The sequence below is a fragment of the Cololabis saira genome, chromosome 8, assembly GCF_033807715.1.
Source record: "Cololabis saira isolate AMF1-May2022 chromosome 8, fColSai1.1, whole genome shotgun sequence".
Classification (NCBI taxonomy): Eukaryota; Metazoa; Chordata; class Actinopteri; order Beloniformes; family Belonidae; genus Cololabis; species Cololabis saira.
In genome coordinates this window covers 27141486-27213138 of record NC_084594.1, presented here as the reverse complement: position 1 = coordinate 27213138, position 71653 = coordinate 27141486, and the positions used below count along the sequence as shown (strand labels likewise).

At 41.2% G+C, this 71653-nt stretch overlaps 3 protein-coding genes across 4 annotated transcripts; 1 reads left to right on the top strand and 2 right to left on the bottom strand.

The window, feature by feature from the left end:
• Positions 1–18542: 18542 nt before the first annotated feature.
• Positions 18543–47751, top strand: LOC133448721 (retinoic acid receptor gamma-A-like). 2 transcript variants are annotated; one of them, XM_061727526.1, is made up of 8 exons: positions 18543–18929; positions 40182–40330; positions 41729–41870; positions 41955–42118; positions 42262–42438; positions 42613–42817; positions 43834–43992; positions 46032–47751. In XM_061727526.1, exons 1-8 carry the CDS (start codon positions 18761–18763, stop codon positions 46355–46357), a joined length of 1491 nt encoding a protein of 496 aa, XP_061583510.1. In that variant the 5' UTR covers positions 18543–18760; the 3' UTR covers positions 46358–47751. The 2 variants fall into 2 exon arrangements, with proteins under 2 accessions (XP_061583510.1, XP_061583511.1); XM_061727527.1 differs by lacking the exon at positions 18543–18929 and adding an exon at positions 27435–27982.
• Positions 47752–48973: 1222 nt separating this feature from the next.
• Positions 48974–63395, bottom strand: calcoco1b (calcium binding and coiled-coil domain 1b). Its single transcript, XM_061728588.1, has 14 exons — positions 63305–63395; positions 62602–62750; positions 62394–62496; positions 61080–61282; positions 60743–60955; positions 59840–59988; positions 59693–59762; positions 59333–59587; positions 58458–58571; positions 58076–58171; positions 57000–57087; positions 56813–56925; positions 49732–49841; positions 48974–49505 (listed from the first exon to the last, which is right to left on the bottom strand). Exons 2-14 carry the CDS (start codon positions 62731–62733, stop codon positions 49478–49480), a joined length of 1674 nt encoding a protein of 557 aa, XP_061584572.1. The 5' UTR covers positions 62734–62750; positions 63305–63395; the 3' UTR covers positions 48974–49477.
• A 3134-nt stretch (positions 63396–66529) lies between these two features.
• On the bottom strand, positions 66530–70488 carry smug1 (single-strand-selective monofunctional uracil-DNA glycosylase 1). The gene is made up of 2 exons (XM_061728587.1): positions 69988–70488; positions 66530–67830 (listed from the first exon to the last, which is right to left on the bottom strand). The coding sequence occupies exons 1-2, from the start codon at positions 70345–70347 to the stop codon at positions 67294–67296; spliced, it is 897 nt and encodes a 298-aa protein (XP_061584571.1). The 5' UTR covers positions 70348–70488; the 3' UTR covers positions 66530–67293.
• Between the last annotated feature and the right edge of the window lie 1165 nt (positions 70489–71653).

Here is a 71653-nt window from a genome sequence, read left to right as displayed (position 1 = left end):
TGTCCAAAATCGCCCAGCCCTAATATGTGCTCATATTTCTCATCTAAAAGAGATATACTTGCGATGCATCCTAAATCAATGAAGGTGTATTGCTTTGTGATCAGTAACAGCGATAACCCCATACCAGAATGAGAAAACTTTGGTCTGATGTTGCATTTTGTTTCAGATTGGTTAGTACAGGAGCAGTGAGCAGTGTCAGCATACATGGACGACTACATAGGGCATAATAAATAAATATCATATTCCACGTAGAAGACTTGAAAAGGACAAAATCTAAAAAGACAAAACAGACTGACGAAATAAAAGCCAGTGATAATAAAAATGTGTCTTTACATGGAGTCATAAATCTGAGCTTCTTCTTGATCTCTCCCTGAGTTCAGACCTGAACCTGGGCCGCTGGCGGCAGCTCCGACTTCCGTGACCCAGCTGAGGAGGAACTCCAGCTCCCTCCGTTTTCACAGTTACCATGGACGACGAGAGAGATTTATTTCCACTGCAGGCGGAGGTGAGTTTATTCAACAATAAACTTCCAGATCAGTGTACAGTACAATAAAGATATGTGTCCAGTATCAGAGGAGGAAGAAACTGTTTGGATGCAACGGGAAGTTGTCTAAAATTTTTAGTTTGAAATCAGCTGCTTAAAAAAAGTTTAGACAAAGTCTTAGCCCTCTTAGTCCTCTGTCGATTTGTGCTGAGAAGGAGTTTAGGGAACAGCTGCTTATGATAAAACAGGGACAACCACACAAAGAAAGCAACACAATCCTGCAGAAACTGCTACACAGCACAAAGAAATCCAAGTTTAGCTCTGTGACTTCTTCTCTTCGCCTCTAGGGGGCGTTGACACTGTCTGACAGGCCTGATGAGATCTGCTGACAAGCGTCCTCTGTGAAAAGGTGCCAGGTAATCCCGGGGGGAGCAGCCTCATCCTCGCTGTTTCCAAGCAGTTTCATGCATTTTCAGAGCTGTGCAATCATTGCAATTTGTCTCACTACAAATGCTGATTTTGAAAAAAGCCTGAGAGCTGAATCAAAGATCTGAAATGAATTAAAGTAAAATGCACTCGGGTGTGGAGAGGGCCGTACTTTCTTCTCATTTCTTTATCTGTTTTCCCTGACCAGCTCTTTCACTACAGCTACTGATGAGAAAATATTGCGGATGATAACAGAGACGCATCCAATTTTTATCATTTTATTATTTTTATCTTTAAAAAATATGAACTTGGCATAAATTATACACTTAGCAGCTAATCCTTAACATTAGTAAACTGAGTCATAGTATAACACAAATTGAGCCAATGGAACTGACTTTTTGGCAGATGTATTTTGTTTTTGTTTTTTCTCGACACAAAGCCAAACATGGGCACGCATAAGAGAAATTTTGTCACTCCTATGAACAGCAGCATCATGTGAGGCAAAAGATAGTGGATGAGGAGAAAGAAATAGGAGCCCTCGGACTCTGGCCGTTGGTGGTGGAGATAAGAGATGGCTGAGATAGTTGAGACGCCCTCAAACAACTCAGACGGTGGGGAGTTGGGGAGGAAGGGGGTCGCATGTGGTCTGAGAAGAGAGTGTAAAAGATATTTAAAGAAAATGGGGTAATGGCTGATTGGCTCCACAAAATCAGGGCAAAAATATTATAGGATGAGAGCGGCGAGGTGTAAATTGAGGATGGAATCACACCGACAGCGTGAGAAAGCAGAGAATAAACCTGCAGGAGATGTCCAAACTCAGTAAGACACAAATGCAGTGAGAACAAATCCTCTTTAATGAACAAGCGTATAAACATTGTTGCTTTTAATGCCTGTGAGAAATTTCACATCGTGAATGGTAATATAAACGTCCGACTGTTGTTCTGTAATTTCCCTTTAGCACAAACACTGGAAAAGTGACAATCGGCTAACAAGTTTATTTCTGCGTACAGGCAACAGACCCCACCCACTCTTACTAATGGACAGAGGTGGGTAGAGTAGCCAAAAATTGTACTCAAGTAAAAGTACTGTTACTTCAGAATAATATGACTCAAGTAGAAGTAAAAAGTAGTCATCCAAATAATTACTTGAGTAAAAGTAAAAAAGTACTTGGTGAAAAAACTACTCAAGTACTGAGTAACTGTTGAGTAACGCTGATTTATTTTTTTTAACACAACCATTCAAACAGACAAAAGTACAAAATAATCATCTTCAGGCAAATTAAATCAATAAAATAATAACATAAATTAAAATTAATAAAACATAAAAAATAGCTTAAATTAAAATAATCATAAAGTAAATTCAAGTACTTTAATAAATAATAAAATAATAACAGAATAAAAAATAAATTAAGCACAAGTAGCACAAAATTTCAAGCCTTATACTTTTCTTTTTTAACCAGGCAGAACTAGAACAAGCCCATGAACTCATAGAAACTCTGTGTGTGTTTGAGTCTGTGTATATGTGACAAAACATGCAAAAACAAACATTTTTCCCAAAGAATCACCCAGTGATGTCATGAGATTGACGCGTACGTGGATAAAAGGGATAAAAGAAAAGTAACAGCTCAACGTAGCCTAATGTAGCGGAGGAAGAGTAACAGTTTCTTCTTCACAAATCTACTCAAGTTAAAGTAAAAAGTATAGTGATTCAAAACTACTCCTAAAAGTACAAAATTTACCAAAACGTACTCAAGTAAATGTAACGGAGTAAATGTAACTCGTTACTACCCACCTCTGCTAATGGATATGTTAACTCTTCTTTATTTTATCTTGTTATAACAAGTTATATATGGCGCTGATTACAGAGAGTGAATTAAGAAAAGCCTGAGGCAAACGGAGCGGGAGATGAGGCAGGAACTGCCATGACGCCTCCCTCTGCGTTCCTCTGCTCCTCCACTTCCCCGTCTTAATTTCCCGCTCATCCAATCGTCTCATTTTCATGCTGCTGCGCCCTCCAATCACCATCTGTCCTGTAGGCAGTAACACTTATACGTTTCAGCTGTAATTAGACAATCACTTCCACATGTGGATCCAACTCCTGCAAACCCCTCAGCCTCTACCTCAACCTCCCGTCCGCCCACTGTCTCCCTCTGTTTTTCTTATTTCTCCGTCTCACACTCCACTACCCTCCGTGTGCCCCTTTTCTTTCTTTCTTTCTTTCTTTTTTTTCCCCTCTCCCCCTCTCCTCCTCAATTCCCTGTTCTTTCTGATTGAATTACCATAAGTGCAAGTCGTGACCAAAATATGCCAGCTTGTTCTTATTAAAACGGTCCTCGTTACACGAGAGGCTCTCTCCGAATGGCTGCGAGCGGTCTGCGTCGTACGGGTTCAGGGAAGGGATGGGGTGTAGTTTATGTTGAAAAGGCAGACGCAACCAGACGACTTTAAAGAGAGCAGAGCGGATCTCCGGGATGGCCGGGGATGGAGAGTAGTGCGGTGGAGTCAGAACCAAGGGGGGATGTAATGGTAGTTGACGGAGTTGGGTTCACAACAGGTTCATGGTGACATCATGGTTGAATTTTGGGGGAAACATTTATAGAGGAAAAACTATTAGTTGTTCATTGGATGCACATGTACACCCCCAACCACCTTTTCTCCTCCTTGTTCGCCTCCTGTCTCAGCTAGGCCACAACCACAAACTGTTGCAAACAACCTCAAATATGCAGATTTGCTTTGTAAAATGAGAAAGAGCTACTGTCTGCGGGACGGTTCATTTCTGCATCTCCCCCCCCCCGAGTCTTCTGTGTTTAAGAGAGGCAACACGTTGATTTTCAACGTTTTTTTTTGTCAAACTTTACGACTTCAAATTCCCAAATGCTGCCCAGTGTCACTGCTTTTCCCTTTCTCATGCCTTCTTTTTATTTTCCCCCACTTCTTGCTTTCTCTCCTCCTTTGCTCCCTCTTTTCGCCTGCAAGTCTAGCCAGCCCTTGCCACTGGTACAGTATGTTCTTTGTGTGTAGGCATGTTTAGCGGTTGGGGAGACAGAAAATACATAAAGGAGCTTTGGGACCTGAAATGTGTTTATGGTGTATGTGTGGGTGTGATTATATTTGTGTCAGCTCTTTTTCTTGCCGGAGGAAAATTAATAACTGGGTGTTGTGGTGTATTAAAGGCTCTTTTGTCTGTGGTGCATGTGTTTTCTGTGCAACTTTCGGGGCTGGTATTAATTGCCTGGTGGGCTGCATGACTGCAGCTCTGGCTCTGCAGTGCTGCATGCTTGCTTGTATGTTTGTGTGCCCGGATGGGCAAGCTTCTGATGCATGCCTGTCGTCCCCTGCATGCTTCTTCCTGCGCCAAAAGAGCCTCACATGACATCAATCTGAGAGTAGTGGGATAGTGATCTCATTACCAACAGCCTGTTGCTGATTAAAACCTGCCGTCTGCACCCTCTGCCTCACCAGTCTCTTTTCTCTTTTCTCCCCCTCGCCACTGTTCTGCTGCCTCGTCATTTGGCCCCCCCACTTTCCTCCACCCCTCGACTCCAGAGCCGAGCCACTCTGCGGTTTCTCCACTGCTCGCTGCCAAAAAGGGCCCCATTTCAAGCTCTGCAGAAGGTTATAAGCTCCCCCCTTTTTTGTTCTTGGTTTTCCTCCATTTCTGTCTTTTTGACTTTACGTCTGTATTCTCTTTATCAGAGATGGAACCTCTTTTTAACCCCACCAATCCCCTTGATGACCACTGATACATTATAGATATAGGGAGAGATTGAGTTTCAGATTGTTTGAAGGCCTGTTTCAACATGTGGATACATGTGTGGACGTGCGTTTATTTACATGCAGAAATATACAAATGCTTCTTTCTCACTCAGCTGGCCGTTGTACGCTCCCTAACCTTGTGTGCATTTCACTGACACAGAAACACTAACAGCGCTAACCTCTCACCTTCTTCACTGACAGTGTCGGTGAGATTTGTGGCACCGACCCAGGCAGTGATTGTGGCATCCCTGAATTCAAAAAATGTCATCATTAGGCCTCACAACCAGAGTCCTGACTGAAAAATAATCTGATTTATGAAAAAAACTGTAAACGTTAGTTCCATTAACAGATTCAATAAGTGTGTCTAAGTCACTATTTGGTAACTTACTGCATGAGGCTCTTATTAAAGGCATACTATGAATAATATTCCTAAAAAAATTCAACATTGAGGATAAACAGCAGCTATCACTCACAGCTTATGGCCCAGTAGAAGTTTGTCATGGTGTATTTTTCAGAGAGCTGATCTAAAGTTCACACCGGCGTTGGAAGTTACTCTGAAAACCTCTAAAAGGCTCATCTGGTTCTGATTTGAATTTAATGCAAATGATTATGGAGCATATTGAACATATGTAGTAAAAGAATTCACAATATTTAGGTATGAATTTAGTTATTTATACACACTGTAAGATTTTTGTATTTATTTTTTGGTACATTAAATCATTAAAACTGACAAGAAGCATTTTCTTATCCTTCATTTTTGGACTAAAATGCACGAGGTTAATTGTAAATGACTAGCGGAACCGACAGTAAAGAATAGAGTAGTGCATTTTTTGGCATCTTGCAGTCGTACTGTCTGATGCTGGACGCCACAGAACCCGGTCATTCGGACAGAAAAAAGAGAGTTTTATCTCTAACGTGAAGAGGCAGTCAGCTCTGCCCCTCAAGGGGTGACTTGTCCAGATTTGATGTCATCACAGATCAAATGTAACTCCATTAAACGTTTCCTTACCAGAAAAACCACCGGGTTGATTTGCTTAGGAAAATCCTGTAGGAGGAAAAGAGTCCACTTGAATAGATTTAAAGCTGCGGAAACTGCAAGGAGAAAGGCCCTTTTGTTCTCCTCAATCTAGGCAAAATGAAAATGTGTGCATGGTCATTTGCATGTTTGAGATTAAAAACAAAGTAAACTAATATTTATACAAGGCAGACACTTTCTGGAGCTCTCGCATGTGAATGTATTGCACTTTTAAAAGGAGTTATTTTTTTATAAGCAAGTTTCATTTGAAGACTATACACATTTATCCATAGATTGCGTACTAATATATTCATTGTTTTTATTATATTGAAACATTTTCACGTAAATCCTGATTATAGGTATATCGTCATAAAAAATGGTGTCAGTTTTCAGCTCCTCCAAAAAACACAAAACAACACTAAGGATAACTCCTAGTGTCACCTGAGGTGAGAGGTCTCTTTTCACATATGTTTGTGAATGTTCAACCTGCTAATAGTCATGCAAATCTAATATACAGGCATGATTTTTACTTTTTTTTTTCATGCTACCAGAAAATGAAAAATGAAAACATAGAAGAACATGAGATAAAATCCAACAGGCGACAAAGTCCGCATTGGGAGACGGGAGTCGGATGTGCAGCTCCAGACACACGACTGCCAAGCTGAAGAACTGATTTTGAATTCTGCTTTAAAATAACTTTCCTCTGAAACGTCTGAAGTCGATCCGGTCACTATTTCCTTGCAGTTACAGTCTTTGCGTTACAAACTACTCGGTTAAGGTTAGGAAGACATTACAGCTCGTGTCAACACAGACAGCGTAACGATATATAGTTAAAGAATAAAAAACAAAAACATCTTTTTCTTGGATTGCTGAGCGTTACGGCTCACCTCCTCAGCTTCACGCACTAAACCACACATCTGAAATACACTACTCTGAAGGTCTGCTGCTCTGATGTTCATCAGCATGAGTGCAATGTTTGTCTCCTCACACTTTGCTGTAACAAAGGACCAATATAATTGTAGATTATTATTTCTTTAGTGACATTGCACATAACATATGTGCATGTGTTAGTTTGTGTGTCTCATGGGACAAAGAGCAAAGAAGAAACTTTTCTTGACATTGAAAGCTAACCACCAGCTGCACGCTTGAAGTCCAACTAAAGAGTGTTGACTGACAGTGGAGCGTGGATGGAAGTGAAGGTAAAGAGTGACTTTGAGACAAAGAAAGAGAGGATGGTGGGGGTAGGGGGTGGAGGGCGGCTGTGGTGGTGGGGGGGGGGTTTGCAGCAAGTTGAAACCTAAGCTCTCTGAACCCTGTTTTCCCTGCCTTGGGGCATTCTGTGGCTGGTAAAAATATGTGCTGTATATTTGAAGTGTTAGATCACGTGACAAAGGCAGGGTTTGTGAATCAAAGTACACAATGATTTCAAGAAGAGCGAGAGAAAGAGAGAAAGAGAAGGAGGGTGTATGTTAGCGAGAGGGAGAGACGGGAAAAGGAGAGGGAGGCGGAATGCAACAGGCTGAGCTCAGTCGTCGCTCTGAGACGGACTCCTGACTGACAAACGCAACTACCACACTCCTTCTCAACTTGCTTATCCGCTGACTTAACCTCGCCAACCTCCAGGGTGCTGCGTTCACATCACACGGCCGGTAAGTTGGCTCTTTTCACTCCTTTTTTCCCCCATAACTTCATTCTGTTGGCAGTTTGTGAGACAAGGAGACCAGACAGAGAACATGTCAGAGCATGAGTGAGATGTGTTACTCATATTCCTCTCACTCTCTTATGTATGTGTGTGCGTGTGCGTGTGTGTGTGTGTTTGTGTGTGTTTGTGGGACAGCGTGAGCGGGGGTTTGAGTTTCCTGAGGACAGCTTTAATTGAGAACAGAGATTTTTGTAAAGGGGTAGAAAGAACAACAGAAACAGTGGAGGAAAGGAATGAAAGCTTGATCGGCACTCAGAGAGATGAGGGCTCGTAGGAGATGCGTGTCCTCATTTGTTTGTCCCACCGATGAGTGCCGATGATCTCTGTGTTTATTCACCATTTTGCAAACTCTGATTCATAGTTGCTGAAACAACATTTCACTTAAGAGATGGGAAATAAGCTAAAATAGATGTTGAAATTCCAGAGATTTTTCACGAATGAGGTAGATATATAAGAGGAAGCCCCTTAAACAACACATGACAGGCTCCTTTTTTGACCAGTTTTGGTCATCTTTGTAACAAACCTGAAATGATTTTCCAGCGACAGACAAAATAATCTACCGTAGCCTTGAGACTTACAGCCGAACAGACGGACTGTCAAAGTTGATGGATCACTCCATCAACATCACAAATGACGCAGTGGGTCTAGTCTACCTGAGTATGACCACAATCAGTCACTCATCCCCCTGAAGGTTATGTAAACAGGTTTCCATCCACACAATTACATCAGCTGGAATCGGCTATGTCGGGTATCACAAGGCAATCTGCTGTGTGTCTGATTACCGCTGCTGCTTTGCATTAAGAGTGTGTGTGTGTGTGTGTGTGTGTGTGTGTGTGTGTGTGTGTGTGCGTGCGTGCGTGCGTGCGTGCGTGTGTGTGTGTGTGAATAAACTTAATGACCCACTCACATTAAAAACGCAACTCTTTTTATGCAGCCTGAATCATCTCAAATAGCACAGTTTGTGCGACGTGTGCTATTTCAATCCAGATGGATTGCTTGATTGATGGTTGTTATTAAGATGCTATTTGTATGCCAAGCGCTTCCTCTCAGCTGATCTGAGCTCTTTGCATCCGCCAGCTAACGCTACACTGACGAGTGCTCGCTCAATGCCACTCTATGCTATGCAAGGCCTCGCCGCGTGTTATTCTAGCAAGATGTTGACAAATCTATTATAAGGTAATTTTCCTCAATGTCTGGGGGGAATGTTCATCAGCACGTCTGATGGAGCGGTTAGAGTCAACAAGGACTTGAACAAGTAGGTGTGAACAATGCATCATATATTGAAAAACACACAGTGGAGAGCAAACTCTGTAAAAAAAGACTTCTCCCTCCTCTGAGATGCCTTTCATCACTCAGTTTCTCTGTCAGTGGGTGCCTGTGGGGCTCAGACTATCGAGTAGGGTCACCGTTTCAAATCTGAAGCTCGGTCTGCATCTGCTGTTAGTTAAGTCTTATTTTTTTTCCTTGTGCATTCATCACGCAGAGGACAAACTACTGGAAAAGTTTGTGTGTGCTTGCATGGTCATGTGTTAGGGTGTGTTGGGTATAACTTCTTTAACTGCATTGCAATCTCATCTTTGTTCTCCTCACTTTTGAAGAATGACAGGCCCCAAGGCAAAGAAGGCTGTCTGGCTCTTTCTTTCCCACTGCCTCACTGACTTCTTTCTCCTTTATTTATTGACTATCCAAAAAAAAAAGAAAGGAAAGAAAATTCTCCAACCTCTTTGTTGCTGCGTACAGCTGAGTTTCATTTTGTATGGTTTTGTTCTCTCGGTTGCCACATGTAAATGGAAAACTTAGAACTCGCATGACAAAGACACGACCATTTGCAAGTTGTTTTTGAGAGCGGAGGACACAAATGCTTTCTTGTTCTGCAAAATTACATATTGTCCACAGAGTTATTTAAAGGGATTTGGTTAAAGCCGTGCACTGGTTTGCGGTTCAGTTTGACGTTCCCCATTGGCTTCAGAGATTTGAAAGGCACTTGTGACATTTATTCTTGCTTTCCCTGCAGTTTTTCAAAATTCAATGCTGAATGTTTCCCAGTTATAAATCATGACTCGGGGCGCCGGAGGGTGCAAGGGGGGGGGGGGGGCTCCTTTTCAGGACAGACTACAAGTCCTTTAAACACACTTCTAATCCGCTGTGCAAGGAGGAACAAGGACTGAGCATGTTTGTGTGAGTGTCACTTCTGACTTCATTGCTAAATGCAAAGCTGTCCACCTAATGTCAAAATAAGGCTTGACCCGTGGCTGAGCCGCTGAGCCTGGAGCAACGGGGGCTGACCCCGACTCTGACCGGGAGACCCTCAGCAGTGCAGAGGTTAGCCTTCACATAATGACAGCACTGTGTGTTGCACGAAACCTAACTATTATCAGCATCATCCCCATTAGCACTCCTGACACTGAATTTGCTCGTATTTCAGCGTGAGCCAGACAGATTATATTTGTGAAGTAGTCGTGACACTTCCTAGAAAAGAATACTAATTTTCCTGGTTCACGGTGACTTAAGGCATCGTTTTAACTCTTGTTCAACAGCCTTGATTAACAAATGAGACATTAATCCAAACATCAGATAATGGCCCGGTTTCCCAGATCAGTTAAGTAGCTCTTAACAGCGAAAGACTTCTTTCACAGGCTCCTTAAGAAGGTTTGAAAGAAGTCTTTCGCTGTTAAGAGCTACTTAACTGATCTGGGAAACCGGGCCAATGTATGTTTAATTAAGGACTTTCTGTTAGATAAGAAATCCTTTAATAGTCCCCCCGAGGGGAAATTTCCAGATTACAGCAGCAAAGGGGATAGTGCAAAACACAAGAGGCATCAATATTACACAATAATAATAATAATAAAAATAAAAAACACTATAAACAGTATATACAATAATAAGAAGAAGAAGAAGAAGGAGAATAAAAAAAATAGTAATAAATAAAAAATACTAGTATACAAAAAAGAAAAACAGATGGATATTTACAGATGTTATTTATCTTTATTTATTACAGATGTTATTGTGTCTCCCTGCATTTTTTTTAACAATCTTTCTATAAATTGACAAAGTGCAGTGTCGAGTTTACACTAATTCTTACAATGAAGCTGCAAGCACATTTCTGGAGTCTTCCTCTCTTGTTTTACGTCATTCGTGCGGTTCACACACTGGATTTGTGACTCACAGATGATACCCTCATCAATCAGGGTAAAAGCCACCGACTTTGACATCTGTTTTTCTGGCGCTCACGTAGCAGTGACAGCGAGCACTGATATCCTCAAAATGCTATTGTTGTCCAAAAAAAGGCAAGATAAAATCAAAAAAATCCCAAGATATTTTTCTAACCTATTAAATAAGGTCTATAATAAAGTGAAGACAAGCAAACAGCAACTATAAAACTACTTTCTTGGTCAAAATGATTTCCTTTTCCTCGAAGCCCTGAGTTGCCTTTGACCTGCTTGTTGTAGAGTAAGACTTTGTACACTGTAAAAAAACGCCCCTCTAGAAATAAGCCTAATATTTATAAATACAGTGAAAAATATTGCTTATTTCTATCCAAACATCTCTGTCAATAGGGTCAGAAGAATGTTCTTGCCTTGAACTCTTAAAACTAACAAAATAGTCTAAAATAGTCTTCTAATTTTCTCGAAGCAAGTTTCATAGGAATGATTTTTTGCAGTGTAACCATGGCCTGTGGTTTGAGACGTCAGATATTTCTCCTCCTAACGCTGTCATAAATGTTCTTAAAGCCAAGCAGACGAGATGAGGGCCTGTCAACTGCAAATCTGTCAGTAAGATGAGTCTCTGGGAATGATCCTATCTAAGTGACATTACGCAGAATACAGACACCAAATAATGTTTGAAACCCTAATTTATACATCTGTGTGTACATTTTTGAGTAAGCTAACGACATAATTGCGTTCATAAAGTGAAAATATGTCTTTGTCGTCGCCAGAAACGTTTTGTGGTCATATGATAGCTGTCAGATGCTGATGCTTTATTGTCAAGCGGTATACATGTGTCTCGAAAGACATTTTTACATGTCAGTTTGACATGAAATACAGTATGGTTATTTGTTGGAAAATCTAATTATGACGTTTGTGGATGATGGTGCCCATGTTCCTGTTTTCTCTCCTTGGCTGGATTCTGTAAAAAATAAGACTTGATTGTGGTTTTTAGTTTACAGGTAACTGTTCCCGCTGAAGTCATACGTTTTTGAGGGGAGCCTTTCATTCAAACTGCGGATGCAGATTTTCCTCTTTATTTTCTTCATGTTGTGTCTCCATAGATACGGGTCCGTTCAACAAAACCGCACGCAGCCTTTTTTCTTCTTTTCATAACAAAACACATAACTCAGCACCAGCCTTTTAATTTATCTGTATTGAGCAAGTCAGAAAGAAGGCTGAGTACATAAAATACTGGGAGACGGAGAAGGAAAAGGCAGATAAGCAAAGCTCCTGTCCACAAAAGAGCTGCACGAGATTATCAAATGAGCGCTCAAACAAAGCGTGCTCGTTGCTATTTTCCAGGTAACGCAGCATCAACCTGGACAGAAGGCTGACTCACCGTCTAGAGGAGAAAACTGTTTTGTTGTTATGTTTTATGTTTTATTCACCAAAACACACACACACACACGCAAAAGCCAGATAATTGAAACTGAAGAGCACAGACACAGATTATGGTTAGTGTGGTTGTCTTTACGACAGGGCATTGAAGTGTGTTTATCACCAAACCAACAGGGTTTCTTTTTTATAAACTCTCAACTTCAGAAAATTCCAGTTGGAGTGAAATTGATCAAAATATAAAACTAAAAACATAAACTAGCTACCTAAGAGATATCCCAACACGGAGGACTGGTTGGGTTGCTGTGGAGCAGCGGGTCCAGTCTGTGGTCCTCTAAGCAGAAGGTCGGTGCATTTATCCCTAACCTCGTCACGTTTCACTGAGCGTTAGCAGCATCACACGCACGCACACACATTCATTAGGGGGTGAGTGTAAAACCTTTAATTAAAGCACTGCTGTACACAGAGTGATTATGTTATGTAAAAGTGCTGCAGAGTGTTTAGTGTGTTTGTGGGAATGGCGAAATGAGAAAAAAAGTTTTTAGAATCTGTCATGGTTTAAAATTGTACTGTATAAGTGCAAGACTTTTTTTTCCAATATAAGACCTCACAGTTAAACTCTTGAAGGAAAGTGTTTACCTATACCTTTTAAGGCATTTGTTTAAAATCATTTTTTACTGAGATATCAACCGGATTTTCCAAATCTGAAGCATTTTAGGATTTTCCCCAAACTTTACCATAAAGACACAGAATTGTTTTTGTATATTTAGACGCATGTTGGTTTGAGTAAACAAATACTATAGAGGAAAATGTGATAGAGAGTGCGGCCGACCTCCTTGCTGGCGCAGTGTTGTTCTGGCCAGTTGTTCAATTTCTGGATAGAATGGCCACAATGAAAATCATCATTACGTGGAGACATCACTCATCTCTAAATGTGGTGCGATGACTAGCTAAAGGATATATCACCTTTCCAATAATAAGGTCGTTTTGATCACGTTGATGCAAGAATTCAGAAAGAAAGAAACTTTCGCTGGACTTTGACGACAAAACATTTTAGTGAGAAAAGGACAAAGTTATCCTTCTTTTGAGTTGATGTGACTTATACTTGTACAGCATAATTACCATTCCTCATTCAACACGGATCTGTTAGTTCTGTCTGAATTTGACATTTATCTGTTAAAAACCACATACTTTATTGGCTGAGCGTCCGACCTTTAAGCCACGATGGGAGCAGAACTGCTGTATGGACCTACAAGGGTACATTTTTTTAATGAGTTACCGTTAATTAACAGTGAAATTGTTTATTTCCCAGAAAAGCAATACGTTCTTATCAAGTTTCAAAACTTATTTTTACTTTCAGTACCTGAGGTTTATGTGAAGTATTGACCTTCTGAATGCCTGCTCCTAAAGACGTTGGATATTTTTAATGTATGAACACCGCGGCCAGGCTCAGTTTTTGGAAAATCTGTTGTTTATACACAAGCTTACTCTGACATGAAGACTTTCTATCACATCTCATTTCCCAAAACCCTCAAGGTGGAGTCATTTTACTGTAAAAGCTGAGGGTTCACTTTAATTCACCATTCACTCGTTTCTTAGAAAATGCAACACCACGCTCTCCACAATGCCACATTTTGTAATGAGCAAAGAAAGAAAGAAAGCGAGTGTAAACAAAGCAATTTACTGCGGCTACGACTGCAGTATCGCTGAAATAGTACTCAGTATTTCCACTGTATACGGTGCACAAATACATGGATCTGGAACAGCAACGTTTTTATTTAGTTTCTAGGATCAAGGAATCTGGAAACTTCTGTCTTTTGTGGGAAACTCCACACGGAGGTGAATGTTTTTAAAGCATATCATTTTGTTTGTCAGTTTGTCAGGAAACCATCGCCATGGATGATAAAGCTTAAAAAACACACACGCACAGTTTTTTGCTAGTTTTTGTGTCGGCTGTTGTATTTTTTTCAGGAAACCACATAGATCATTTTCTGTCATTTCAAACTTTACTACCTCAACTTAGCCTCCCTGTCAGGTCAAAGCAGAACAGCCAACATAAACGTGTACTCTGGTGTTCACCTCCGCAGATACGTAACGACACACCACCATCTGTCTCGTATGCAATTTTTATATCGTATTTTGCGCTGTAATGTCATGTCAAATGTGCCCTTGGGAGAGTAAAATGTTAAGGCGGTTGGTTGTACTTGTATTTAGATAGCTGAGGAAAAATGCTTTTGAAAGACACAATAATTATTTCTTTATTTTTTAACTTGTTTCCCCCGACAGTACAGGAGTTCCCCGTCTTTGCTGCAGGGAAGTCGACATGTTAAATTACAGACGGACTTGGACTTTAATTGTAGTACAACTGGAACCGCATCTGCAATGGTCTAATCAAAGCACATACGGACACACGCACGCACACACACACACACACACACACACACACACACACACACACACACACACACACACGGTTATTTCACAGTTAAAGTCTAATGCAGCAGCCACTATTTACAGCTGTCATGACTAAGTTGCATCTAAGTGGGTTTAAACAGATGAAAAAGTTTTTTTTTATTAGTTTGTAGGGTTATTTAGTAACAATCAAATCATTCTTTGTGTGTGATACTTCACGGGACAACCGAAGCACATTTAAAAGAGCACAAAAAAAATAGTGTGACTAGCAATTAAAGAGCTAATTCTGAGGCATAAACAGCATAAATTGTTGCTAGAGCAGCCTTACACAAACACTGTTTCTCACATGTTGCAGGTGACTTCGCTGTTCCTACATGTAATTGGTTGTTTCGACAGAAATAGCGCACGTAAAGCACACTTTTCATCAGTGTTGTAGCAAATCTGTTTTTAATCCCCACAGTCTGAAGAAAGGCAGCATCAGTTTTAGTGTGTGTGTGTGTGTGTGTGTGTGTGTGTGTGTGTGTGTGTGTGTGTGTGTGTGTGTGTGAGCAGGACCAGCACCAGGTAACCCAGGTTGACCTGACCCAGCCAGGTCTCATAAAAGCAGCATTGAGGCCTGGAGGCCCAGGGACACAGCGCTGCTTTTGTTGCCCTACCAAGGTGTATTCCCCCTGGAGGGCCAACCAAGGGGCGGGGTGTTACTCATTAGACAGACAGAAACCATTTCTCGGCCTGGGCACGCATTATTTCATAGTTTATTAGTGGAAATAAAATTGTAACGGTGTTTTTAAAGTCAGTTTTTTTTCTCCAGCCTCTCTGGCCACCTTTCCTCCCTCCTCTCATGCTGTTTAACCACAGTCCACTCTTTCTCCTATTAATCCATTTTGCAGTATGGCTCTAATTATCAGGGTTCTGTTCACTTATACACATGGCCCGCCAGATGTCGAAACTCCCTTTTCTCACTTTCTTACCCTTTGATTCCCCCTTTCTTTTTCCATCTTCTTCAAAGATTTCAACACAGCATTTTTTTTCCTTCATCTCAGTCCTTTCTTTGTACATCTGGCTTTCATACTGCTGTTTTCTCTCTTTGACTTCGACTCATTTGGAAGTTTGCTGCATCTGTGGCGGGATGCTACATCCTATATTTACTACTCCATTCTTCAAGGTCGATTGCCTGTTCTCGATGGTGCTTCAGGATGTCGAATGCCGTGCACTCTCCGCTGATTACTTGCCCATGAGCATGATTAAAGTTGTAGAACATCTGTGTACATTTGCTGCTTCTGCCTACATGTCTGCTCTTGTACGTGTCTGCTTATAGAGAGGCAAGTGTATAATTTACAAAAATGTGGCCATTCCACTGCCTGTATGTAACTGGGTTTTAAACAACTTTCATCCAACCTGCGCTTGACATTCTTTAAGTGTCAAACACTGCAGTTCTTTTTGAAAACAGTCGCAGGGACGCTCCTGACTGATCCTCGCTGTGAAGAAAAACCGGGGCAGAACCAAGCAGTTACGAAAAACACGTCCATTTGGGAAATATGACTTTAAAAACAACACTCACTGAGCTGACTTCGTGGCTTTGTGTGTGAATGTTTACAGTCCATTGTATGTACATGTGTGTGCGTGTGTGTACATGCGTGTGTGTGTGTGTGTGCGTGTGTGTGTGTGTGTGTGTGTGGGAAGAGAGAATGTATGCATGGAACTTACTTTGACAATAGTGGCATAGACGCTTGTACATTGGATTTAAAGGAAAATGTCAAATGCAGTTGTGTGAATGAAGAGCGGAGATAGTTCACCGGTGCTTCATGGAACCACGGCTGAAGTTAGTTTGAGCTTTTCTGAGTATATTTTTGTAACAGTTTAATTATGTGGCGACCTCTGACTTGTATTTGGGATCTAAACATAGGATAAAAAAGCCACAGTCTTTAGTCGAATATAATGAATATTTAGTAATATACTAAGGCTTACATTTGAGGCACTTGTGACATCTTCAAATCAGAAGATGTGTGGCTTGTTTCCTTTCCCATCTACATCAGTATCGATGCCTGAACTGCAAAACCTCATATCTCGAAAAATGCTCCCTGCTGAGAGAAAAAAATAAAAACTTATTGTCTCGAACAATTAAATGTTTTATGGATCCCCAATAAATGTTACACTGTTTTTGGATGAGATTACCACAACATGTGTTAACCCGACACAGCTGTGTTAATCAGTTGCAAAGTGGAGATTAGAAGATTTTCCCCTTCCGCCTTTTCGATATTTTGCAGATAGGCGCTTTTGTGTTTCAGCCATCGCCATTCTCATCGATTGTACAGAAATTTCAAGATGCATAGACTTAATACGTATTTTAAGATGTTCCACTAATTAATTTGGCAAAAGTTTTAGTTGGGATACAAATGGATCATCCACCGTGACGACGCCCTAAAGCGAAAAGCTGAAGGGAGAGGAAGAAGATATATATGTCTAATAAGAATGTCTGTGTTAATAGGTGAATGAAAAACACATTGTTAAGCGCTATGTGGAGATTAGATATGATTCCAAAGAGTTTACAAACCAAACAGTGATCTGATTAATGGAGAAAGTAATTAGTGGGCTCATAAATAACCATTAGTTAAAATGAGCGTCACTGCAAAAGGTAAAAGGACAATTTTTGTACATTTTTCTAGTCCTTTTGACGACCCAAACCCTCCTGATCCACAACTGTTATTTGATCATTAACGTTTATAACATTTAAGAGCCCCTCTTTCTAGATGCAGTATCTCATGTGTTTCGTAAGTAAGTAAAAACAGAATTCAGATGTTTTTAGTCTAACGACACCACTGATCACTCTCCTCCCTCATGTTGCTCTACCACGCGACTACGGCAGCCCAGAAAAGATGCACCTAATGCTCCTTTTCTATTATTATTTCCATTTAGAAACACTTGTTCTTCCGGGTATTTTTGCTGTGTCGTTTGAATACCGGCAGCATCAAACAGCAGCGAGCAGTAACCTCATTAATTACCCACAACTCTTCATTACACTAAAGATGAGATGGGACTGGAAACGATCTTGTCCATTCAGCAGGTATTACTTGAAGAAGTTCAGTGATGAACTCATTACTCCCTAACAGTGCCTCTTACCCACCCTGGGTGTTTGCATCCCAAGCCAAAGCAGGCCCAACACAACAAGACATTCTTTGGCTGGAGCCGTACAGTAATTTACCACGGCTCCACCGCAGAGAGTTTGACTCCACCCACTCATGAAATCATTGAAGGGGACGAGAGTCAAAGAGAGACATGAAGAAGTGCACAATTTTGGAGAAGGTCACAAAATGTCTTCTAAGAGACAATAAAAGCCGAGAGCATTTGTGATCATCAGAAGAAAAAAAATAAAGTCAGGAAAGTTGATTTGTGCTGATGATGACGCGTGTCTGTTCTCATAAGGGGTTAAAACTGCCCATGATGTGGCTGGCTGTTTGCGGGTAGGCTGGTTAGAGTTGAGCTGGCAGAGGGAACAGAGAGACTCTTTATTATACACTACTGCTGATTGAAATCATATGGCATTGCCTGAAAATATTGCGTTACTTGGAAAACACACAAAAACCAGGAGGATGGAGCTGTACCCCCCCCCCCCTTAATTTTAGTCTGTCAGTTGTTACAACAATGCTTTCTGCTCTTCAGCTTCTTTATTTTTCTTTCACAGATATTTCTAGTATTTAAAAAATATATATACAGGACTGTCTCAGAAAAAATTTGAATATTGTGATAAAGTTCTTTATTTTCTGTTATGCAATCTAAAAAAAAAAAATGTCATACATTCTGGATTCATTACAAATCAACTGAAATATTGCAAGCCTTTTATTATTTTAATATTGCTGATCATGGCTTACAGTTTAAGATTAAGATTCCCAGAATATTTTAATTTTTTGAGATAGGATATTTGAGTTTTCTTAAACTGTAAGCCATGATCAGCAATGTTAAAATAATAAAAGGCTTGCAATATTTCAGCTGATTTGTAATGAATCCAGAATGTATGACATTTTTGTTTTTGTAATTGCATTACAGAAAATCACAATATTCTAATTTTCTGAGACAGTCCTGTATATAATTGTCATGAACTGTAGTGTCACAAGCGCCCTTCAAGGTAACGACCACATTCCACGATTTAACTCCTCCATCTTCTCATTGTGTGTTTTTTTGTTTTGTTTTGTCTTTTACAGATTCTGGACACATTTCCCGGTCCCCCTCCAGGTCTCTTATGCTCGTCTGCAGCCCTCTCACCTCTGCGCGGCCCATCAGGAGAAGAGCCAGGAGCTGAGCGGGGCTGGATGGCACTACCCCATTTCCAACTCTCCGCAGGCTGCTGACAAAAGAGGAGGGAAGAGAAAACCAAAAAGCGATTTACAGAGGAAAGCCCTTGAATAACCAGCTGCACTTTTCACGATGGCAACAAACAGAGAGCATCAAGTGCGTCACATGACGGGCTTCCCTCGCGCCATGTACCCGTTCACCTTCAACTCCATGAGGAGCCACTCCCCCTTTGACCTGCTGGCCAGCAGCCACCTTTTCAGCCGGTATGGAGCAGATCTGCCCAAGGAAATGGCTGCATTGTGTGAGTAACAAAACTGATCGATGCTTTGCAAAATACATGGAGATGTTTAAAAAAACAAAGGGGGATTTTCGAGTTGGTGCACTTCATGGATCTGTTGTTGTTGTTGTTTTCACATCACATACAACTCAACAACACTTCAGTTACGAGTGCATTCATATGCAGATCTAAGTACAGTCTGGAGGGACAAAATCCTAGTCTTACACCCAACCTCACATGATGAAATAGTGTGCAAAATGTCTGTACGCTGACCAGCTATTTGTTTTGTTTAAAACAGGCTCATATTAGATTATGATTAGTCTGAAAATAATGAACAGAGAAGAGAAGAAAAGAGGTTTTTCGAAAGAAAAAAAACAATCAGATGGCAGATAATAAGGACTGGAAAAAACAGCGATCATAACACAACCTGTTTGTAATTTTCTGTCTTGCATGGAGGTGGGTCAGAGCTTTACTTATTTTGGAACCAGGAATTTGCTTCACAAAGAGTGGAAGTTTGGCAGATGACTGAGTTACTTGTTTTATCTTGCAGTTTGTGTTTTGTGTCACAGGGGGCGCTGTTGCTCTTCACGTTAACACACTGATGGACGCTAATGAGACTCGCTTAAAGAGTTGTGCTTTACAGTCACATTGGGCCTGAAATTGTGAATATACGGCTTTTAAGAAGGGAGAAAAGCCTTCTGTGTTCAAACAGTGTTTTCTTTTTAAAAGAGATTTTTTTCTCATATTTTCTTTTCATTTTATTTCTTCTCTTCCTTGTCTGTAATATCAGTCAGACATTACAGAGCCACTAATCCTAAATCTGACAGGGTATCATTTCAGCATGCTGTAAGTGTTGAAGAGACCTGAAATCTAAAACTGGTTTTTAATTTAATCAAAACACAAATATTCCTTAAAAACACTGAGATAGTGTTTCCATACTTTAAAGTCAAGTATTTTCCATGTGGTTTTTACCGTAACTTGTTTGTTGGCTGCCTTAAAACCCAATGCAATGCATTCAGAATCCCTGTTGAAAAGAGAAAAAGTACCTGATGAAATGAAGGTGGTATTTAGAAATGTCGTACTTGAATAATTCTTTAAACCTTTCACTTCATATTTTCTGTGATAGTTGGAGTGAACTCCTCAAATGTTTTTGGGAATAATCCTGCACTCTTGGAACACCTGTCCTTTGGACATTTCTCTCATTTTTCTTGGCAGAAACGAAACAACTCAACTATGTTGGACAAAGAGTATCAGTGCAAAGAGACTTTCGGGTCTCTGTGGAGCTGAATTACTGGCTTCAGGTCCAGTTTCTTAATCTTGTCACTCCAGGAGTGTTTCTGAAACCTCGTATGTGGTGTACTTGGAAGCATGCTGAACCTCTTGATCGGGTTTTTCCTGAAGATGGATTTTTCCGCGTGACATTATTTTAACATTTGGATCATACCCCGGGTTTCCGGGGTCCCTCTACAGCCAATTGTGTTTGGCCCAAAACTTTGCAGACGCAAGCCTGTAAATCTGACAGTTACCTATTTAGAAACAAGCACACAAGACAAAAAGACAAAAAAATACCAACATGCGCGATTTGCTTGATGAGAGATCATTTCCAGACTTATAGTGCCAGATTCCTGCAAGGTACTGATGTTTGGACTGATTGTGTGCCCACATATAGAAATCTTTGACCAAAGAAAGTATTATAAATGAAATTGTATGTGGCTCGGCAGAGCTGTCATCTGTTTGCATTTGTGTAAACCAAGCAGGAAGATTTAGCGCCTACCCTGACTGGTCTGACCGGACATTTCACTTAACAGCATGCCTGTAGACAAGTAACAAAGTTTGACTGTAAGGATGGTGTTACTGATGCTTGGTATTCAGTGTTTGGTTTCTGCCATACATGCCTTTGGAAATTATGCCTCAACGGTGGAGTCATAATGTTATCAGATCAGAGGAGTTTGCTTCTGTTTGATCGGAGAGTAATTTAGGTGCCTTACTTTTCTTTCTCAAACTCCCAGCAGGGTGTCTGTGGACGGTATATATATGCTGATTGGTGCAGCACTACTCTGACTGACTGATTACCATTGCTAAGATTCCCTCATCTCCACAAAGAAATTCATTCACAGTGACTGTTGGTGACTTGCCGGTTAGCTGTCCCACAAACATCTTTGATCCTCTAAAGGGGACATGTGATGAAGAAAATCGTTTTTCATGAGCTTGAATGCATTTATTTGTGTGTCTGAAGCAAAACCCCAGTATAACGCAACCCTGTCAGTTTTTGGGCAGTTATATTATTCAAAGCAAAAGGTAATGGACACATATATAGAAGCACAATAAGCAAACAAAGAAGAATGCACAAATGCATGAGATAAAATGACAACTTAAATTGTTTTTTTCGTTTTCCTTAGCATCTTTTGACTTTCTGTTTTCAGAGCTATCATTATCATTATTATTACTATTACCATTATTACAGTTATTTAAGCTTTTATTATTATTATTACTATTATTATCATCATTATTGTTATTATTATTATTATTACTATTATTTTGTGTAGACTTATGATACTTCATTTGTTCTTTTTGTATAATCGAATCTGTTAAAAGGTGGGCAAGATAAGCTTTATGCTTCAAGCCCAGACCTTTTCGGTTCGGCAGTTTCTCCAAATATCTGACTGGCATTGCTTTGTCTTTGTTTTGTAAAGACCTTGTTTGAGGTTCTTTTCCATGTCATTGATTTCCATCTGGTCGCTAGACTACATCAGTTAGTATCTTAAAAAGTGCAATTCAGGCTTTAACACCAATTTGAAAAGTAGAGAGTGGTGAATATGACTGGCAGCGCCTCCTAAATGTGGCTGCTGTGAACAGAGACGTGAAGACCTGTCTGAAACGGGTGTTTTTGTACTGCATCTTGAAGGTAAATGAAGGTGAAAGGCAACAACGTGCCTTCTTTAATGCTCAGGTCTGTTTGAACAGGTCTGTGTCACTGTTGAAGGTACAAAACTCAGTCACAGGTGCATTGAATTCTGCTTCAGGTTATACAACCCAGCGTATGCTGAACTGAAGTCCCCAACTGCCTTATACCTGCAGGCTGATTTCAACACTTTACACCAGGACACGTTTACAGAGTCTCCAATGATGTCAGACACACACATGATTTAAAGATATCTGCTGAGCTCTCCGTCAAAACGTGCGCATATGCATGATTTTTCCCCCCCTCTGATCAGCTGACATTTTCTGCTTTCTGTCTGGACTGACATTCTGCAGGCTAACTTTGCTAACACAATGAAATGTTTAGCATTTAATTGAAGAGTTGAATGTTTATTGTTACAGTCTGTCTTTATTTTTCATTTTTATTGTTCTCTTTTATGGCGTGTCAGACTCATAAGACCGTTATGTACTCTATAAGTCAACACTGTGGTTTAGCAAATAATTTTATCCTGATGCTCAGATTTCTAGTCCAGTCAGTCTAGACGCCCTAAACATGCAGTTTTCCCCCGTTACAGTCCTCACAATAAAGTCAATGACGTTCTAGGAGGAGACAAACAAGTAACTGCAAAATAATAAACCAATAACCAGAAGCTTTAAACCGGATTAGGAAATCAATTGAACAGGTTCTTATCAGTCTGATGACAAGTCTGGACTTTGTTTCCAAATGAAGATGAAACCCCAAACCTCCCTGCTAGTGGACATGCACGTTTGAAGCACCCTGCTGATGCATGGTCTCCCTGGCTGAAGCAGTTCTGCCAAGAGTTTCTTGGAACTGATACAAAAACCGGATACAGTCACAGAAATGGGAATATTTTCCAATGTTTTATTTTCCTTCTTTTCTTCTATTTTAATTCACTAGAGGCAGTTATGTTTAGTGTTTATCATGACAGCTATAGTCTTGAAAAAGGAAGATCCTTCACTTGGGAAAGAAGTGTGTTTTTCAGCAGTGAACACAACGTCCTTTCGTAATTTCTGTGCTAGTAACATCTTGTTCTTTGTAATGTTTTGAATGTGTGTCTCAGTGTGTGTGTGTGTGTGTGTGTGTGTGTGTGTGTGTGTGTGTGTGTGTGTGTGTGTGATAGTAACTTGAACCTAAAGGCACGGAGCGCAGCTTGTGTGTTTTTCTTTCTGTCTGTCATCACAGGCACTCTGTTTAAGCACACACATAATTGTCCGTGTGTGGACGCACAAACACCAACGGGTCCACATTTGCCACTCTTTAGGCTGCACATTCCTACACCCGTAAATATCACAAACAGCAGTCGTGCTCTCCTTGCCCGGCGTTTGTGACTATATCGGTGTGTTTACCAACGGCCACAGCAAGACTTTGAGTAAATAACTGCGGCCCGAGCCTGCTGCAGAAACAGATGGAGAAAGAGAAGCCATTGTTGGGTCCTATGTGTTTGTGTCAGGCGTGATGACAGAATGAATAGCAGGAGAACCTGAGTGTGAATAGCTGAAATGTGACTCGCTCCTCTTGCAAGTTGTGCTCGTGAAAGACGGAGAAAAAGGGACGAGGCCAACTGCTGAGTCCCGTGTTTTAAGTTTCAAAGAACTGTAATTTGCTTGGCTAAAAGAGTGGGAGTGAGCGTGTGTTTTGCTAAAAAGTGAAGGAAAGTGATATAGCTATTTCTTTTTTCTCTCTTTCTTTGAATCCCCCCCTTCATGCATTTGTGGGCTCCTTTCCTCAAAGCAGCAACAGGGGGCAGGGTGCTGCGAGGCAGGGACGCTAATTGTCTCAAGGTGTGGAGAGAGCTCAGCGGGCTGATATTGTGGAGTCCTGCTCCCTGCAGAGCGTCATTGTGTGTATATGTTTGTGTGTGTGTGTGTGTGTGTGTGTGTGTGTGTGTGTGTGTGTGTGTGTGTGTGTGTGTGTGTGTGTTAAAAAAAACAGGTAAAAGCTCTACACACGTTGACAATATAATTGAGAGGCTGCTTAAAACATTTACATTAATAATAATGATACTAAAAACGTTAATATCTAAGAAAAATTATACAAAAAAATAATAAACTGAAAGTGTGGAGAAGAATGTCAACAAAAAACCAGGAGAAAAACAAAGCAAACAGAGAGTTGTAACTTACAAAAGGACTATGCAGGGTATAAAGCCACAGGCAGGACAAGTCTGTGTGTGTGTGTGTGTGTGTGTGTGTGTGTGTGTGTGTGTGTGTGTGTGTGTGTGTGTGTGTGTGTGTGTGTGTGTGTGTGTGTGTGTGTGTGTGTGAAGGGAAGGTGTTAGGGCCCCAGTGGGGGTTTCTTCCAGAGTTCATCTCTCTTGAACGAGGGAAGGAAAGGGAGGAAGAGAAGAGGGAGGGTAAGTTCGTCTCGTATACAAACTATCCAGACTCGGGGCCGGTGCGGTTGCCTGCAGCAGAGTTGCACTTCAGTGTGACTGAAGTATCCAATAAGCACCGGGGAGAATAACTGAATCCATTTGAACCGAGCTGAAAGAATTCGGTCAGACATATATGCACACAGAGACCAAGTGGAAAGAGAGGAAGAGAAGGTTAAAAGGATGTAAGGAAAGTTGTGCAATAGGGATGGATGGATTGATTGCTTAAGAGCAAATCAAAACATGTGAACGACTCGTCAGCGTTCCAGTTAGGGTGGGACTGTTTTTTTTTTCAAGACATTATTTCTTCTATCAAGAAGTAACTGTATGACTTAAAAGAGCTCCAGTCTTGTGTTTTTCTTGTGTTATGTTCCTTTTATTTTACTTTCTTTGTTTTCTCCATCCATCAATCATTTATGCCTGCTTATTCCTCTTCAAGGTCACGGGGGTCTGCTGGAGCCTATCGCAGCTCTCTTTGGGCAAAAAGCACATCCTGGACAAGTCGCCAGTTCTTTGTTTTCTTTAAGGCTTTATTTGTAAGATCCATAAATCATACATGCTGCATATAAAGTACACAGTTTTCATTTCCAGCTAATTAATTCCAGCTAGTTCCCAGCTCTCTCCCTCCGCAAAGCAAGTCCCCAAACCTTGTCATTATTTCAGTCAGACATTTCTGTCTCTGTCCTCATGTCCTCAGATGTTTGTTTTCTCCCAGTTTTGTAATATGCACACTCTTTCAAAAGTTCAACACCTCTGGATTTTTTCCTCTAATTTCTCACAGAGTAGCCACTTACATACTGGCATTTCTTTGCAGAACATCTCCCCCTTTTGACGATCTCGGTGCCTGTAAGTAGGAGCTACTTTCCGAAAAGGCATAAAATCTGATCACCTCTTTTTTCTGCCTCCCGAGTTAGACCAAAAGGCGTGAAAAAGGAGAGGCCGGTCGTGTATGTAAGGGCCATCCCCCAACTCCGTAACTTGGTGAGAAGTGTGAGAATTTAACAACTTTCTGATCATGTTGTACATGTGCCGACCATCGTCATAAGCAGAGCTGCACTTCGCTGCAGGGGTGATCAGCGCTGGTTAGTTAAAACCTGCTCACAAATGAAACAGCAGCTGGTGAGGAAGACCCGGGCACTAGGGATGGGCGGTATGGACTAAAAAATGTATCACGATAATTTCTAGCATTCATCCCGATAACGATTAAAATGACGATAAAAAAAATACCAATTCAACTCCACCTTTGTAACTATAAATCTATTTCGCTCTCAGATCAGCCATGTTTGTTACACAAAAACGTCATCAATGGGAATTTATCTTTCTTTCTTTCTTTCTTTCTTTCTTTCTTTCTTTCTTTCTTTCTTTCTTTCTTTCTTTCTTTCTTTCTTTCTTTCTTTCTTTCTTTCTTTCTTTCTTTCTTTCTTTCTTTCTTTCTTTCTTTCTTTCAGGCTCATTTCCTTCCTTCCTTCCTTCCTTCCTTCCTTCCTTCCTTCCTTCCTTCCTTCCTTCCTTCCTTCCTTCCTTCCTTCCTTCCTTCCTTCCTTCCTTCCCTCCTTCCCTCCTTCCTTCCCTCCTTCCTTCCTTCCTTCACGTACGTTGTGTGTGGATTTAACACAGAACTATAAATCAGCTTTACACAAAAACGTCATCAACAGGAATTTATCGTTTTTACTGAGAGATGACAAATTCTTACCGTGGGGAATTTTTTTGACGGTTTATCGTGAATGGTAAAATATCGCCCATTCCTACCGGGCACTTCCATCTGGTGAGGAAGACCCGGACACTTCCAGCTGGTGGGGAAGACCCGGACACTTCCAGCTGGTGGGGAAGACCCGGACACTTCCAGCTGGTGAGGAAGACCCGGACACTTCCAGCTGGAGGAGCTGCAGCGTATTGATTTACTGCACTGATGCTGTACATGCAGCTGAATTTGTCTAGCTACATTGCTCAAACCTTCCCGGTCAACTTCTCGATTACCAACGCACCGCAGCCACACACACCGTCACTTTCTCGCCCACGCACGATTACGTTCCTCCACTATAGTTTTTAAATTATTATTAATATAAGCGCAATGTACATGATCAACCCCCTCTGTCTCGTGTCCCACACACCACACTAGTCGAGTCACGCTTCGGTTCCAGTTCGTTTATGTAAGGACACATATTTGCAGCAGGCTTTTCTTCTCTTCCTTGGGTGGGTATGCAAAGGCCAATGGAGTAAAATTGGTGGCCTGCTTTTACAGAAATGTCACAACAACAGTATGTAAGCGCCTACTGATATTTTTTATGCAGTTCTCAGTTTTGTGTCTGTGAGCACATGCTCAATTTTCTTATCTTTGTGTCACTTCAGAATTTGCAAATTTCTCTTTCTCTTTTTTCTTGCAAATACAAATCCTTTCTCCAAGAACAGGTTTGTGTCTTGCAGATTTATTCGCGGGGTGACACAGGTTGATTTATGTTTACAAACTCTGGAACCATTTGCGAACTTCAACTTACGAGCTTAAAGTCTCACTCATATTCAAGACCATTCATATCCTCGGTTCACATTTTCCAGACTCTTGAGTTCTGGCTGGATATCACTCGGAGATACTTGTGGTCTTACATGCAGCTCCTCTTGATCATGCTGGAATATTCCAAGTGTAGGTGCATTTGAAATCTTGCCCACACAATACAGTTTATCATTTGAATATTGATCTTTTCAGCTTCTAGTTATCAGTGATTATTGGGTGGATTTTTTATTATTTTCAAATTAAATACAATTAACACCCAGCTTAGAGGTTTAAATTATTATTGTATTATTTTAAAGGGGCTAATGTATGTGAAAATGACATCTGTCCTTTTCATGTGACTCAGTAATTTTATTCTGAAAAGGAAGAGCTCATTTAGTGCAGACTCTAAAGACTGAAAAAGTATTGACTCTGTCCTCAAGGTAGTCCAGCTGTATTGTTTGTGAGAGACACTGTTGCACTGAAACAAAAACAAAGTTAATACCGAAAAAAAATGAGAGAAAACAGGAGCCAAAGAGTCTTTGTTTTCCTTTTCTGAACATTAAGTTTGAAGAGGTGAGTTTGAAAACTTGGAGCAAAAGAAGGAGGGAGAGCATGTTAGGTATTGGGCCAATCAAAACACAAGAGACACACCTCATCTCAGCTGTACCTCCCTCCCCTTTCTTGTCCCTGGACCCCACCCCCCTGCATGCAGTGCAGGGAGAGCGGGCAGAGAGTTGGCCGTGAGTGGAGTGTAGTGGAGTGTGAGAGGCCCACAGAGCCAGCAAGAGGGGAGCTGAGATCAGTTACAGCAGGCAGTGCAACACAGGCAGGCAAGCAAGTGATCTGAGAGAAATTTGGATAGAAGAGGAAAGATAAGCAGAGGAGGGGAGATACACAAAAAAAAGCCACTAAGAGAGGATTTTGTCCATAATAGAGGAGTTGGAAACAGGTTAGGTCACCAGGAGGCAGTGGCTGGGTACCACACAGCCAGCCAGACAGACAGACAGACAGACAGGGAACACCTGGATCCAAACAGGGCATTAAGTTACTTCACAAGAAGCTGTTATCAGAGGCTTTCTCTCAGCTCAGCTGCAGAACAACAGACATAGCCTTGTTGCTGTAGTTTGAGGGGAACATGTTCGACTGCATGGAGGCTCTCGGGCTGGCCCCTCGGCCCCTCTTCGACGTGTCCAGGCAAGGCTCGTGCATGCTGGGCAAAGCCACCCAGTACTTCTCCGGGCTGGACCCTTTCGCCTGGGCAGGAGCGAGCAGCGTTCAGTGTGAGTACTCTGGCCCGTCCGTCAGTCTGTGAACCAGCAAGTCAGTGTGTGTGCGTTGTTATCAGAGTCCTGGTTTTGTTATCATGGAGCTCTCTCCACAGGAAGAGTCAGATTCCTTTCGATTATATGTTCCCATTCTCACCCCGCAGTTTGTTTGTTTATGTGCTCAGTGTGCTTTGTGAGTGTGAGTGAGTGAGTGAGTGCGGGAGTGTATTTTTACATCGTGGCGTTTGTTTTCCTTATGAATGACTTCACATGATTGACAGCTCTTTTAAACAATGCAGGAACCTATCCCAGTGATTTGTCCAGAAAACAGAAAACGGCAAAGGTCTAAACAGAAACAACACTGATGGGCTTTGGGCAAATGGGCCTTGAAATCACATGCTGGCCAACACACTCAAACACAGTTGGACGCAGAGCGTTTACGAAAGATAAATGGAGATATGACATTAGGGTAATCATTTCACCACGTAAGCAGTTACTAATTTTTCTTTTAGAGAAGAAAAGTTTCATGAAACTCGCTTGATTTCATGGTTCAGAAAAGTAAAAAAGGAATGAGAAACCAGGTGTAACAAGATAAAGTGAGTAATCATGTGACATGCAAACACTCCCTGCATCCCAGCTACACAAGCGAGACATTCTTCTGATAGCTTCTGAGAACCAACGGCAGATTGCATCAGGTATTAAGATAGACTGTAAGGAGAAAAAAAAATCTAATCAGCACACAGAAACAGTCACACAGACAAACACTGCCCAGATAAGTGAGGAAAACTCACTATATCTGTTAAAATAATAAGCAGGCCTTTTGTGAATATCATGCAGACCATTTTCACACTGTTATGCTTGTCTGTCGGACTTGGAAACTCAAACAGCGACTGTAGAAACGGACTTAAGGAGGTGTATTTGTATGAGTTACCAAGCTGAAATAAAATACATCCTATCCACTTTCCTCCAGTGATTTTCGGGTGTCCCTCCTGAGCACATTTAGTCTATTTATCTTCAGTAATTATTTAGATACCAGCGTATTAAACACTGTCAAGCCCACGGTGCTCACTAATGATGATGGATAAGCCGTCAGGATGACAAACACCACAGCAGGGCCTGTTTCAACTCGCCGTGGAGCTTTGCCAGATGCCAACCTGAAAGACAAATGTCCACAAATGTTCATCAATCATGACTTATATGAAATTTGGCTTAGTTTCTTTGTTTGACTGTGAAGATTATGAAGTTTGTAAAAGTCAGAAACACAACAAATCAGTACTTTATATGAGCTGTTTTCCAAATCAAATGGAAGATTATTAAGGTTCCCAGTGAGTGACAGGCTGGGATTTTTAGGGAAGTTTAAGGTCCTGAATAAAAGTTTACTTCTATTGGATGGCACATGGGGGGGAAAAAAGGAGCATTTTTAAAAACTTTAAAAGAAAGTTTTGAACAAAACTTTCCTTTACATGGGGCCAAGCTGCTTCATCTTTTAAACTGAACCACTTAATGACTTGATTGATGTATTCAATTGAGCAAATAAATCTTTCAGCTTTATAGCATAAAATAACTATTTAGTGGTTCGGGGTTGTTCTTTGAATAAAAAACAGATATTTTTCTCTCTTCTTTTACATTTTTTATACCGTTTAATTGGCAGAAAAGATATTGCTGGTTGGCTGCTCATTTACAAATATAAAGCATTTTTATATTTTTTTCATTTTTATTTTCTGACCATCTCCTCCCATAATGGTATAATTCAAGAAATCATGATTAAGCAAAAATTTTAAATTCGTAAAAATTAAAATTAAATCTAATTATGATGCTTTTGTTAATTTCTTCGAGTGTGAAAACAATTGTGCCCTCAGTTCAGTATAGACAAAAAAAAACCTTCATTATGAAGTCGTCGCTAAATGAGCTATTCTGACATTTTTTTAAAATAATTTAAAAACATTTCTGCTCGTTGTAAGTAACCCGGTGAACTGCTGGTTTATCTCTGGGCTTCATTAGAAAGTGAACATGTTTTGTTGGACATTGTACCTCCAAATTCCTGAGCGCTTTATCCTCTGCGTCTTTCTGACACACGCTGTCTCTAGTGTGTGTGTGTGTTTGTGTGTGTGTGTGTGTGTGTGTGTGTGGAGCAGGAGGGGTCATCTTTTCCTGCATTTTTTTTTTTTTTGTGAGGCAGTTCAGCACCTCTTTGCCGTCCTTTGTTTCAGTGTCAGGAGGTATTGAGGGGAGCGAGGACAGGCCAGAGTCTGTAAAGCTCCTCTTCCCTCTCTCTTCCAATGCAGTATGAGTTCCTCCTAGAAAAGAAAAAACAAGTGTTTATTCTTTTCTCACACATGGATCGGCTTACACGCCATGTGTTGTGTAACCAAGAGCTTTTAATGGAGCGATTCGAATAAGAAAGGGTCAATTACAAGATTGAGGTGTTGAGTAGGAGTATGGACTGCTAAAAGAGAGGAAGGCTAGGAGAAGAATGGCAGGATGAAGCTGGAATTTGGGTTTCAAGGTGTTTTAGGCCTCGAGGGGAAAACACTCCTCTCCTCTTCATTCAGTGATAATCTCCTTTTTATCCTGGCACCCTCTTCACTTTAAGAGTGGTTCTTCAAAGCCGCTCAAACAATAGAGCCTCATATCATCACACAGGAGGAGCCAACTAACTGTAATACAATGAAGCGATGCACTTACAGGCTGTCGCCGATAAAGACAAAAGATGTGAGCTTTATCTGTGGGATTAAGGGGCTTTTAGTGACTGTTGTACTTCTAGGACCAGAAGGGCTCATATTGTTTAGGCTGAGCTTGCAGAAGTGTGTCACATGTCTTTAATACAGTACAGCGATGTGTGTCACTGAGTTATGACATGCTGAAGAAACAGCGCTCTGAACTGGAATGTCATGGTCAGTGTGTGTGTGTGTGTGTGTGTGTGTGTGTGTGTGTGTGTGTGTGTGTGTGTGTGTGTGTGTGTGTGTGTGTGTGTGTGTGTGTGTGTGTGTGTGTGTGTGTGTGTGTGTGTGTGTGTGTGTGTGTGTGTGTGTGAGTTGCTCAGTCTATTACTGTATGTACTCCTCTACACATGGTGATCTAAATGATTTTCCTGCAAAAGCAAACATCATTAAAAACATTCAGAGGAGCTGCGTTAATTTTTATTATTATTCCATCCTTTTTTTTAAACTGTCTTAATCCTGTACAGGGTCACGGGGGTCTGTTGGAGAATATCCCAGCTCATTGCAGGCAAAAGGCAGGGGTTACACCTTGGACGCCAATCCATCACAGGGCCTATAATAATAATAATAATAATAATACTAATAATACTAATAATAATAATAATAATAATAATTAATGATAATACTAAAACGTATTATTATTATTACGATTATTATTCTCTGTTTGCTTGTGTTTCCACTCACTTGTGAACGAACGACAAATTATAATTTAAAAAAGGCAACAACATACTCTCATAGTTAAATAATTTGCATTCATTATCATCTGGACTCCAGGTTTCTCCATCCTTTCTACAGACAACAGTTTACATAGAAACCACTCTCACACCTGCTGAATAATCTGTTTAAAATTTCACTATGGCATTAAATCAACAGTTAAACAGTGTGTTTAATGGTTTTTGTTAATCTTAATCTAGTAAAATGAATAAACAGTGTATTTTTCCTGTTGCAATCCCATGCTGATGATAAATGATTGTTCTTGTGTGAAACTGCTTTCAAACCAGCGTCTTGTGAGGTTCAGCGAGTCATGTTTCAACTCGTCCCCGATTGTGACATCTCAGCTTCCAGTTCTCTGTTTACCACATAAACTTTCACACTTTGTTCTTTTGCGAGTTTTAAATATCCACACAGACATGCAAAACACTGTGGCACAATCAATCCCTCATCTACATGTTTCCTTTCTGACAACAAAGTACCAAAGATAACAGCACATGGAGGTCGGGACACTCCTTTACTAACACATTCACATTAACACTTCTGACACCACATGTGCGTGTGTGCTGAAAGCCAGGAGATTGGGTATCAGTAAGGAAATGCATATATTTATATGGGTTATTATTGGTGTGCAAGAAAGAAAGAGAAAGAAAGGAGGGACAAACCTAAATTTAACAACCTCCTGTCACGTAAATGTAGCTTCCCCCACACTCTGCAGAAAAACTCTTTGATCATGAACCAAAAAAAAAGAAGCACAACGGATTTTTCTATGTCTTTAACTTTATCTAACAGTTTAACGTTGTCGATTATTTTTGTGAATTGTCATCCTTTGACCCACAGATGTACCGGCCATCTACTAATCATACTCTACAGCTGTTTGCAGAATTTGTGCAGGCTTTCTGTTTTTGTAGGGGAGTCTGTGTGTGTGTGTGTGTGTGTGTGTGTGTGTGTGTGTGTGTGTGTGTGTGTGTGTGTGTGTGTGTGTGTGTGTGTGTGTGTGTGTGTGTGTGTGTGTGTGTGTGTGCATGTGTGTGTGTGTGTGCGTGCGCGTGTGTGTGTGTGTGTGCCTTTGTGCCCTGCTGCTAGTGTGTTTTTGTGTCCCTGCCTCCTCTTTAAGTGTTTGCTGCTGTCTTTTATGGAGCCATCTCCTGGACAGTAGCCTGGTTTTCACAGCCTTTCCTTTAAAAGGCGCTGCCAATGACAGGAAGGACTCCTCCTCCCGCCAGGGCAGGAAGGCAGGAGAGGACAGAGGGGGGAAGAGGGTTATTAGTGAGGGTCGATCCTAGCGGAGGGAGGAAGGGGAGGGGGGGCCGCTGGTATTGAACTTAAAACAGCTGATGAAAGGGACGGTCTCTCAGATCTGCCCCATCTCTTCCCTGCTGTCGTGGTAATTACTTGCTCAGCATATTTGAGGTTAAAACTCATCCCCCACCTATTATCTGCTCACAAGAAAATAATTCGACTAAGACACGTCGATTTCAAAATAACAGTTATAGATCATGTCCCAGAATTATTTTAACGAGGTTAACATCACCCTTTAGTCAAGGCTTTTTTTTTTTTGTTATATGGCTGTTGGACATGACATTTATCCCAGTGTTCCCCCACCATCAGCTCGCCATGTTTGTCAACGTTGCTGTGCTCCAAGTCACATGGAAAACCTTCACACAGTGTGTGTCTGACCCGTGGACCCATGCAGCGGCCCACACACATGAATATTTGCATGTGTGTGCACATTCCACAGCACACTGCTGAACATTTTGTGGGTTGAGAAGTTAGGCAGAAGCTAAATTTGTCATCCATATTAATCTTTGGAGGGTTGAAGAAGGAAAACAAATCCAAAATGCTTTTTTTTTCTCCTTCAAAGTTGCTGTTAAGCGTCCTTAAAGCAGCTGCATAATCAGAGGTGGGTAGTAACGAGTTACATTTACTCCGTTACATTTACTTGAGTACGTTTGGGGAAATTTTGTACTTTTAGGAGTAGTTTTGAATCACTATACTTTTTACTTTTACTTGGGTAGATTTGTGAAGAAGAAACTGTTACTCTTACTCCGCTACATTAGGCTACATTGAGCTTGTTACTTTTCTTTTATCCCTTTTATCCACATACGTGTCAATCTCATGACATCACTGAGTGATTACATTTACACAGACTCAAACACACACAGAGTTTCTATGAGTTCATGGGCTTGTTGTAGTTCTGCCTGGTTAAAAAAGAAAAGTACAAAGGCTTGAAATTTTGTGCAATTTGTGCTTAATTTATTTCTTTATTCTGTTATTTTATTATTTATTAAAGTACTTGAATTTACTTTAAGCTTATTTTAATTTAAGCTATTTTTTTATTCATTTTAATTAACTTATTATTTTGTCGATTTAATTTGCCTGGAGATGATTATTTTGTACTTTTGTCTGTTTGAATGGGTGTGTTAAAAAATAAATCAGACGTTACTCAACAGTTACTCAGTACTTTTTTACTTTTACTCAAGTCATTATTTGGATGACTACTTTTTACCACTACTTGAGTCATATTATTCTGAAGTAACAGTACTTTTACTTGAGTACAATATTTGGCTACTCTACCCAGCTCTGTGCATAATTCACGAATCATTTGCTCGTATTTCTCAGAACACTGATGAGGCTCCAAAACACAACCAGTGTATTGTTGTCACAGTTTAGTTCAAGTGTGTTTTTTTATGGTACCACAGGCGCTTGCTCATGTTGTATCTCCCACCTCCTGCAGTGTCAGGCCAGGGTTTAGTCCAATCAGACGTGGACAGCTTGAGCCAGTTTCAGGTCCTGCAGGTCCTGCAGTTGCTCAGGAGGAATGGCATAACAAGTTCAAGATCACCGTGTACAAACTCTTTCAGACATACACTACTGTCTATTAATGAGACAACAGCTGAACCTGTCAGTGTCACGTCTGAGTGACCCCCCCCCTCTGCTGTTCTTCCATAACATTTGGGGACTTTGGTCTGGCTAATCAGACCTTGTAACGTATGTATCACTTTCAGCACGGCTGCAGGCGCTCAGAGCAGCGATGGGTTCATTCGTCTGCTCATCAGCTGTTTGGAGGAAACCAAATGAACCGTGCTCTGCAAGAGTCAAGTAACAGTGCTGTTCAAAGTTTCCTCCTCAGTTGCAGCTACGATAATGAGATGCAGAATCGGTTTATAATTCTCCTCTCAGCATCAGAGCTATACCCAGTACTCGAGTTGAGGGGGGATGAGGGGGAATGGCATCCTCCCTGAAATAAAAACGGTCAAAATCATCCCCCCTGTAAAACTGCCATGCCCCCTTTCCATCCCTTATGTCATTTCATCAATTAATGTGGTTTTACTGCTATTTCAACATTTAGAGTCATCACCAGAAAAATAACACCAGAAAAATAACTTATTTGACAATTTTTACCTGTTTCAAGTACATTTTCACTTGAAATGAGTAGAAAAATCTGCCAGTGGGACAAGATTTATCTTCTCATTACAACCAAAAAAATCTTGTTCCACTGGCAGATTTTTCTACTTATTTTAAGTGAAAATCTACTTGAAACAGGTGCAAATTGTTGTTTTTTCCAGTGATGAGTCTTGTTTTAAGTGTAAATGAGACATTTTAACTAGAAATAAGACGAATATTCGTGTTAAGATTGATCCATTTTACTTATCCTGTGAAGGACAGAATCATATTGATAAGTTCAGAAAACAGTTTATTTTTGTTGTGTTTTGATGTATTTGATGTAAGCCCAGTGGATATTTAAAGCTTACAGAAAGCTGCATTTAACTGCTGCTATGTCATTCCTGCAGTATTTCTGCAGGTGTTTTGGTCAGTGCTATTATTTGTAATATATTATATTATTTGTAATCAGCACAAATGATCTGTCCCCATATGATAAAATCCACCATCCCCCCTGATTTTTTTTTTACAACTCGAATACTGGCTATACCTGAAGCTTCTGCTCTGTCTCAGTATAGAACAGTACTGAATTAAGGTGTGGGGAACATCAACAGCAGAGCTGTGACTGATTTTTACAGCAAACTGATATGTGTTCAGAATATTAGTATTATTACCCGTTTCTATGCACAACATTTGTTACATCCGTGTAATAAAAGTTTAGCTGCTGAACCTGGATGGCGCGAGGTGTCTGCCGTGTATTTATTCTCATGTACTTGTTGAATAAGAATGACGGATCATCTCTGTCCTGCTGAAACATCAACTTTTTCACACTGAAATGTCAGCCGCATTGCTCATCTCGACAGCAAATCAAGATGGATGTGAGATGCTGCAGAAAGCACACCTCTGTCTTACACTTTTATTCCAGTACACCTTCGTCGTAAGCATGTTTGAGCATCACCAGTTTGTTTTTTAGAAGCAGTGAACCCGTGACTTAAACTCTAGTCCACCTTAAAGTACAACTTCACTCTTGTACAGGCATGCAAATGAAAAATAAAAAGGTCTTACAGAGAAAGTGAAAGAAACACTCACTAAATATTAAAGATGTGTCAACATCTCTGGGAGGAAAAGGAAAACATTTTTTTTTTAATCTTTTTTTTGTTGCTTTTTTGATGATGTTTTTTCTCCAGTTTCAGTTTGACTGATGTCTGAAGTACCGGTATTCTTGCAGGCTTTAAAACGGCCAAGTTAAGCAGCTGAGGTGGAATGTTAAGGTCTGATATTTTTACTCTTAATCCAGTCAAAAAAGGTTTTGAGGACTAATAACTGGGACTCTCAGCCATCGGAGCTGATGAGGAAGGTGTCTGCTCTCCGAGGGGTTTCTGTTGTCTAAACAGGGATGTGCTGGTCTGATGACAAACACTGAGGAAACAGGAGATCAGGGAGACGGAAACGGACATATGAAAACAACATGGGCGGACTGAGCGGTGCAGGGAATAGTAGATGTAGGAAAAGAGATGATGGATCCCTCCACTGCAGCTTTGCTAAGAGGAGATGAACTTTTAGCTCTTTAAAAAAAAAAGAGGATATTGGAGCGTGAAAAATGTCGTTTGACAGGTGAGATTTATAGTTTCAATTGCATGTGAAGCTCCACATGGGAGTTGTATCTCACTGGCTGATTGAGCTGATTCACGAAAGTCATGTTGCCACTTTTGTGTGCTGATTGATGTTGTGACAAACGGAGGGGTGAGTTGTAGGTGAAGAGGAGAGAGGTATTTTTTCAAGCCACCGCTCTGAGGGTGAGCTCAGTTCAGGGCGATGACAGCTGCTGACAGTTGTTGGCTCTGTGCCCTCTTTCTCTACACCAGGTAAAATCCTCCTCCTTCTCCCCCCGCCTCCGCCGCCTTCCCCTCTCTCTCTCTCTCTCTGTCTGTTTTTTCTGAGTCCCGTCCCTCCTCACCCGCACTCGCCCTCCTCAGACAGCGTCAGTCACTGCCTCTCTGCTGGCGCCAGATGCAGCTTCTCCGTTTCAATAGCAGCCTTTTTCCACTTGTTCTCCCAGGGCCACTTCTCCACTGCCAGTGTTGGTATATAAACAGAAAACAGTGATCAGGTTACAGTGCCACTCATTCAGCTTCTTCACACCCTCCTCTTCTGAAGGCCCAAAATTGACTGCACCATGCTATTTACTGCTCACGTCGTCGTTATTCATAAGGTTACAAGGGAAAGATGATACCCGCTGAAAAGTCCCGCCCCACCTGCGTTCAAGATTAAATATACAGAAGATCATGTATTATTTGCAGACTTTTTAATGAGGGTATTATACATCGTCTATTTTCCCTTTTTTATTCAAGTGCTGATTACTTCCTAAATTAAGCATGACATTAGCTTAACCATCAAAACTCGCCTCTGATATTCAGCTTGGTTTCAGGTGGGACAAAGAAAAGCAGTAAACTCAGACGAGTGACAAGCTGGACGCTTGCAGGCCGGCGTCACAGAGCCAACAGTGTAAAATAAATGCTCCCTGAGAATTGTTTTAACTGTTCTCTTCAAACTCTTTTCAAAATGTAACGAGCTGTCATAAAAAAGTCAAGAGTTGTTATCAGTGCATTTATTTATTATGAACATGCAAGCTTCCTTGGGGGACTCATTCACTCTACCCACGTAATTCGATTGTATTATTATAACTATTATTACGGTATTGTGAATAAATTCAAACTTCAACTTCGACTTCAAGTACTGTGCACTAGAGAAGTCAAATGAATCCACACGAGGAGCACGAATACAATCCACACCAGCTGTTTGTCATTTGAATGCGAGAAACTGAAGGAATTGTTTAATGCCGGGTCCTCACAGCTGATCCGCTCTGGTCCCAGCGTTGCAAGATGGCCTGAGAATCTGTATTTGCTACAAACAAATTAAAAATGACATTCGTGTTTTGACGGCTCAACAGGAGACTTAAAGTCAACAGAGATGTTTGAATTTCTACATGTATGTCATCAAGAAATGAATGGCCGCTCATGTGCGTTGATCCCAGCTGGCGTGTTTGTGTTTCCGTTTCAGACAATGCTCCGTCAGAGACGGCGAAAATAGTTCACATTAAAACAGCTGCTCACGTTACACGAACACTTATGACAGATCCGTCCTCTCCAGCCAAAATGAACACCTTTGTTTATTCGTGCTAACGTCCTGCAGTTCAAATGTATCCGCAACACGTTCAAAGTCAGGCGGATGTTTGATTAAAAATGCAACAGTTTTTAGTTATACCAAAAACTGCTGTTGAATCTCAGATGATTGAAAAATCAGATCAGTGCCGTTTGAGCAGTCTTCGTAAAATGAACATGACTGGCACACATTTGTGCATTTCAAAGCTGGCTGCTGATCATTAGCAATGGCCTTCTTCAGTCAAGGTCAAAGTTAAATAGTCAGGATTTCATTTAACCCCTCGGCCTCTGAATAGTTTCTGTCCTCAGTCTCACCTCCTTCTTTCCCTTTCTTTCTCCTTTTCATTATTCCCTCTCTGTTTTTATGAGATTATTCCTTTGTGCCCCTGCCTCCCTGTTTTTGAAACCTTACCACTCTTGTTAATGACAAGCTGTGGGTTCAGGTTTGGGTTGCTGCAGTGGGGTGGAGGCCACATTTGGTTCAGTCCTGTGCCGTCCATTGAAGGCGACAGGAGGGGCTGTGACTTTGGGGTTTTTTTGACCTCCAGATTCTTTACTTTTACAAGGAATGGATGCAAGGCTGGAGCTGTTGATGTGAATAGCTGCCCAAGGTGACTGGATCCCAATAAAGAGGCCGTCACCCTGGCCGGGGGCCTCCTTCCCATCCAAGACACAACCTTTATAGGGCTGCTTATGAGCCCGGGCAACTATTAAACCCCATCCAGCCTGCACTGAGGAATTTAGGGCCAGGAAACAAGGGAGTGGGGGTGGGAATGGGCCGAGGGAGGTGAAGTTGGGGTTACTGAAGGTGAAAGTTGAAAGGCACGTTTGGTGGAATTTGGTTGTGACTTTGAAAGGTGGGCCGGGCACATTACTGTCTGACTCTCTCTCTGCTCTACACTAGTTTAAGCAGGAAAGGCTTTAACCTTTGTCTGGTGTTAGCATTCTGTTACCATCTCCGATGTTAACGGGTCGGTTTTGACCCGTGTTTTAAATTATCTCTAAAATACACTAAAAGCCATTATCCATCATCCAATTTGTTTCTCATCTCTTGGTTACATTGTTAGGCTTCCTTATCCATGAAAATATTGGTTTTAATATTTTTGGTATGGGACTCTGGGCCTTTTTTTTGTCAGTATAGCCCTTAATTTCAATTTTACTTTACCAGTTATTTAAACTGGTAAAATGAGCCTCAAGAGAATCATATGAATAAATAAAAGGCTGTTGTGTTACCTGGCTATTACGGAGAGGTATTAGAACACATATCATAAATAAATTTGTTTCATTTACTTTTCCATTTTAATATTATTAACTATAGTAACATCTATGGTGTTATGGGTAAATTTCGACCAATTTACTTCAAGGAAATGGAAAAAAAGTAAAAGGTAACAATTTCAACCAGAGCATTTTATAATTTAGTGAGAAAAAAAATGATGGATATGATTTTGTTGAAATTAAGGTTCCTGACAAAGTCAAAAAGCCTTGATGCAATAAACGCATTTTTGTGGTAGTTTTATGAATTTAAAACCTAAGAACGGGTCGGTGGCGACCCTAACAACAGACGAAGGTTAAATGCACTACATCTTTTTATTTATTTATTATTTTAGTCTTTTTTTACATTGTTTGTCTTGAGCATTTTCACATGAGTCAAACGTCTTTGCCCTTGGCCAGCATATGGTGCTATACAGTGCTCCATTTTCTTAGCGAGACAGTAAGAGGGAGCTGAGGGAGACGGGTCAGTCTCGTAAACATCTCACCTCTGTTTGTTCACATGGGTCTTGAGGGAAACGGGCAGGCCTGGTTGGCCAGCAGTCCAAATAAAAAAGTGAACGTGTGTGTGTGTGTGTGTGTCAGTCCAGAAGTCAACAGAGGTTTCTCACCCCCCTCCTTTCTCCCCCTTCCAATAAATAGTGAAGCCAATCAAATCTCAGCTGCCAATCAGCATTTTATCAGCAGGGCCATCTGGCCATCAGCTAATTGTGTCTCTTTTAAGTCCCTGTCAATCAGCTGTGTCCCCCTCCCTTTCTCTTAAAAATGTCTGCCTTTGAGCTTGTTGCCTTCTGGCTTCATGGGGTGGCCCGCATGGGGTTGGGGGTGGTTTGTTGACCACTCTCTCTTAATCAGTTGCTGCGTTTGCTTTCATCATGGTTTCAAAGACGCTCAAGAATTAATGTAAACAAGATGCTCTCCTATGCTAAGATGCACTTTTCTCCCTTTCTTTCGTTTGTCCTTCCGCAGCGGTGGAGACGCAGAGCACCAGTTCGGAGGAGATGGTGCCCAGCTCCCCCTCCCCTCCTCCTCCTCCGCGGGTATATAAGCCGTGCTTTGTGTGCCAGGACAAGTCATCTGGTTATCACTACGGAGTGAGCTCCTGCGAGGGCTGCAAGGTAAATGAAGCCAGAGGTGCACCCAGAGTTCACAGGACGTGTATAAAGTTGAATAGCTAGAGTTGGACTCAAAAAGAAAATCCTGTGAAAACCTCCTGTTCCACCAAAGCTGCAGCTTTGATGTTTGCTGTTGTTGAGCTGCCCCCCAGTGTATATTTACTAGTACCACACGTCATCAGTGTAACAATCGAGCAGTGTGCTGGATGCGACCAGGAAATGAGTATGGGGGTCTAAATTAAATAAAGCTGTTGCCACAAATGCAATAAATTTTACAAGGGAATTGGGAATGTTCCTTCAATACTTCCCAAATGAGAGTTTCATGGAAATATTTAACCACTGTCATGCATCTCTGTTTCCAAATTATTTGGAACACACGCTATTATTGGCATAGTAAATGAAAAGAATGCAATCTTTTGCAAATCATTAAAATCCTTAACCCAGTTAAGATTAGCGAAACGATAGTGTGACACTGAAAATCCTGAGGATGAGAATTTGAATTTGTCTTTATGAAACAGATGTGCTCCTTTTTGAATTACACACCACCTAAACATTTTCAGGAAAAAGAAATGAAAGTTGGGACGTAAGCGTGTTCGCTGCTGCATCACGTCTTAACTGGTAACCGAGGGGAGGAAACCTGTCCATGTGAAAGTCGGGAGTTTTACCAGTCTTGCTTGAAATAAGATTTCACACAAAGTATTTTTTCAGGGGACTGCAGGTCTGGGTTGCAGTCAGGACACTTTAGCATCTGGACTGTTACTGCATTGTACTGCTTATAGCGGGATTATTCTTAATTCGCTGAATCTTTTAATATCGTGCCACATATATTATTAATTCAGTTCATTTTGAGATTAGTGCATCCTCCTTTTATTTGCATTCTTTAAAAGCATGGCCGTCTTTTTGGAGTTCAGCCTGTACTTCTCAATTTTTGAAGAATCTTTGCACAAAGACACTAAACTAGAGAAACAGCTGGACTGGACTCCTTTTTCAAGCATCTGTAGAGTTAGTCCAGGTGTTTTCCTACCTTGTCTTTACATTTGATTAAAACTTTTAAGTTGCAGCACTTAAATCACAGAGCATTCTTCCACCTCGGTTAGGACTTATTGACGACTCATCTATTGTCCTTGTCTTTTATGTCAGGTCGAGTGTTTTATCCCAACAGTTTTTATGAGTTTTATCATTTTAACATCGTAATTTATGCAGCATTATTGCATTAAATGTTATAACCATTTAATTTAATTTAATTGTATTCATCTTTTTTCAATTGGTTGCAAATGTGCTTTGTAAATAACTTTGACTTGACTGAACTAACAGAATCTACGGAGAAGAAACATTTTCAGAGATCAATGGTTAGAGGATTATTTCTGTTGTTCTGAAGTTGTGTCCTTTTATCTTTTGTAGGGGTTTTTCCGGCGCAGCATCCAGAAAAATATGGTGTATACGTGCCATCGGGACAAAAACTGCCAGATCAACAAAGTGACCCGGAACCGCTGCCAGTACTGCCGGCTGCAGAAGTGCTTTGAGGTTGGCATGTCCAAAGAAGGTCAGTGCCTTATTTACAATCCAAGCCCTCACTATCAAGAGATGGGAAAAAAAGTTGAATAAAAGGTCTCGTTTTTGTCTGCAGCGGTGCGGAACGACAGGAACAAGAAGAAGAAGGATGTGAAGGAAGAGGTGGTGCTGCCAGAGAACTATGAGCTCAGTGGAGAACTGGAGGAGCTGGTGAACAAAGTCAGCAAAGCCCACCAGGAGACCTTCCCGTCTCTGTGCCAACTAGGAAAATATCATACAGTGAGTTTTTTAGTGCATATTTGTACAGCACCCACAGAAGACTTCACTCCCCGCTCAGGCGTTAGCTCACAGCTTTGCAGGACGGACAAACACAGTAGGGACTCTGCACAGTCACACAAAGTGTCCCTCTCTGTCTCTCCCAGAATTCAAGTGCTGACCACAGAGTACAGCTGGACTTGGGCCTGTGGGATAAGTTCAGTGAACTCTCCACTAAGTGCATTATAAAGATTGTGGAGTTTGCCAAGCGGCTACCAGGCTTCACTACGCTCACCATCGCTGACCAGATCACCCTCCTCAAATCTGCATGTCTGGACATACTGGTACTTGCTCCATGCTCTTACCCCCAACTTGCCCTTCACCTCTGAAACGCTTTCTCCTTTGTCACACTGCTTTATTTGTTAGTGGAATACCACCTTGTGATGTTTAAGCCGTTCCCACGGAAACTATGCAATTTTAATTTCTCTCTGCCCTCTCGTGTCGTCTCGCCGCGTCAGATGCTGAGGATATGCACCCGCTACACGCCAGAACAAGACACCATGACATTCTCGGACGGCCTGACTCTCAACAGGACTCAGATGCACAACGCCGGCTTCGGCCCTCTCACGGACCTGGTGTTCGCCTTCGCCGGCCAGCTCCTGCCGTTAGAGATGGACGACACCGAGACAGGGCTGCTCAGCGCGATCTGTCTCATCTGCGGAGGTAACCTTTTTACACATGACCTGCAGTCACGAAACTGCATTACTTTTCTCAGTTGAAAGTGTTACCGTGGCAACGCTAGATGCCAAAAAGCAAAAAAAAAGGCGAAAATTCGGACGCTTATTGCTCGGCCGAACTTTATCGTAGAGACGTTGTTCAAACTTTCAAACACTCGGCCCGATCGGCACTAACGGAACGTACAACCTCATTATGCCAATTATTACAGTTTTTGCGATATTGACCTTTAATTTTTTTTTAAATTTGCGTTTGACTTTGGACGCTTGTTGCTAGGCAACAGGTAATCGTAGAGACATCATACAAATGTTCCCCGACTCGGCACGCTGTGGACTTCAACATATTCAAATTTCATGAAGCTGTGGTTTAAAGAAATTTTATGTCAAAATCCATGCCAAATGGCCCCATTCATTCGGATGTGTTTTTTTTTTCCGTTAACGTAGGATGGAAACAAACCATGGGAAGGAGATGCTCACAGTTTAATGAGCCGTAAGGTGTCTTAGTGTTTGGCAGTTAGAGTCCTGTTAGAAAAAAGAAAGTACAACCGGTTTCTGTTCTACGGTTTAATGTATAAGGACATAATAGAAAAACAATCTCCTTCATAATTTTTTTTTTTCTCTGAGCTTTCTGACCTTGAGGTGAACTCACAGGAACACACTCCTGTGAAGAATGAATGTTTTCCATTTGCACATAATCATTCTTCCTGTAAAATGATGGACTCCAGATTGCCTGGAAATGACTTTATATCCCCTCTCAGACTGACGAGCAGCAACAGTTGCTTCTCTGAGATCATCGTTGATATGTTTCCTCCTCTGGTCACACCTGAAAACTCAACACCATCAAACTGCTGATTTTTCTTTTTAAATCATGTCCTATTACAGCTCAAGAGCTGAGATATGCTCTTCTTTTTGAAGCGACTGCATCTGTATCTCATCCCGTCAGCTGTTTGTCAGGTTGTTAACATTTCTGGTATGTCCATCTCTCTCTCTCGCCGCTCCCCCCAGACCGTATGGACTTGGAAGAGCCAGAGAAAGTAGACAAACTGCAGGAGCCACTGCTGGAGGCTCTGAAGATTTACACCCGTCGCAGACGCCCGAACAAGCCTCACATGTTTCCCCGCATGCTGATGAAAGTCACAGACCTCCGAGGAATCAGCACCAAAGGTTAGCTTAACTTTCTTGTTTATGTTTTGCTCTGACCACAAAAGTTACCTGCCCATCCAGATTACACTCTCAGATTGATGAAGCCCCTTTGGTGCGGAGCATTCAAAGAGACTATATCAGGGGTGTCAAACTCATTTTGCTTGGCGGGTCAGATTTGACCAATTTTTTTTCTCGCGGGCCGCACGCTCAAAATAACAAAAAGGGTGCGGAAAATTTTTTCTCTAATTCTTTTTTTTTTTTTTTACTATTGTTATCTAATCCAATATCAGTTTAGTTAATTTGAAAGCAAATATGCACTTTGTTTACACTGTAATTATGTAAAATATATTTCTTCAGGATCTTTTCTTGAAATTTCTCGTTTTTTTTTTCAAATTATGTAAGATACTTTTAATATCATTTTACAAAGATAAACAGAAACAAGTATGTTTTTTTTATATTTCGCTTTTTTATAGGAAATTTAATTAAAAGCACAATCTTTCGTATTACATCCGAGAGTGTTTCTTTTTGATTTAGAGATTTTTCCAGTACAATTAAGTGTATTTATTTTTATAAATTGGCGCGGATACGCCAGTGTGACGAAAAAGTCGGCACTTCTTTTTTAACTGTTTTACTTTGTCACTATCCTCGTATTCAAAACTGAAATTCTCCGAATAAATATCTTCTATCATCTTTTTTAGCAGTGATATTTTTCCTGTGAAAATATATAAAAGTAGTCAGTTAATAAAAAAAAACGACCGTCTACAAAGAAATAAAATCGGCATATGCATTATAGAAAACTAAAAAAATTTCGAAAACTGCTCTATTTGTGGAATAACGATGGATTTGTAGAAGAAATATATTATTGGATATGCTGCGATTCATGGCAATTATTTATGCCTTCCTTTTAAGTAAATTAACATTTCGTTTTTTTTGCGTCGGAAACTTCTCTCGGGCCGCATGCGGCCCACGGGCCGCACATTTGACATCCCTGGACTAGATTATGCCCTGACTTTTCTCTGTTTTGAAGTGTGAAATATGAGGTTTTTTGTATGTAGATGGTCTGCAAAGTTATAAAACACAATGAAAGAGAACTGCTTTCTGGCACAGAAGATACTTCCGTCTTGTTGGCTGTTCAGGCTTTTCTTCCTTAATTTACTGACATCACTGTGTTAGAAAATAGCATAATGCCTCAAAGACAGAATTATTAGTTGCCTAGAACCTCTGGAGCAGGCTGGTCCGTATGAGCATATTATCAAAGAAATGGCATCTAACACTGAGCTTCTCAGAGAGGGGAGCTAAAAAAAGAGCTGGGACTATATAAATATCCTGTTTTTTGAACTCCAAAGAAATGCAAGAATCTTCCAGCAGACCACACAATAAAAACACCAGAGGTGTCAAGTAATGAAGTACAAATACTTCGTTACCTTACCAAAGTAGAAATTTTGGTTATCTATACTTCACTGGAGTAATTATTTTTCAGACGACTTTTTACTTTTACTCCTTACATTTTCACGCAATTATCTGTACTTCTAATTCCTTACATTTTAAAAACAGCCTCGTTACTCTATTTCATTTCGGCCTTTAAAAAAAAAACTATCCAGTTAAATTGCTCCATCCGGATGAGAAGTATAAACATAATACCATTCCGACACCGGATTGGTTTGTACGCATCTGCTCTCTGAAACACATGTTAATGCTCAATAGTACACATATATGGTTCTTTAATATATTTGCATTATACTAAGATGCATTCATTTGCAATGGCTTTTGTCCTTAATGGCTTTTTCCCCCTTACATTACTTTTACTTTTATACTTTAAGTAGGTTTGAAACCAGTACTTTTATACTTTTACTTGAGTAAAAAACTTGAGTTGATACTTCAACTTCTACAGGAGTATTTTTAAGCTCTAGTATTTATACTTCTACCTGAGTAATGAATGTGAATACTTTTGACACCTGAAAAACACAAATCTCCATACAAGTATAAGAGAGTTTCTTTTAAAAGGTCAGCATCTTCCTCTCCTCTGTAAACCTTAACACTGTCATTTTCCATGCTTGCAGGTGCAGAGAGAGCCATCACACTGAAGACGGAGATCCCAGGCCCCATGCCTCCACTGATCAGGGAGATGCTGGAGAACCCTGAAGCCTTCGAGGACAGCTGCGACTCCAGCGACAGCGCCGCAGCCGCTCCCCCTGCCGTCCAAGCCATCAAGCAGGAGGAAAAACCCACATACGAGTCCCCCTTCGAAGAGGAGGAGGAGGAGGAAGAGGAAGACTATTGGGATGAGGACAGAGCACGGGGGGTGGACAGTGAAGGAGAGCAGTGGGCAGAGGCAGCGGCAGCGGCGTCAACGCAAAAGAAAGTGGCCACAGGGAAAAAGCAGTGAGGGAGACGCTGGATGAAGCTGCTTCCTCCAGCGGATCGCTGAGCCTGGCGGAGCAACATCATCTCCCAGAAACCCCTCAGATTTAGGCTCTTAGACGTTTTACGTGATGTTTTTGATAAACTGTACATAGTGACTTTAAGGAAAACATATTAAATTCATCATAGGAAGTAAAGAACTGAAGAAGAAAAAGCACTACATTTCAACGGATTGATGAGGGCACCATTTAAACGAAAAAGATCAATGTGTCGGTGCGTTTTGTCGACACAAAGAGAGGAGCAAAACATGTCCTCTGCTTTATATTAAGGGCTATGCTTTATATAAAAGTGACAGTAGAATACCTTGCAACAACTGAACTCTACACGTGTCCATGTGCCATAAATATCCTCTTAGAATTACTTTTATTTCTTTTCAGAAATATGCAACTTATTTTTTCATGGTATGGTCTTTCTAAGCGTGTTCACACTCCTGTCTTTATGGGAACTTGTGTGTTTGTATATTTTTCCTTTATTTTACACATTTGACTTGACTTTTTCTTTTTTTTGGCGGGGGGGTTGAACTTTATCCGCACACGTTTCCTGCTTTATCGAACAACAAGCAAGAAGCAATACGGAGCCAAGACAGGGCGAGACGGTTCATGAGTATCACATGTTGAAAATATCTGCTCGCTACAACTTTCTCTGACGGAGGATAATAGCAGCATGTCTCCCTGTCAGCTATACCCTCGTAGCAATAATCCCCTGAACAACGTTTGAATTTACACATCAGATTTATAAACCTTAAACCGTCTCAGGTTGACTCTGCCAGGACCACGCCTCACCTGATGAAACGTTTTTTTCCCGGTATGAATAATAAATATCACACCGCAGAGTAGAGGCGATTATAAAATTGACATACTTTGCTATACAGGCGTGTTACATTACGCGAGGTAGACGTTTCCAAGGGGGTGTCTGAATAATTTAATCTTTAGAAGCAGTTTACTTTTAAAAAAAAAAATAAAAACCTCAGGTGTGTTTGTGTGTGTGAGTGCGTGAGGAGATGCATGTACCAAAACCCATGCTTCCACATGCATCTTTGCTCCCAAAACAGAAAAAAACAAATAAGATGTGTTTCTATGACTTTATAAAACTTTTAAAAACTCCCCTCACTATATATACCTCTTTATCAGTTGCTATGCTGGATGCAAGACGTTTATTGAGGCATTTAAAGTGACTTAGCTATTGATAAGGACACATGAATGTGCTTATAATACATAACAGACATGTTATAAAGAGTGGTACTAAAATATTCACGTAGAAGAAATGCCTCCCCTAAAGACTGGTGGGCTCAAATGATCAACCGTACCATAATAAATATTTCAAATCCATGTTTGAGGTTACAACCATCCAATGTGTTGGATGACGAGATGGTAGTGTATGTGAGCTGTATTTAAAGAGAGATTATTTTAATAAATACTTGTAATTTGTTTCTCTTTGAGGCAATACATTTTTTTACTTGGAAGATTAAACGTATAGGGGATAGAATAAGCCTGAAAAGGGTGTCAGATCAACATCAGGTCCTAAAAGAAAACATGCCTGCAGTTTTAGAGCAGTTGTTATGTGTTATAATGTCAAAGAGATCTATTGCACCAGATTTAAAGCCATGAACTAAACAAAGATTTTGAAATACAAACCAAAACCAGGGTCTGAGATACGATTTTGAGAAGCTTTTCTTTTCATTTCTCAGATAAAACATCACAACTTTTCTCTCCTCTTTGTGATGAAACCCACATTATTCTGCATACCATCCGCTAATTCATCACACTTTTAAGTATTTAAAGATGATTCTACATCATTATAAACTTGATATTTCAAAATAAACTGTTTCTTTTGTCTTTCTTGAAACTTGCTTTTCTGATTTTGAGCTGGTGCAATAACTGAGCCACGGAAGAGTTCAACAAAGGCTTAAACTGTGCATCTATACAAACACGAGCATGTCTTTTAAAAACAGAGAAACAGACCAAAGACGTGTGACTTTAGGAGCTTGTCTCTTTGGGCTCGTTCACAGATATCGTGATCGCAGTCATCAAAGCTGGATACATCTTAACTTGTTACATTTTCTTCTTATTAAAGGTACATTGTGTTGTTTATATTTTTTTTATTTTAACTGCAAGCATCTTGTCTTCTCGTTCAGGGATTCAGGCTCCTTGTGTGTCCTCACGGTTCAGCTCGACCCTGGCTCTGACACAAGCACATACATGCACAGCTGCACACAGAAACACAAAAACTGGCTCTGTTTCATCTCGTTTTTTTTTCTTTTACATTTTTATGACAAAATAATACTATGTTTGCTCTTATTTTTGTTCTTCTTGTTGTTATTTACTTTTTTTTCCCTCATATGTAATGTGTTGTTTCTTGTATTTTGATAAAGACAGTTTTTGTTCTAAGACCAAGAAGTTGCCATCTGATTTACCACACTTTACCCTTTGATACGAAGACTCACATCCGTGCGGATCACTTTACAAAGTATTCCTTTAAAGTAGCGTGACCTCACATCATTTCAGAATAATACAGACGGTCACCATGATGTTTTAAGATTTTTATTTTAATAAGCCCTAATGAAAGGACAGAAAAGTGCCACAAGCAAACCTCCATGTTCCACAAACCTGACCTTGAGCTCAGAGAGCTGAAACAGGCCATTTCACACTTGACCGTGACAAACACCCCCACATTTGACACGGCCTCAGGAGTCGCACTCACATGCAGAGCTCAGAGAATAAAACGGCACCAGAGCAAACGCAGCGTAATCAATTCAAGCCACCAGTTGCATCACGTAGAGTTGCAACTTTTCTGCATCACAGTTGAATTAAAAGCTCAAAATCAAGGAATTACAAGTGCTATTGGAAAAAAAGAAGCTATCCTCCTGAGATAGCTGACGTCTACATCCAAAAGTAGAAAAACCTGTGTCATTGGCACTTACACTTTAGCTATTTAGCTGTAAAAGCTCCAAAGGTGGCGTGTATGAAGAACATTTATAAACTAAATAACACAATGTTCACCAAATACTCCTAGTTCTCTAATAATCCACATGATTTAACATTTTAGTGGTGCACAAGTAACCTGCCACCCATCCTCCGTCCTCGTGTCACCACATGGGGGAGTCAGCCAGCTCACTGCAGAGGGAAAGAGATGAGAGTTTCACAAAAAAGGTGAGGATGACAAAAATCAAAGCGTTTAAGAGAAAATGCCCTCCAAGACTAAACCGTGGGGCCTCTGCTAGTACAGACTGCGAATGAAGCCATCGCTTGAAATTTTATAGGAGAGGCGATTCCAGCGGTTGTGGAGACGGCAACAACCGGGGTGTGTGTTGTGTGACTGCAGGAACTATAGACTTGTCACCTCAGAATGGGGTTGACGAGTTCGGGCAGGTTCAGTTGCCTCCTGCCATCATCTCGGGTTTCACTGCGGTGCCTCCTCTCGTCCTGATTTAACAGAAGGAGTTGCAATATCTGTGTGAAAAATGGTGACAGTAACCAGTGTTTACTGTCGGATCTACTAACTGTCAGCACTGGAATACAAGGGACAAGGTGCAGCGCGTATTTCATTGACAGTCATGGAAAAAGATGTACAACCTTGTTCAACTGTAAGGTGTTATATATCAAGATGTGATGTAAACTAATAAAATATTAAATAAATATAAAACATTGATATGATAATATTATAATAATACCATGATAGTAGCAAATCAAAGCAAGTGTTTGCATGCTCCGTGGCCGTTTAGCCGAGGAGTGTGGTGAAGCAGCACCACATCATACCAGGTGCCCTGTAAGCCACTTGGTATGTTAAAAAATTATTATTTTTTCTCTTTTTTACACACCCTACTCTTAACCTCTGCTCTCCACGCTGTACAGTCTCTTGCCAAGAACCACCTAATTTATCACTTCTTGCAATTTATAGTATGTTTTTTAGTTTTGTTTTCGTCTTTGCTTACTTGTTACTTGTCCAATATATCCATTCTTTTTCAATGTTTGAACGCAAATTATTAGTTTTGTTTTGTATAAAACCTCCTGAGTCGAGGTTCATAAAAGGGTAGGCATAATAAGCCTTGGCTTCAGCCTATACCTTTTCGGTGCCACTTAAAATATTGGACCTTTTTTTTATGTTGTACTATGTTGTATCCAAATGGACCGAAATAAAAAAACTCAAATCAAATCAAAGTAGCCTAACTGATTTTGAAAATTTTTAAAAACAACCTCAGATTAAAAACAACTCATAATATATCCAACCACATTATATTTATACAACAAACCCGAAGCTGAAATGCAGAAGCAGTATGTGCAAAACCAATATCAGTTTGGATTAACACTGCTAATCACTGCACTTGATTAACTGATCATCACTAAGAGTGAGCAACTGAAACAGGAGCTTCAGTCCTCATAGTCTAGACGGATTTCAGAAAAAAGGCCTTTTATAAGAAGTAAGGAGCATTTATGGGTACAAGTCGGGAACCGGCCTACCTTACATATTTCAAGGGTGCTGAGTCCAAAAAAAACGGTACCCGAGTGAAATTTTGAGTTTTTGACCTTCTAATTTGCATATTAAAATGGCCGCCAAATTGCCCATCTTGCACAGTTATTGGACCATTTCCTCCTATTTTTTTTGTAAGTAGGCAATCAAGATGAGGAAATTAAGTTTCTAGATCGATAGTCAAGGGTCAAACAAGGATATAGTGGAGGCTCAGTGACTTCTTTATGTATATATATATGCAAAATACCAACTTTTAAGGTGAAATTAAGCATTATTTGTGTCATTTTTTAAGGCCGACATAAATATTAAATAAAAGTTACTCTGAAATTTTCCCTGTTGATATGACATATGATGTACACCATATTATATGTTAACAAAGAAAAAAATCCATTGCAAGTTGTCTGGGATTTCATGTTTTTTTTTTTTTTTTTTTTTTGCAAATTAAGCATTTGTTCTCTAAATTCTCTAAAAACCCAGGTAAATAGGGAAAAATATTCAAAAAGAGACCACCATGAAACGTACCAAGTTGAATATTTAGATCAATACATAGCATGGTCAGTCCCATCGCTGCAAAGAGGATCGTAACAGTTTCACACGCTTTGGTACCTATAGCCACCTGCAGCCACCTATAGCAACCTGCAGCCACCTATAGCCACCTGCAGCCACCTACAGCCACCTATAGCCACCTACAGCCACCTATAGCCACCTACAGCCACCTATAACAACCTATAGCCACCTACAGCCACCTATAGCCACCTATAGCCACCTACAGCCACCTATAGCAACCTATAGCCACCTGCAGCCACCTACAGCCACCTACAGCCACCTATAACAACCTATAGCCACCTACAGCCACCTATAACAACCTATAGCCACCTACAGCCACCTATAGCCACCTACAGCCACCTATAGCAACCTATAGCCACCTGCAGCCACCTAGAGCCACCTATAGCCACCTACAGCCACCTATAGCCACCTGCAGCCACCTACAGCCACCTATAACAACCTATAGCCACCTACAGCCACCTATAGCCACCTACAGCCACCTATAGCAACCTATAGCCACCTGCAGCCACCTACAGCCACCTGCAGCCACCTACAGCCACCTGCAGCCACCTACAGCCACCTATAGCCACCTACAGCCACCTATAGCAACCTATAGCCACCTGCAGCCAGCCACCTACAGCCACCTGCAGCCACCTATAGCAACCTGCAGCCACCTATAGCCACCTGCAGCCACCTACAGCCACCTATAGCCACCTACAGCCACCTATAACAACCTATAGCCACCTACAGCCACCTATAGCCACCTACAGCAACCTATAGCCACCTGCAGCCACCTACAGCCACCTACAGCCACCTACAGCCACCTACAGCCACCTATAACAACCTATAGCCACCTACAGCCACCTATAGCAACCTATAGCCACCTGCAGCCACCTACAGCCACCTGCAGCCACCTACAGCCACCTGCAGCCACCTACAGCCACCTATAGCCACCTACAGCCACTTATAGCAACCTATAGCCACCTGCAGCCACCTACAGCCACCTATAGCAACCTATAGCCACCTGCAGCCACCTACAGCCACCTATAGCCACCTATAGCCACCTGCAGCCACCTATAGCCCCCTGCAGCCACCTGCAGCCACCTGCAGCCACCTACAGCCACCTATAGCCACCTTCAGCCACCTGCAGCCACCTGCAGCCACCTATAGCCACCTGCAGCCACCTATAGCCACCTGCAGCCACCTGCAGCCACCTACAGCCACCTACAGCCACCTACAGCCACCTATAACAACCTATAGCCACCTACAGCCACCTATAGCCACCTACAGCCACCTATAGCAACCTATAGCCACCTGCAGCCACCTACAGCCACCTACAGCCACCTGCAGCCACCTGCAGCCACCTACAGCCACCTACAGCCACCTATAGCAACCTATAGCCACCTGCAGCCACCTACAGCCACCTACAGCCACCTATAGCAACCTATAGCCACCTGCAGCCACCTACAGCCACCTATAGCCACCTATAGCCACCTGCAGCCACCTATAGCCCCCTGCAGCCACCTGCAGCCACCTGCAGCCACCTACAGCCACCTATAGCCACCTTCAGCCACCTGCAGCCACCTATAGCCACCTGCAGCCACCTATAGCCACCTACAGCCACCTGCAGCCACCTACAGCCACCTATAGCCACCTGCAGCCACCTATAGCCACCTGCAGCCATCTATAGCCACCTGCAGCCACCTGCAACCACCTGCAGCCACCTGCAGCCACCTATAGCCACCTGCAGCCATCTATAGCCACTTATAGCCACCTGCAGCCACCTATAGCCACCTGCAGCCATCTATAGCTACCTGCAGCCACCTGCAGCCAACTATAGCCACCTGCAGCCACCTATAGCCACCTGCAGCCATCTATAGCCACCTGCAGCCATCTATAGTCACCTATAGCCACCTGCAGCCACCTATAGCCACCTGCAGCCATCTATAGTCACCTATAGCCACCTGCAGCCACCTATAGTCACCTACAGCCACCTACAGCCACCTGCAGCCACCTATAGCCACCTGCAGCCATCTATAGCTACCTGCAGCCACCTACAGCCACCTATTGCCACCTATAGCCAAATGCCGAAAATCGGGGCTGTTATGCACTGCAATGTGTACATGTCAGAGTGATGACCAATGTCCTTGTTTAAATGTGGAGTTGTAGTCCTCAAGCATACCAAGGCAATGGGTAACCAAAGAACTTGGAAAAGGACTGCAGAAAGAAATACTAATCAAAATGAAATTCCAAAGACAAATGGCACACAAGCAAACTAGAAAGGTATAAAATCAATTTACCAAAACAAGTGACCTATGGAACTTACAGAAGAAGACAGATGAAAGCAAAGCAATTCAGCTAGAAACATGAAAGAAAATATACAGAAACAAGATCTGGTCTGTAGAACTGTTCAAGGGAAGTTTCATGTTTTTTTTCCCTATTCACTTACCGTATTTTCGCGACCATAAGGCGCACATTTTTTTTTTTATTTTTTTTTTAACCGGTCCAGCGCGAGGGAGCAGACGGGGAGCGGACCCGGTCCAGCGCGGGGGGGGGCGGAGCGGGACCCGGGACCCGGTCCAGCGCGGGGGGGAGCGGAGCGGGACCCGGGACCGCCGCGGTCGGGATCCGCAGCACAACGGGGTATGAAAAGTTTATTTACTCTCGTGCTTGCCTGCCACGCTGGTGGACAGAAACTGCCGGCTATGGTGATTTTTAAAAGAAAAGCGTTCCCTAAAGAGACTTTTCCAGCCAGAGTGAAATGAAAAGGGCTGGATGGATGAAGAGATGGTCGAGTGGCTGAGACAGGTTTATGTGCGGCGCCCCGGTGGTTTTTTTTAATTCTTTAATGCAGAAACAGAATATGAACCTTTGAAGGGTTTGATTGATGTGAAAAGTGAAATAAAATATCAAACTAAGTTTTGCGCGTGTGTTTTGCAGCGCGCGTACATGTGCAGCTCCGTCTCCTTAGACGGCGCCTTTTGGGTCGGTGCACCGTATGTGTGTTTTAAAACCAAAAATGACACACAAAACTGAGGGTGCGCCTTTCCACACAGTGCGCCATATGGTCGCGAAAATACGGTAAATTTTTCGATGTTTGAATTAAGAGCATTATGCTTTGTTTGCATAAACAAATGAATTTTCAGACAACTTGCAATGGTGTTTTTCTTAATTATTATGTAATATGGAATACATCACATATCATATACACACGGGGAACATTTAAGAGTGATATTGACTGAATATTTATGTCGGCCTTAAAAATTACACAAATAATGCTTAATTTCACCTTAAAAGTTGGTATTTTGCATATATATATAAAAAGGCACTGAGCCTCCACTATATCCTTGCTCTGACCCTAGACTATAGATCTAGACACTTAATTCATCATCTTTGAATGCCTACTTACAAAAAAACTTGGGGAAAATGCTCCAACGACTGAGCAAGACAGGCAGTTTGGCGGCCATTTTGATATGCAAATTAGAAGGTCAAAAACTAAAAATTTTGCTCGGGTACCGTTTTTTTTGGATTCAGCACCCTTGAAATATGTAAAGTAGACCGGTTCCCGACTTGTACCCATAAATGCTCCTTACATTCACTTTTTGGTACATCCCGTCTAGTCTATCATGCTCCCCCTCTCTCTTTCCTCATTTCAACTTTCCATGAAGGCCTAGAGCCGCAACATCTTGGGAATAAAAAAAAACAAAATGCCAAAGAAATGGCTCTGTCCCGCTCTCCTGCTTTAGATTGACACGGTGCTGATTTGACACTCAGAACTGCAACCACAAAAAGAAAAGGCAGAAAACACCAAAGACAGCTGCCACGATTCCCAAAAGTGGACGTCCAAGAAAGATAATATAATGTTCAGAGAAACTGGGGGAAAAAGAAAAAAAAAAAAACCCAAGCACTACATCTTAAGACTCTACAGGCCGCACGCTGTACGTTAACTTTTATGACAGTGTAATTAGAAATAGACTGAACAATTATGGTCCTTTTGAAGGGCTGTCAGAAGAAAGCTTCTTCTCTAAAAATTACAAGACAGCCGTGCTTGGGTTTTCAGCGCTGCGTCTGAACAAGCCGCACGACTTCTAGAAGAGGTTGAAAAAAAAAGAGAAAAAGTTTCTCAAAAGTTCTATGAAGTAGAGGCCACGATGTGAAGCAGCATGTTTCAAGTATCCTGGAGTCAAATCTGAGAGCATCTGTCCAGCAGCTAGGGCTGGGATCAACCAGCAGAACAAAGATCCACAGCACACAGCACATCTACATCAGAATGGCTGAAGAAAATCCAGACCATAACCTGTTTGAAGTGCGTTTGCATGACATTAAGAATAAATCTGTATAAATAAATCCAATCCTCCACGTCTCAGTGAACTGAAGCAAATGTCTTAAAGAGGAGTGAGCCTAAATTATCCCAAAGTGAAGCGCTAAACTAATAATGCCTTGGATAACATAATTACTACTACTTGGTGTTGAATGGGGTGTACTCTGATGTTCAGATACTACTTCTGCATGTCGCTTCACTTCTATTGAATAAAGAGTGACAGACTGTAATATGTCTTGTGATGTTGTTCATCTGAGGTTATGTTTAAGAAGAACAACTGTAAAGATGAAATGAAATCATGCAATTCACTAAGTAAGTTGAAACAAATCTTTAAAATCAATACTCTTTATGGATACCAAACGGAAATGGGCACATGAACTGACAGCCAGTGACCAAAGTGCCTTGCTCAGCTGAACCACTTTTTCTTTTCTTTTATGCTTTTCTTTTAGAAGTTCTGTGAAATGAAGAAATGGTAAAAACAGAACATTAGAAGGGGTAGGACTAGAAAAGTTTTTTGAAACTTCATCCTACACCCTTTCAAACAGGAAATATTTATTTACATGTAGATTTGTCTCTTTAATTTGCTTTGTTTTGCTTATGGTTTTTTTTTGTTATGTTTCTTCGGTATATACATTTTATGTATTCTGATTATTTTTTTGTTTTTGTTTTAACCTGTTTGAATAAATAATTAAACGAACGAAGAAGCACATAAATTGTTCATTATGTCCCTATAAATAACATTTTGGAAAGGAAAATTAGTCCAACCAAGTTTGTAGCCCTATAAACGTTTACTCGGCTTGTATGCAGACCTTTAGTTACAAATATGAAGCTCTCAGGGCGTATTTTCTTGGGGGTTTTGTGCCATGTTTTAATGCCTCCGTTTGATCTAACCTGATTTGGTTAGTCAGATTACATCAACATGAGTTGCCCCTGCAGCAGCACTAATCCCAGGTGTTCAAATACCAGAGCAAATACTCACTTGACAGCAGAGCTTCAGGACTTACTTGGAAAATTAGTCAAATATTTACCCACTCAGGTTCTTCTGGAACCAGGTGTTGCTAATGGATGTTTGGCTTGCCTGCATACCTGCGTGTCTGTGGGTGGCTCGTCCCCTTCCCTCGGACTCTCAGTCGGGGTTTGGACTCTGTCAGATGAAGCGGATGAAGCATCCTCGTCCCTCACAGATGAAGAGTCAGGAGCTGTGTAAATTGAGGCTTAGCTTTTGCTCATTGAAGTACAGTTAAGTAACAAAGTACTAAAACCGTTTACTTACAGGTACATGAGGGAACTAAGCTGCTCCATTTAGTTTCTGGCTCAATCCCCATTCTCTGCTCTAAGTGACGAACGTAGCTCACCAGGTCCTGCGAGGGTCCAGTTACAAACCCAAAGAATTGAAAAAGCAAACAAGGAAATCAGAAAGAAAACTTCAAAAGATGGTTTCTTATGTGGAAAAAAATCACAAATGTGTCTCAAATGTGGGGAAATACTGTTATACTGGGATCTTTTTCCCCAACTGACACAGGAACACTATTATTTTAAGATGAAAAACTTCACTTTACTTATTTTATTTTGGTGGTCTGGTGTAGAACAAGTATCTTCTTATTCTTCGTACCTTAACCAATTATTTTTAATTCAGAAAAGATTCTTGAGAATGATCTCATATTCTTCTCATCAAGCACCTTCTGCACCCTTATTTAGCAAATTTAAATTATTATCATTTTTTTCTATTAACAACTTTCAAACATGCCTGTTTATGTTTAAGTTCATTTATTGCAAACAAGACATTCCAGGCACTTTTCATAATTTTTTTCTGTTATCATCAGATATTCATTCTCATTCAGTTAGAGGAGGGAAGAACTTTCATTTACCTCTTTGTCGTACCTGCAGTCACCAATCCTTTATCAAATTCCATGGCCCTCAACTCTGGAACTGTTTAGATATAGATCTCTTAAATTAGCGTCATCCTTAAAAACGTTTAGGACCAGCTTAGTGGGGTATCTTTTATTTAGACAAAATTAACAGGCTATTCTTACGGAAATGAAATTGCCATTTCATGGATATTTTCGTTTGTGTACTTATTGTATTTTTCTTTGTTTATTTTACCTTTTCTTTTTTCCTTTCTATTCTTTTGCTATTGACTGATTTGTTTTTGGTGATTTTGTATTAAGGGGAGGATTTTTTATAAGCCCTTCGGGCTTCTTTTCCTTTCCTGCACAAATTATTTGTCTTTATATGATAAAAAAATGATTGTATTATCACTGTGCAAAAAATAAATAAATAAATAGAACTGGTGTGAAACCGGTGTGAAACTGGTGGGGAACCGAAGTGGACTCGGTAGAGAACGCTTGCCTGTTTTTCCACTTGTTCCTCCTCTCGATCCTTCTGGACTTTTTTCAGACTGGCCCTCAGCTCCTGCAGTTCTTGCTCGGCATCAATCAGCAGCACCTGCAGGGGGCAGCAACATCCCCCTCTGATCATCCTGACTTCTGTCATGGCTTCCCTCCCTTTCCCCGCAGTTCATCACATGATCAGCAAAAGGAAATGTTTACTCAAGTCTTCCTAGCATTTCTATTTGTGCCGGCATGTGAGTAATAAAAGACCTGAGCTGAGCTGCGTCATGCTTCTCCCGAGCAACTGATGACACAGAGCTGCGGCGCCTGGGTTATATTTAGAGCTGAAGGTGTTTGTGCATTTGAAGAAAAGCAACGGCTCCATATTTTGATCTGCTTACTTTCTGTCTTCCAAGCTCTGCTTCCAGGTTGTCCCTTTCCACCCTCTCCTCCTGGAGCCACTCCTCCTTCTTCTGCAGCTCACAGCTCAGTTCTTGGAGTTTCTTCTTATCGATCTGAAGGAAATGCATGATGATTAGGGTTGCCACCTTTCAGAAATAGAAATAAGGAACACCTGATTTCAGCAGCGCAGGAGCCAAAAAAAAGCCCCAAAACTTCTAAACTGAATAAAAATGTGTTTATTTTATATGAAAAAACAAAATGCTTTGATTTAAAGTTTAAAGTGCTTTAATAGCATTGAACTTGCATGACTGTACAGACAGACAACCATACTAGTAACTGAAATATCCTCCTATGTCCACATCAGCCCAGATGTAATATAGCCTACAGGTGAAGAATATGGTGTAAAAGTTAATTTATTTCAATAATTCAACTAGAATATGGTGTAAAAGTTAATTTATTTCAATAATTCAACTAGAATATGGTGTAAAAGTTAATTTATTTCAATAATTCAACTAGAATATGGTGTTAAAGTTAATTTATTTCAATAATTCAACTAGATTATGGTGTAAAAGTTAATTTATTTCAATAATTCAACTAGAATATGGTGTAAAAATTAATTTATTTCAATAATTCAACTAGAATATGGTGTAAAAGTTAACTTATTTCAATAATTCAACTAGAATATGGTGTAAAAGTTAATGAAAATACGGTACAAATCGTGTCCCGTATTAGTTCAATACGGGACGCAACATTTTTTTCTCAAATAAAGGACAATTCCGTATTTTACGGGACGGGTGGCAACCCTAATGATGATGGGCCTGGAAATAAATTCTGACGATCATATAGGTCAAGTGACATCACGATGGATCCTCACCTCTGCTGCATGTTTGTAGGCGTCTCTCTCCAGAGCAGAGTTGGCCCGTTCCTCCCGGAGGACCAGGTCCTCCTCGGACAGCTGCACGGTGAGCTGGGCCACCTGCAGCCGGGCTTGGTGCAGCTCGTTGTGAGTCTGGTTCTGACGGCTCCCCATCTCCCTCAGCTCTCTCCGCAGAGACTCGGCCACATGGTCGCCGGCCTCCAGGCGCTCCTGCAGGACTCCCACGTCTGCAGCCGAGGCGTCGACCTCTGCCTGTTCAAGTCCAGTTAGAGAGCGTTTCTACCATCATTGCTGGAAAATCCCTAGCCCTCCATACAAGACCTCTGACTTCTCATCTGCATTTAAAAGCACAATTACCTGCAGAGACCTTTTCTTTTCCTCGTCATGTCTCATTTGATTGGACGTTTTCTTTGCTCGTTCTTTCACCCTGTCACACCCAAAATAAGCTTAATTTAGGGCATAAAAAAATACATACTGAGGCTGTGATCTCTCTCAGACTCTTGCCTTTCCAGTTCAGTGTTTGCTGCCATCTCCTTCTCAGCCAGGATTTTGATTTTACCCTCCAGATCTGTGATTTGCTGCTGATTCTCTTCCTTCTCAGCCACGAGGTTCTTCAGTTCAGAAGCCAGACCTTCCTGACCGTATTTCACATCCTTTGAATGTCATGGAGGAGAGATAGATGTATGTGTATCATTCAGGGTATCTGAAAGTGTTGTTTAACATAAAGGTATCACCCCTGCTGACATTTCTGAAGTATCGACTCTTACCTATTGATAAGGTGAATGCCTATCAAACATGCCTTTTTATTCATAAGTTTATATACAGGAAACAAGATCTGCCTATTACTTTTCACAATTTCTTTATTCTGACAACAGACTTTCACTCATATCAAACAAGGTTTAGTAACAATAGCTTATCTATACCGTCCTCCCGAACCTCAAGTCACCAATTCAACATTACTTATAGAGGCCCCAAGCTCTGGTCTGACTTAAACTCTTCACTGAGGTCCACCTCCTCCCAATGCATTTTCAAAAAAAACCTAAAGGAATTTTTACTTTCCACAGGAACCTAATTTACTTTCTCTACCCGACCTTTAATTTTATCGACCTTTAATTATATATTCTTTCTCATTGTTCTGCTTTTGTCACATTTTTTGTTCTTTCTTTGTGTTTTTTACTATTAGTTGTTTCAAGTACTTGAATTCCTGTTGCTATTGATCTTTGTCTTTTGTTGTTGTTTAGCTCATGCATGCTGTCTGCTTGTCCTTTTTTTTGTTTTTTTGACAGGGGTGGAACCTTGTACAAGTTCGCTATAGAACTTCGTTCCCTCCTTGCGCAGTGCTTCATGCATCTTTTTGTGCTAAATTAATAAACTCTAAACTCTAAACTCTGACATGACCTTCCATACCTTGTGTTTTTCCTCCATCTTCTTCAGCATCTCACGGCCGTGTCTCAGGTTGTCCCTGAGTTCAACGATCTCCTCTTTCATCGCCTCTCTCTCCATCTCCCAGTCCATCCTCGCTGTTTTGCTGATTGCTTTTTCATTCTCGAGCCCCTTTTCAGCTGCATCCCAAGCTCGCTGTAGATTGGCCTGCTTTCTTAAGCACTCCTCCAACCGACTCTGGTCACGACAAAAGAAAAGAGGTCAAAGCTTTTGCAGCGACACATTCGCTTCTGACCGCTAGGGTGAAGTGTGGAGGTTGTTATCTGTAGTGTGAGTGGGTTTTTTTTTTTTTCCGCCCCACCTGCAGCAGCTGAGCCCGGGGGACGACCAGCAGCAGCTCCTCTTCTCCATCCTCCTCATCTTTCTCCTCTCTCAGAGTCTCCAGCTCCTCCAGTGGTTTAGGAGAACAGAAGGTGAAGGGACGACTACGAGCGCTCACCTTTCCCATCTTATTTACATAAACAAACTGGTATTCCGCAGCATTGGGTCGGGGCAGGTAGGACGCTGCAATGATCGGTGCATGAAAGATTGGAAACACTTGGAATCATCTGGGGTTTTTTTTAATGAACATAACCTAAAGCTTCATCTGATTGTTCTCAAAGTAAAAAAGGCAATCTAACGCACATATTTCAACTAAACTCTTTATTTCACTATTTCAGAATCCTATTATTATTGCATATCTGTCAGTGGACCTTTGCTTGTGTCCCTCTTGTTCAACATTCATTTTAAAAATAAATTGTGGTGCTGCGTGAGATTAACCTCACTGACACATGTGACATGCCATTTAAGTATTTCTGACATTTCTGAAAAATGTCTTAAGCAATTCTGGCCCACATGTGGTAAAGTAGTAGTTTTAATTTCTACATGATGTTTCTAATCGAAAACAAAGTTCTAGTTTGCTCTAATGATTCAATAACCATTTTCTTCCCACATCCTTCTGGCCTATTCACATCATCGCTGTCCGTCCGTAGCTGGCAGCGATGTTCTTGTGAGAGAACACATCGCTTTCACTTCACTCAAACATTAACTGTGAAAATAGCAACTGTGAGGAGATAAAAGAGGAAACATGCTCTGCCAAGCCTTGATGGGGAGAATCATTTCATTTCCACTATACTTATTCTTTGTGTCTGATGGTGGATTAGCAGCGTCCAAAGAGGACGTTGGGACCTTTTTCACCCTGATGAGCATCAGCTACTCTTTATGACACCAACAAGAGGAGTATGAGTTCACATATTTGAACTTCTTACTGATATGTAACTTTGGATGAAGCATCACTTGATTCATTGGATTTCCTTTATCTGCTTCTTTAAGACGTTTTCAAAGTGGCATATCCCCAAGTTATGAAGTTATTCATTTCCAGATAAAACAGTAAATGATCAATACTTATATGGTGATATTTTGAATTCCTGGAGATCAGGCCGAGGACACGTCAGCATGTCAGCATCAATCTACTGACGCAACACAAGTTCCACACACGGTGGTGCAATGACGGCAGCTGTTCTGATACTGGTATCCCCTCTCATCTCAAATGTAACATCACACACCGGGAGTGTCTATTACAGAGTGACATCACTCTTTGGTCAGTTACTCGTACGACTGAGCAGCAGGTTCTTACCATGGAAAAGTGCACAGGTATTGACACTGGTTCCCTCAGAGTAGCCTTCAGGAACGAGGGCCCACGTGTATGTGTAATACTGTTTTATTGAGGACCAGCCCATCTGTGATAGGACAACAAACACATTTTTTTTACATTTTTACCCACGTGTGTTCAACTAAATGTCCCTTTTCTTCATGGGGGTTGCTGCTAAAGCGTCTCAACATACCTCAAAAATCCCTATCCAGTCACTGCTGCTCCAGCGATGGGCTGAGGTCAGACTGTAGTGGCATTCCACCCTGATCTGGGGGAAGTAAACTTGTCCCACATTTCGAAACACCACCGTGGACTGTTTATCCATGGTAAGAGGAAGCTTTGCTGTTGAAGAAGAAAACACACGCGGATCAGGTTTGTTGTGCTTCGGTTTCAGTCCGGATGAGAACAGCTGATGAAAGGTGATAGCTGGGCCAGTTCAGGAATGCAGCAGCACGGTCATAACACCGGTCTCCAGTGGCTCAGCAGTGTGTTTGTCTGCACAGAGTTCAGAAACCAGCAAAATAACAAAACAAAAGGTTCAATCACAATAGCATTGCACACCAAAAAAAATTAAAGTTAATCAATAATCAGGCCATGGTGAACATGTTTTTTTCATGAAATACATTTTGTATCATATAATAATAATAATAAGAAGAATAGGTCACAATTAAAAGTGATCTGATAGAAGTTTACATAAAGAGAAGCCAAACTGTTTCATTTCTGAAGCCCGACTATCCTCAATCTGAACTTTTTTGATCAACATAAAGCTAACAAAACTTTAGAGAGATAGTTTTAAGGGGGAAACAGTGTTTTTTTTCATATTTTATTATAATCATTATTAATCAATTGTCCTTTTAATTCAATCACCAAATAAACTGTGCGATGGTTGCCCTTACCTTATTATTCTGATGAAAAATGAATCTTTTCCAGCAACCTCATGGAAGAGCTGTGCATCAGCCTGCAGATGTGATGAGCAATCCCGTCAGGTGCAACGGTTTCACAACATCTCCTGGACCATGTGGACCCCAAGTAACATTAGTGACGTTTTTGGGGGAATTGTGGGAGATGCAGTTCATGAGTGTTCAGCTTCTCAAGGCTGATTTATGGTTCCGCGTTACACCAACGCAGAGCTTACAGCGTAGGGATTTACGCGGCGACGCGCACCGTACGCCGCGTAACCTTACGGCGTAGGTTCTGCGTCGATTTAACGCAGAACCATAATTCAGGCTCCTGTGAGCTGCTTTTGATATGATAGTCCCCACATGTTGCAATCCTCCGTAGCTGCGCAGGTTAAATAATACATCCATGGGTCAGGAGGAGGAAAACCGTGGTCAAAGTAAAATATATTCCTCTTAAAAACAAAGCATGAAAACAACAGGCACCATACAAATAGTATAGCACGTTGGCAGATCGTGATTAAAGGATATAATGACCATAAAAGTCATCGAGCATTTCCAAGTTTCCAAACAGAATTTGTACCCTTTTTTGTCTTTTTTTTTTAGATTTTATTCTCATTGTGCAAGATTCTTGTTCACACTTTGAAAACTGGATGGCGCTGCAACACAAACTCTTAATGCCGCTTTAGATGCGTCACCAAATGAAAACAAAATGACAATTTCAACAAGATACTTCAACTAAAATAGAATTTAAAGATCAACACGTGCTTTAACATATTCAACCTCTTATATCTAGGAAATTCTTTGATAGTAGAATAATAAATGATCATGCAGAAGTAATAATCCCAGATATGTTAAGGAATGGAATACTTGTGAATATATTGAAATGCTAAAATACAACAGAAAGAGCTATACAATCTGGCTCATATTGATTTTTTTAACATTTTGCTTTTATTCTGAGTCTCTTCATATTTGGCAGGGTTGATTATTTTTAATACTTTATTTGATTTATTTGTAGTAAGGATCCCACCATAAATTATCCTTTAATAACATGCTTAAGGTCTATATTACATTTTGTTATGTGGGGCTGCCAGCTGTAAACTGACTGAAGATTTGAGCTGTCTTTTAAGATTTGGAGGCAAGATGAAGCAAAGACCATTCAGTGTTTCATAAACTTGCAGGTTGTTTAGATACTAGAGGGTAAACTGTGTCTACTGGATCCACTGCAGTTCGCCTACAGAGCCAACAGGTCTGTAGACGATGCTGTAAACATGGCCCTGCACTTCATCCTCCAGTACCTGGACTCCACAGGAACCTGTGCCAGGATCCTGTTCGTGGACTTCAGCTCTGCTTTCAACACCATCATCCCATCTCTGCTCCAGGACAAGCTCTCCCAGCTGAACGTGCCTGACTCCACCTGCAGGTGGATCACTGACTTCCTGTCTGACAGGAAGCAGTGGGTGAAGCTGGGGAAACATGTCTCTGACCCGCGGACCATCAGCACCGGATCCCCTCAAGGCTGCGTTCTCTCTCCTCTGCTCTTCTCCCTGTACACCAACAGCTGCACCTCCAGTCATCAGTCTGTCAAGCTCCTGAAGTTTGTGGACGACACCACCCTCATTGGACTAATCTCTGATGGTGATGAGTCCGCCTACAGGTGGGAGGTGAACCAGCTGGTGACCTGGTGCGGTCACAACAATCTAGAGCTCAACGCTCTAAAAACAGTGGAGATGATAGTGGACTACAGGAGGAACGCAGCCCCACCTGCCCCCCTCACCCTGTGTGACTCCCCAGCAGACACGGTGGAGTCCTACCGCTTCCTGGGGACCATCATAACCCAGGACCTCAAGTGGGAGCTGAACATCACCTCCCTTACCAAAAAAGCACAGCAGAGGATGTACTTCCTGCGGCAGCTGAAGAAATTCAACCTGCCAAAGACAATGATGGTGCAGTTCCATCACCATCTGGTACGCTGCTGCCACTGTGAAGGACAGAAGCAGCTGCAGCGTATCATCCGCTCTGCAGAGAAGGTGATTGGCTGCAATCTCCCATCTCTCCAGGACCTGCACGCCTCCAGGACCCTGAAGCGTGCAGGAAAGATTGCAGCAGATCCCTCCCACCCCGGACACAAACTGTTTCAGACTCTTCCCTCTGGCAGGAGGCTGCGGTCCATCAGGACCAAAACCTCACGCCACAAGAACAGTTTTTTCCCGTCTGCAGCCTTCCTCATCAACAAGGCCCCGGTCCCCCCTCCCCCCCCCGACTACCACGGACTGCCCCCCCATCCCACTCTACGTTACATTAACGTAAAAACTCCAATCCCGTAACTTTTGCACAGACTCATATCCGGCACTTTACAAACCTCATTGTACATTTCTGTCTATACCTTCTACCTATCCTAAGTTCCTAAGTCACTTTTGTACAGACTCACCCGGCACTTTAAAACCTCATTTTGTACATTTCCGGTCTACATTTTATTTCACTGTTTATACTTTTTATTATTGTTTATACATGTCATTTTATTTTATCTCTTATATATTTGTTTTTTATATTTGTATTGTGTTGCACCAATCCCCATAACAATTTCCTCGTGTGAAAACTTGGCAATAAACCCTTTTCTGATTCTGATTCTGAAAAGTCTCATCTATAATTTTTAATGTTTTTTATTTTCCAAATGTGTAATTACCATTTCTGCATTAAAGACCAGCAGGCCTTCCTCCTCCCAACATACCTGAGAAGGGTGTGCCGTCTGTGTGGCATCAGAGGGATTAATTCCTGTCTGCAGATGTAAACATGTGAAATGGAAAATTCCTCTCAGAAAAACAAAAAGAAAACATCCTCTCCGATTGCTGTCCATGTCTCAGTGAATGTCAACTCACACACATAGATTTAAAAACTAAGGCTGAAAAACCATTGGTGGTTGTAGGTGAAGCTCAGGGAGAGCTCATACCCACAAACATTTAGATTTTCTCTTCAGGAGCACAGAACTTTCTGACATCCACAAATTAACCAGACTTTTATCATATTCAGAACTTTGTTTCTTCGTACTTGCATCCGGCTGCATCACTGTGTAAACATACGAACTATTAAACTTCCAAGTCCGTCAGCCTTCCCATTTGACCACCAGGCTCAGAAAATTAAACTATTCTTTGTTACGTGAGATGTATTTAAACAAAAATCTTTTTATTTAAAAGACACAAACCATAAAAAACCAACTAGTGCCAGTAACAGTGTGTGAACATGTAAAAAATACATTATAAAAAAACAAATGGAAAATAGTTTTTTCTTTTAAATATTTTTATCCCAATTTTTTCCGCATTTTATCACCCAGTGCTCCTACCTTAGTCAGTCCTGGGCATTGCCATCCTCTGCTACACTGAGCTCAGGTCTCCTTATTAACCGGAGGAGTGAGCAGGCCGCTACTTTTCAACGGACGTAGCGCCTGGAAGGATCACATTATTCCGGCCAGGACTGTTGCATGTTTTTGTGAGGGTAGCTCACATTAGCTACCCAAGGGAACACGGGGAGAACATTCAAACTCCACACAGAAAGGCCCGCACTCAGCGCCTACAGCATCCACAGGAATTGAACCCTGGACCTTCTTGCTGTGAAACAGCTGCACTACCAGCTGAGCCACCATGCCCCTCTGGTACTTGTTTTTACAGTGTCCTTGTAACTTTGCATTATTCCTGACCTTGGTTTTCTTACATGGTCTATTTTAGACTTGATATATTTGATAACGGTAAAAAATATGTACATATATACAATACAGGTAACATTTTTAAAACTAGTCCAAAGCTGCATCTGTTGATAAATGCAAAAGCTCCACCTGGAAATGGGCTCCTGTACCAGGATTTATGACACCAACAAAGACTTTGTGGTGACAAAGAGTTGTTAAGAGCTTCAGTGTGGCACGTTGCTGCCAGTAACACTTAGGCTGGTTGGGATTGTCCACAAACAAAGATGGAGCTTTGAGGAGAAGTTTGCAGCTAAGTGTCAGCAGTGTTGCTCAGTAGTGATAGGACTCCAAGTTCTGCCAGCTTAGCGCTGGCCACTTCCGCCCAGCCTTTATTGGCCCGTGGGTTCCTGGGAGACGGATGCATGATGCCTTCAACTCGGACACCACTCACAGCGGACAGCGCTCGCCGCGCCCGCTGCTCGGCCACCCTCCCCACACCGATCACCATGGAGATGTTCAGTGCTGCCACCACTTGGCACAGAGCAGCGTCGCACAGGTTTAGCATGGCTTCCCGCTCAGCTGCAGGGAGCTCAGGGGGCGTTAAATTCTTCCCACTGGCACTCATGAAGATCAGGGGGCACAGGTTGTGAACAAAGCAGTGTCTGAAGAACACCGCCGGTTCACCACACAGCTTTCTGAAGAAGCCCCAAAAGCGTGCACCGCTCACTTCACTCCGAGTGCAGCTGAGGCCCGTGATGCGTCTCTTGGGATGCTCGTTGTCAGGGCGACCGACCTCTCCTGTGATCTCCAGCCAGTCCACCACTGACCTCACCTCCCCGAAGGGCACCTGTGCAAACAGGAGCACATTATTAAGGCAGGATTTACTGGGATGCTGAACAGCTGAACTTTATTGTGAAATGTTATGTTTCCTGAAATGTGTTTTCTTCTTTGTTGTGATTTGGTTTATTCAATTAAATGTATTTCGACAAGTACGGTGTCTCTGAAATGTAGTTGGTGTTTAGGTGTTATAAGAGTAAAATGATGAGTTTTTTGTTTTGTTTTGTTTTGTTTCGTGAATATAATAAAGGCCAATGCATCATGTGGGAATTGTGAGTTTTGAACAGAGATTTAAAGGCAAGGCAAGTTTATTTATATAGCACAATTCAACACAAGGTAATTCAATGTGCTTTACATTAAACATTAAAAGCGGCAAGACACAATTAAACAGTAAATAACAAATAAAATGATAAGAAAAGATGTAAAATAATAAAAAGCACAAGTTGTTAAAAAGCAAGGGCAGTAGAATACAGCAGGTAAGTATTTAATTTAAGAGTATGCTTGAGTAAACAGTAATGTTTTTAGGCCTGATTTAAAGGAGCTGACAGTTGCAGCAGACCTCAGGTCTACAGGAAGTTTGTTCCACCGGTGAGGAGCAGAATAACTGAACGCTGCCTCACCTTGCTTGGTTCTGGTTCTTGGAACCACAACAAACCAGATCCAGATGAACCTCAGGGGTCTGGGAGCTTCATAGGAACTAACAGATCAACCATGTATTTTGGTCCAAGACCATTCAGTGCTTTGTAGACCAGCAGTAAGATTTTAAACTCTATCCTTTGATTACTTTAGTTATACAAAGGGGGGTTTGGGGTCAGTTGATTCTCTTTATTAAATATAATACTCTAAAATTCCATGATATAGTAGAGGAGAAAACTGTTTTATTTGCCTTTAAAGCCCAGCAGAAACTGCTTCCAAACTGCATTCAGGACTTGTTCCAAATAAAAGAAACCTGCTAGGGGGAAACTCACGTTTGGGATGACGAAAGCAAAAACAAATATTAAAAAGAGATGTACATCAATTAAGGCAAGAGAATTATGGAATAGTTGTGACAACGACCTAAAAATGTGCAGTTATATCTACAAGTTTAAGAAAATTTTTAAAGAAAATATTGTAAATAAATATAAAACACTATAACTATGAAGTATATTATCAAAAACATTCTAGAATGTGAAACGTCAATTTTGTATTTTGTCTTATTTATTTTTTGTCTTCTTTATGCATTGATTGTTTAGACGGATTAATGCTAATGTTTCAGATTTAAGCTGATCACAAGAGAAAAAGGGTAGGCACCAGTACTCCAGTTGTAAAAAAAAATCAGGGGGGATGGTGGATTTTATCATATGGGGACAGATAATTTGTGCTGATTACAAATAATGTAATATATTACAAATAATTGCACTGACCAAAACACCTGCAGAAATACTGCAGGAATGACATAGCAGCATTTAAATGCAGCCTTCTGTAAGCTTTAAATATCCACTGGGCTTACATCAAATACATCAAAACACAACAATAAAAAACAGTTTTGTGAACTTATCAATATGACTCTGTCCTTCACAGGATAAGTAAAATGGATCACTGCAAAAACTCAAAATCTTAACAAGAATATTTGTCTTATTTCTAGTTAAAATGTCTCATTTTAGTAAAAAAAAAAATCTCATTACCCTTAAAACAAGACTCATCACTGGAAAAAACAATTTTCACCTGTTTCAAGTAGATTTTCACTTAAAATAAGTAGAAAAATCTGCCAGATGTTTTTGCTTGTAATGAGAAGATAAATCTTGTCCCACTGGCAGATTTTCCTACTTATTTCAAGTGAAAATTTACTTGAAACAGCTGAAAATTGTCAAATAAATTATTTTTCTGGTGATGACTCTAAATGTTGAAATAGCAGTAAAACCACATTCATTGATGAAATGACATAAGGGATGGAAAGGGGGGTGGCAGTTTTACAGGGGGGATGATTTTGACCGTTTTTATTTCAGGGGGGATGCCATCCCCCTTCAACCCCCCCTCAACTCCAGTACTGGTAGGCTTCAGCCTACACACCTTTTCGGCAAAAGCAATGTTTATTTTACTTTTTTCATTTTGTTTTGTAAATAACTTGTGCAATGACCGAAATAAAGACATTCATTAATTAATTCATTCATTCCATGCTGGTCCTTACTCCGGTCTGCGCCATGCCGAAGGGCCCCGGGTTCATGCCCAGGAACAGCACCCTCTGGCCGGCCCGGCAGTACTTCTCCACGTAGCAGCGGTGGGGTTCCCAGGCGTACTCCAGCGGGTTGTGCGTGTAGCAGACCGGCGCGCTGAAGCGGAGCCGCCGCAGCTGCAGGTTCAGCTCCAGCTCGACCTGCAGGAACCTGCGGGACGGAGACGCGTTCACGGACCCGGACACGGACCTGCAGGACGGAGACGCGTTCACGGACCCGGACACCGCAGCTGCTCTGCAGAGCGACAGGCTTTCTCCTGCTTCCACTAAAGCAGGCTTACCTGACCCATTTCCCGGTGACTGCTCATCTAACATATTTGGTGAAGAGCGTATGAGACAAATTCCGGTTTGTCCAACCAAAACCAAACATTAAGTTACGTTATGGCAAAGATTATACATGTATCTAAAGGTGTAAAGTCTAAACAGCAACAACAACAACCTTCTTCTGCGTTCTCGTGATAGTCTGGCACAACTGCTGCCCCCTTCAGGCAGATCAGCGTCATTGCAGCCACTCAAGGCAAAGCACCTTCTTCTTCTGTTTTTGACCATGTACACATGTAGAACAAAGCCAAAAAGTAACCATTAATTTGTTGATTATCCTCGCAAAATTCCACATCCACAAATCCAAATTCTTACGCAAAAAAAACAACTTTTTTTTACTTTTCATTGTGAATTAAAATAGTATCTGGACTCTATTAAGTTTTCTACTAATTCAAAAGCAATCAAAACCATAAATGTATGTAAATGTTTTGGCTTTCTGTAATTTCATCCCCCCTGGCTGGTTGGTTATAATTTGTTGTGCTTTTTGTTTTGTTTTTTATTTGAGTTATACTCTTTATATGTTATAATTCAACGTGAAACTGCATACTGTGAAGTTTTGTTATCATTGTACTGTTTGCAAATGTTAAATTAAAAAAAAAAATCTTCTTCTTCTTCTCTGTTTTATTGGCGGATCGCAAACAGCTCTAAGGTGCATACCGCCATCTACTGTACAAGAGTGTGTAACATCATTTCATTTAGCCTGTTTTTTAGATTCTATTTATCAGCCTACCTAGTGGAACTCTGTTCCCAGTATCCCCCTCAAATTCTACTCACGTCCTGCCTCTCTGACTTTTTCCTGTAGCCGCTCTCTTTCTATTTCATATTTGTTGCAATACATTAGAATATGTTCACTGTTTTCTTTTACTCCACATTTCTCACACTTATCACTGTCCCTTTTTCCCATAACGTACAAAGTGCCATTTAATCATGTGTGATCCAGTCTGAGTCTTGTTATGATTATTTCCTCCCTTCTGTTCCTTTCAAGGCAAAGCAAGGCAAGTTTATTTGTATAGCACAATTCAACACAAGGTAATTCAAAGTGCTTTACATCAACATTAAAAGCGGCAAGACACAATTTAACAGTAAATAACAAAATTAAATAAAATGATAATAGAGGTAAAATAATAAAAAGCATAAGTTGTTAAAAGGTAAGGGCAGTAGAGTACAGCAGGTAAGTATTTAATTAAAGAGTACGCTTCAGTAAACAGTAATGTTTTTAACCCTGATTTAAAGGAGCTGACAGTCTGAGCAGACCTCAGGTCTACTCAGACTCAGAGCGTCAGCGTGCAGCTGTCTATCA

Excerpts from the sequence above, each read along its gene's own strand:
- smug1 (XM_061728587.1), bottom strand. The coding sequence starts at position 70,347 with ATGTTAGATGAGCAGTCACCGGGAAATGGGTCAGGTAAGCCTGCTTTA. Across the intron at positions 67,831-69,987 it reads TCGGCATGGCGCAGACCGGA|GTGCCCTTCGGGGAGGTGAG; the intron begins GTAAGGACCAGC and ends CTGTTTGCACAG.
- calcoco1b (XM_061728588.1), bottom strand. The coding sequence starts at position 62,733 with ATGGATAAACAGTCCACGGTGGTGTTTCGAAATGTGGGACAAGTTTAC. Across the intron at positions 59,989-60,742 it reads AGATGGAGGAAAAACACAAG|GATGTGAAATACGGTCAGGA; the intron begins GTATGGAAGGTC and ends TGACATTCAAAG. Across the intron at positions 59,588-59,692 it reads AAAAGAAAAGGTCTCTGCAG|GCAGAGGTCGACGCCTCGGC; the intron begins GTAATTGTGCTT and ends GGACTTGAACAG.
- LOC133448721 (XM_061727526.1), top strand. The coding sequence starts at position 18,761 with ATGGCAACAAACAGAGAGCATCAAGTGCGTCACATGACGGGCTTCCCT. Across the intron at positions 42,439-42,612 it reads CTGCATGTCTGGACATACTG|ATGCTGAGGATATGCACCCG; the intron begins GTACTTGCTCCA and ends TCGCCGCGTCAG. Across the intron at positions 43,993-46,031 it reads CCGAGGAATCAGCACCAAAG|GTGCAGAGAGAGCCATCACA; the intron begins GTTAGCTTAACT and ends CCATGCTTGCAG.